At 45.7% G+C, this 72,089-nt stretch overlaps 2 long non-coding RNA genes across 2 annotated transcripts; both read left to right on the forward strand.

Moving 5' to 3' along the window:
• The first annotated feature begins 16,567 nt into the window (after positions 1 to 16,567).
• Positions 16,568 to 17,384, forward strand: LOC141164985 (uncharacterized). Its single transcript, XR_012251015.1, has 3 exons — positions 16,568 to 16,653; positions 16,942 to 17,022; positions 17,311 to 17,384. It is a non-coding gene; the product is annotated as an uncharacterized lncRNA (long non-coding RNA).
• A 4,933-nt stretch (positions 17,385 to 22,317) lies between these two features.
• LOC141164986 (uncharacterized) lies at positions 22,318 to 22,726 on the forward strand. Its single transcript, XR_012251016.1, has 2 exons — positions 22,318 to 22,476; positions 22,552 to 22,726. It is a non-coding gene; the product is annotated as an uncharacterized lncRNA (long non-coding RNA).
• The last annotated feature ends 49,363 nt before the right edge of the window (positions 22,727 to 72,089 follow it).

Consider the following 72,089-nt stretch of genomic DNA (forward strand, 5'->3'; position numbering starts at 1 on the left):
TTCCACGCTGCCCTGGTGCTGTGGCAGGGGGTAATAGCGGTGGGGTTCATGTTAGCACCAGCTGCCATGAAGCCCAGGTTAATAATGAGGGGCATCTATAAGACACCCCCATTACTAACCTACAAAGAGTTAAAAAAAAAAAATCACACACTACACCCAGAAAAAAATAATTTATTTTAAATAAACCATACAATTTTATTTAATTCTTAATTTACTAAAAAAAATAATTACCTGTCCACGTTCCTACGATGATCTCCCATGCACAGCTGTCACATCTGGAGATGTGACAGCTGTGCTTGGCTGCTGCATGCTCACACTGCCAGGAACACGTCTGCTGTCGGCAGCGTGAGCCACTGACTGAGGTCACCGGAGTGCATTCAGTCAGCGCAGCTTCGGTGACCTCCTTTACGGCCCTGCTGTACCGTGGGAATTTCTCACGGTCAGAGGGGCCGTAAAGGAGCTCACCGGAGTAGCGCTAGCTAAACTCCGGTGAACTCGCTTATACAATTTTAACAGCAGGATCAGGCTGATGGGAACTACTGCTCCCATCGAGCTGATCCTGCTGGCACTAGTGGACTGGGGACAGACATAGGCTGATGGGAGTAGTAGTGTCACATAGGCCTATGTCTGCCTGCATGCAGACCCCACGCAGACACTTATCATACTAATCATGACAAGGACATTCAGGTCCATCATCTTGTACCATCCCAGGTGCTCAGCCATGATCCAGGAAGACAGGAATAGTATGGGATTCTCGTCTTCATGAATTTATGGGATGGTCATGGGATGGCTGGAACGCACCCACATGAGGTCACTTCACATTTGCTGCGGTTTTGTGCTCCAAAATGGCAGCAAATGAGCTTCAAATCCGCAAGTAGTTTTACATATTTGCGGATTTGAAGCGGCTCAATGCAAGTCTATGGCGGCGAAATCGCTGCGATTCCGCAAAATAATTGGTAGTGCTGCGTATTTTTCTGCAATGATAATCCGCAGCGGAAATTTCCGCAGCATGTGCACAGCACATGCGGATTATCATTGGGGAACATTGCAGACCTTCTACCAAGCGATTTTTATGCGTCAATTCCGCTGCGAGAACGCTTAAAAAACGCATCGTGGGCACACAGCCATATAAGCTGTATCCCACCGTTGCAGATGAAAATCAATTTGAAAGACACGACCCCAGTAACCAGAAGTTACAAGTCTGTGCCGAAACCATTACACCGTGAAGTGAAAGAGTATTTACAAGACCAAATCAACAAAGTTTGAGTCCTATTGTTTGTGTTAGGAAGAAGGACGGTACGTTGAGACTCTGCTGTGATTACCGGGAACTAACCGAAAGTCATTACCTGATCGGTACCCAATACCAAAGATTCAAGATATGCTGGATAACCTATCAGGAAGCACATGGTTCTCTGTCCTCGATCATGGTAAGGCATACCACCAAGGGTTTGTTGAAGAGTCCAGTAGACCCTTGACAGCATTTTATCACACCATTCTATGAGTGGATCCGCATACCGTTTGGGCTCAGTTCAGCTCCAGCAGAATCCCAGAGGAGCATGGAGACATGTTTAGAAGGATTGAGGGACGATATCTGCCAGCCGTACTTGGATGACAATGTGGTACACAGCAAAACCTTCCGGGAGCATGTTGCACACGTAAGGACCGTATTACAACGGTATCAACAACATGGAGTTAAGTTGACCCCAAAGAAGTGTGAACTGTTCAAAAGGCAAGTCCGATTTCTAGGGAAAATTGTGCCCGGAGAAGGATATACCATGGACCCAGCAGAAATCGCTCTGGTACTGGCCTTAAAAGACAAGCGACCTTCTACCATCAGGGAGTTGAGACAGATATTAGGATTTCTCTCTTACTATTGTATTTACATTAGGAACTTCTCCAGGATTGCCACCCCATTATACCTTCTCTTGGGGGGGACGACAGAGACGACAACACCCACGGAGAAAAAGAAGCATGCGAGTAGGACCGGGCTTAAAAGAAACAATGCCGTTTCATCCCAACAGCCCATTCTCTGGACAGCAGACCACCAGGAGGTATTGAAAGAAGTAGTAGACTACCTGGTAAAATCGCCCATCTTGGGATATCCTGATTTCAATTTACCATTTGTTCTTCATTGTGACGCTTCTCAAGTTGGACTGGGAGCTGCCCTGTATCAGCATCAAGATGGAAAATTGAGAGTCATCGGTCACGGTTCTAGAACGTTGACAGATGCCGAGAATTATTACCATCTACATTCCGGAAAATTGGAGTTTCTGCCACTGAAATGGGCTATGTGGGAACGATTTAGAGATTATCTCTACTACAGCAAAGAGTTTGAGGTATACACTGACAACAACCCTTTGACCTATGTCCTTACTACAGCCAAACTGAATGCAATGGGTCAGAGACGGGTCGCTGAACTAGCTGTCTTCAATTTCAGCATCAAGTACAGGCCAGGAAAATGCAATGTGGATGCTGACGGATTGTCAAGAATGCCACTAGAGCCTGAGGAGTTCATGCAAGAATGCTCGGAGGAAGTCAGTCTGGAAGCAATTGAGAGCACTACCCAAGCAGTACAAGCGTATCAGGAGGATGTCGACTCGAGAAGTGAGAAGGCCCGTGATGCTGACGTATGAGACACTTGGTCAAGTGCCAAGGACTGTCGACTGGAAACAGGTATCTCTGCCTGCGGACCAGGTAAGCCCACTTGAGTGGTATTCACTACCGAGAGGCAGTATGGAAGATGTTGCCTACTGGAAAGACTTGTTTTCATGTTTGATTTTTCTTAAAAGACTTTGTAGAAACAAAGAACTGTTAAAGCATAGATAGCGAGAGCTGGTTGAAGACGTACGAAAAGCTCCAGCTGAAGAGATGCTGATTATTTTAATTGTGTTAATTGTTTATTTCTTACAGACATCCTACATGAAAAAGGTTGTAAGATTAGGTTGCTATCAATGTTTATGAATGTTATACCAATTTCACAATGCCAATTTGTATATAAAGCTATCCAGCTTTCACCACTGTCTCAGAATTGGTCAGATTGACCAATTAAGACGAATGTCGAGGACGACATTCAAAAAGGAGGGAAGAGTGTGACATGCAGATGTAGTGCTGTTGCAGAGTGTGACATGCAGAAGCAGTGCTGTTGCTTTAAAAGCATTCAGCAACTATTAGAAGTAACACAAGCACATGAGACAGGAACTGTTGTCCTCCAGAAGCATCCAGCAACTAGAGGGGTTAACACAGTCACAGGAGAAGGGGAGTGTTTTAGCAGAGCCCCAGGGGGATTGTGGGAAAGTTGTTTACTGTCTGTCTGGAGCCAAAGAGAAAAGTGGTATGTGTGTTCTGCATCTGACAGAAGTGCCCCTGCAAGTGAAAAGGATTCAAGTCAGGAATGAAGCACAGCACAGGTCAGGTAGAGTTCCTGAACTAGCAGTGCAGAGTATTGTCAAGCCGAAAGATAAGGACTGTAAGAAGTAGTGTCACAGGGATCATCTCCCTCAGCAAACCCTCCCCCCCTCCTCCGTCTCACTGTGCTGTAAAGAATGCTGTGTTCATTAATGTGCCTTTGCATTAGAACTGTGCTGTTCTGTACTACTGGGAAGTCTGTGAACTGCTGTGCTGCTAAGGAAACTGTACTGTTTTTAACTGGAGCCTGTTGCTCAAAAGACTTAACTTGCACTGGCTGTGCGGCTTCTTATTAAATGCTACTGTTCTACCGTTTATGAGGAATCTTGTCAAGTGTGTGTGGTCAGCAAGTGAAACAATCTGCGTGTCTGTGCCTGAGGGTCAATACCCCTGTGTGCCTGAGAGAAGTTGCAGCACATGGTCTATGGTCACCCTGCGTAACGGGTCCCCCAGGAATCCAAAGAATTCATGTAACCTGTCTCGCCCCTATCTGAACCTAGCGGCGTGCATGTAACAGTAATTTTCCTTCTATTGAAGCCCCTAGATTTCTCTTTCATTGCCCTCATGAAATATGATAGCACCAAAAGTGCCCCCCAAACACAGTATGATACCCACCACAGTGAATTCCTACACAGCACCCTCCAAATGCACAGTATGATGACCCTGCTGTCATGCCACCTGGCAAAGCATGGTGACCCCAACCCAGTAAGATGCCTTAACTGTGACTCCAACACAGCCCTCCATACAATATGATGACCCCACATAGTATGATGGACCCCACACAAACCTCCATATTATATAATGGGCTCCAATAACCATCGTAAACAGTATAACGGCCCGACAAAGCTCTCCAAACATTATAATGGCCCTCACATAGCCCTCCAAACAGTAAAATAGCCACCACATGGTTTAACGGCCCCATGTATCCCACCAAACAGTATAATGTCCCCAATATATCCCTCCAAACAGTATAATGGCCGCACATAGCCTTCCATATAATATAATGGAACCACATTGCCCTCCATATAATATAATGGGCCCACATTGCCCTCCATATAATATAATGGCCCCCACATAGACTTCCATAGAATATGGAATCAAGTTTGTGTTTTATTTCTCATTACAGCATTTACTGTTTTAGTTTATTAATTTTATATTTTTATCAGGATTTTTCCAGATGCAGCGATACCAAAAATGCTTTTTTTTTATTATTTCTGAATTATTATAGCAGGAAAAGTGGGGATTTAGAATTTTCATCTTTTATTTCTTTTTAAAAAACTACTGTTTGAAGAAAATGCGGCAGTTTGTGGTATTACAGTTTATACAGAATGCTTATTAATGCATTAGAATTGGATAATAGTACACTCAAAGATGCTGTAACTTGTAGTTCAACGGCTGGATAAATTTGGTTGGATATAGTATTCACTAAATGTGTTTCGGAGGATAATTTCACTCCTTACTAAAAGCCAAATAAGAAAAAAAATGCCACAAAAGAACATGGCAAAATAAGACTAAATTCTAGAAAAAATAATGCAATGTGATGATAAAAACATAAATAAAGTAAAATGGTCTGTCTCTTTAAGGCTAAAACCAGTTGTGTCCATAAGGGGTTAGAAGACCATTCATGTCCAGTGCATTGGTTGTAGGTGATTGTCGGTTATGAGGTCACGGAATGTTGTGACGCTGATATATAAGCAGCTGCCGGACGGAATCCTCTGAGGGTTTACAGTTAGTGGAGTGTAAGTCGCCTTATATTATCTGCTGATTTATCTCCTATCATATCCCTTGTGTCTTTCCCTCTCGCTCCTCATTTCCTTCATTCTGTAATAACTGTGTCATGTACCCACCCGGCCTTTTGTCTTTGTATCCACCATCCATACACGGGTGCAATACATCATTATGTATAGATGAAGTGTAATTAGGAATATAGAAATAACTGTCATAAATCTTTATCTATTACAGTTTAATCACAATTACATAATATTTAAATGGTTGAAGGGGTAAAGTGTCTCCTTGAAGAGAGTGTCAAGTTGGTGTAGGGAGACTTATAAGCCATAAAATGTTTCCCTAGGAATTTAAATATGCAAGTAGTTTGTTCAGAGGAATAGGACAGGAGTTCTAGTGCCACCTATAGGACATAACTTTGCACTGATGAGAAGCAAAAAGCCCCAAAACACTTGTCTGCAAATAACGTTTCAAAAAGCCCAAAAACACTTGTCTGCAAATAAAGTTTCTGTTTTAGTTTTCTATCCTAAGTCATTTAACGAGGCCCTTTAAAGGGTCGATCTTTACTTTTAGGAATTCTACCTCCAATGGGACTAGAGTTCCTCTATGAAGAAGCTATTTTCTTGATATTTCAATAATTACATTGATATCTCTTATACAAGGTTTTGGTATAAGGGAAGGAACCAACGGGACTTGTACAAGATTTGAAAAATTCAGTCTTGTTTCCTCCAAAAACACAAACTGTCAGTTGTGTCCGGTGTTACAGCTCAGCTCTATTCACTTCTATGGAGCTGAGTTACAATACCACAAACAACCTGTGGACAGGTGTGGCGCTGTTTTTGGAAGAAAGTGGTTATGTTTTTCTAATCCTCTCACAATCCCTTAAAGGACCATTTCATGTAAACTGGATTGGTTGCAGGTTTTTGCCACTTCAGACAGTTACTGTTGTTACTGGTGATTAGTGATCCATGGAATGGGATGATGACATCACACAGTGACATCATGATAACTGTCGAGGGGCCACTCACCAGAGGGGTGCAGATGGCAGTGAAGTGTAAGTAAACCTTATATTAGCCTCTTTTTATGTATTTTATTATGTTCTGTTACTTTCTCTTTATCTGTAGATATTAACCCTGTAATATCAGGATGTCTCTTCCCCCTTATAGATTTTTTTCCCCTTATTTAAAACTGAATCTTTATTTAGTTAATGAGCTGAGGTGTCAGTAACCGACCCTTCCCCCCTTCACAAATATCAAAACAGGAGTGAAATTTGATGTCTACTATAATTCTTTTTTTTTCTATTGTTTTAGGGTTTTATTATTTGTGAGCGAGAGAATTGTGATAAAAATAAGGTAAATGCTTAATTATCCTAAATCTACAATTTCTCTGATAGACTGGGGTCACTTGAAGGTGGAGAGTCACCGTCCATGTCACCCATAATCTCCTGCAAGTTCTCCTCCCATAGAGAAACATTGAAGCTCCATGTGAGTAAGGAGAATGGCAGGTGACTCCGCGTTACCATCGAGCATTAGCCCTAGGGAAGAGTCAAAGATCTCATCGCAATGCTCGGGCTGGCTGTCAGCTCTCCTGACCCGAGCGTGACAGCGGCATAGGAATACACATCGTAACTCTTGGGTGGTAAGGCCGTCAGCCAGTCCAAGCATTGCGATGCGATCCTCGTCCAAGTTATACAACCATCTGACTCTTCCCGAAGGCCAAGTTAAAGTATGGCAGATTTATAGAATCCAAAGGTTTGGAAGTTCATTCATAGGGGGAATTCATGGAACACTCTGCCACAAAAGTTGTACATTTTTATGTAACACGAGCTTCCAGATACAACTTAGCACATTTTAGTTTTTTTTACACCAGCCCTGACACTTTTCAGAAACGTGGGTATGGCCTAGTCGAAAGGCAGGGAAAGGCGAAGCCAAACAGAATAGTTATCATATGCAAAAGAAAGTGTAAAAAGGGCAAACTCCACCAAAAGTCCGGTGTTTGGGGTTATGTTTGGAGGGCTTGCCATGTTGGTTTGCGGAGACACTACTGGCCTAAGTGTCCCAGTTTTGGCTACTGTAATATTGATAATTATGTTATAAATTGGGGTCTCTATTCTATAACTACTGTCTATATCTGATTATACAAACCCTCTAGTGACCATTGATGATCTCCTGTTATCAGCTCTGGAGCAGATACCAACAATTCTCATTGTCTTCCTGAGGCTGTGTGCCCACGATGCAGATTTAATGCGTTTCCGCTGTGGCAATTCTGCTGTGGAAACGCATTAAAATCACTTGTTAAGATTTCTGCCATGTTTCCCAATGCTAATCTGCATGTGCTGTGCACATGCTGCGGAAATATCCGCTGCGGATTTTCATTGCGGAAAAATCCGTATCACAACCAATTTGGGCGCGATTTTCTGGCGAAACCGCGCCCATTGACTTGCATTGAACCGCATAACATCCGCATGTATTGGGAGAAGAGGAGACTCTCATCCGACCCGGGTACCATCGTACCTGCAAGTAAAAAAAGAATTATAAAGTAAAAAAATAAAAAAAAATATTCATACTCACCTCTCCGGCGGCCCTCGGTCTCCTTCGCCGGCGATCCTCTCTCCTCGGCGTCCCACGGTGTACTGGCAGGACCTGCGGTTTAGTCAGCTGACCGCTGACGTCAGTGGTCGCATGACCATCAGCTGACTAAATGATGTCACCGCAGGTCCTGCCAGTACACCGCGGGCCGCCGAGGAGAGAGGTTCGCCGGCAAAGGAAACCGAGGGCCGCCAGAGAGGTGAGTATAAGGTTTTTTTTTTCCAGTTGCATGGATTTATATTGTGTGACCAGCTTGTCAAGCCCTTTTAAAAGTGATGCTCAAAATCGCTTGGAAAACCGCTTGAAAAAAACACATGCATAAAAGCATGTAAAAAAGCTGGAAAAACGCATGTAAAATCTGCATGCATTTTTTCTGCCAAGGAGATGCAGAAATACTCAGGAAATTTCTGCTTCATATTCTCCCTGTAATAATACACTGGTTATATTAAGGCTTAATAGTGTCATTTATCTTCCTACCATTTTGGTAAATGTATGTGTGTAATATTATTCATTGTCTTTTTCGTGGCTTTTTCTATAACAGATTGATTGAGAAAATAGAGAACAACAAGAGAACATTCAGGTATTTATCTTCCTACCACATTCCTATAGGAGTAGTATGTGTCCCAATAAGGGGAGGACTCCATAGTAATGGTATCATGGCATTACCGCTCTCACTCATGGGCATTTACAATGTTTCCATATGAAGGATACAATTGCTTTCAATAATAAAGAATTTAGACCCCATTTAATTCTTCATACTGTTGCTCATCCCTTTCCCCTGTAGGATAACAATGAGGTCATGAACAAATTACAGTAACACCAAAAATTTACCCGGACTCCTGAGCGACCAAATATTGTCTTGGAGCCCTAGATTAAAGGATAATCATACTGTGCAGTACAACCTATGTGAACGTAGAGCTATATACAGTACAGACCAAAAGTTTGGACACACCTTCTCATTTAAAGATTTTTCTGTATTTTCATGACTATGAAAATTGTACATTCACACTGAAGGCATCAAAACTATGAATTAACACATGTGGAATTATATACTTAACAAAAAAGTGTGAAACAACTGAAAATATGTCTTATATTCTAGGTTCTTCAAAGTAGCCACCTTTTGCTTTGATTACGGCTTTGCACACTCTTGGCATTCTCTTGATGAGCTTCAAGAGGTAGTCACCGGAAATGGTTTTCACTTCACAGGTGTGCCCTGTCAGGTTTAATAAGTGGGATTTCTTGCCTTATAAATGGGGTTGGGACCATTAGTTGTGTTGTGCAGAAGTTTAGGGGATACACAGCTGATAGTCCTACTGAATAGACTGTTAGAATTTGTATTATGGCAAGAAAAAAGCAGCTAAGTAAAGAAAAACGAGTGGCCATCATTACTTTAAGAAATGAAGGTCAGTTAGTGCGAAAAATTGGGAAAACTTTGAAAGTGTCCCCAAGTGCAGTTACAAAAACCATCAAGCGCTACAAAGAAACTGGCTCACATTAGGACCGCCCCAGGAAAGGAAGACCAAGAGTAACCTCGGCTTCTGAGGATAAGTTTATCCGAGTCACCAGCCTCAGAAATTGCAGGTTAACAGCAGCTCAGATTAGAGACCAGGTCAATGCCACACAGAGTTCTAGCAGCAGACACATCTCTTCAACAACTGTTAAGAGGAGACTTTGTGCAGCAGGCCTTCATGGTAAAATAGCTGCTAGGAAACCACTGCTAAGGACAGGCAACAAGCAGAAGAGACTTGTTTGGGTTAAAGAACACAAGGAATGGACATTAGACCAGTGGAAATCTGTGCTTTGGTCCGATGAGTCCAAATTTGAGATCTTTGGTTCCAACCACCGTGTCTTTGTGCGACGCAGAAAAGGTGAACGGATGGACTCTACATGCCTGGTTCCCACCGTGAAGCATGGAGGAGGAGGTGTGATGGTGTGGGGGTGCTTTGCTGGTGACACTGTTGGGGATTTATTCAAAATTGAAGGCATACTGAACCAGCATGGCTACCACAGCATCTTGCAGCGGCATGCTATCCCATCCGGTTTGCGTTTATTTGGACCATCATTTATTTTTCAACAGGACAATGACCCCAAACACACCTCCAGGATGTGTAAGGACTATTTGACCAAGATGGGGTGCTACACCAGATGACCTGGCCTCCACAGACACAAGACCTGAACCCAATCGAGATGGTTTGGGGTGAGCTGGACCGCAGAGTGAAGGCAAAAGGGCCAACAAGTGCTAAGCATCTCTGGGAACTCCTTCAAGATTGTTGGAAGACCATTTCCGGTGACTACCTCTTGAAGCTCATCAAGAGATTGCCTAGAGTGTGTAAAGCAGTCATCAAAGCAAAAGGTGGCTACTTTGAAGAACCTAGAATATAAGACATATTTTCAGTTGTTTCACACTTTTTTGTTAAGTATATAATTCCACATGTGTTAATTCATAGTTTTGACGCCTTCAGTCTGAATGTACAATTTTGATAGTCATGAAAATACAGAAAAATCTTTAAATGAGAAGGTGTGTCCAAACTTTTGGTCTGTACTGTAGATTCTGGAGGTGATGTCCATTCTGTTATCTGAGAGGCAGGTTATATAGATATTTCTTTATTGTTTGTATTAGCCAAGGTGTTAAAGGGGTGGTCCGAAATACAAAGTGATTTTCATTCTAAATCCCTATCTATTTAATGCCATAATCTAAGCTATTTTCTAATATACTTTAATTAAAAATTCCCTATCCTTCCCTAACAACACTATTTAACTGCTTTTCTTTCTTTTTCCTACTTCCTTTTTTACGACGCTTCATTTGAAAATCCCAGTGCATGCTGGGATTCTCAAACAAAGCGTCATTAGGGGATAGAAGCTGCGGTCACTGCCTCTCTCCTCTCCCTGAAACAAAGCGACAGCATTGACCTTCATTTCAGGGGCTGGGCTAGTCCCTGCACGATGTGCACTGTGCATAAAGACAGTGTGCTTTACTGCTGGCTCAGATCAGCAGTAATGAGCCTGGAAACAGAGCAGAGCGACTGTCAGTTCACCTTGTAAGACCAATACCCGGCTTTCAGAGGCTCCCACTGGCTCCCACAAGTTACGTCAATTGCAGAGGCGACGCTGGTCTTTGCATGCTGGGAATTCATCTTACAATGCGCACTACTGACAGTGCGCTCTGCTTTGTTGCCGGAAAGAGAGTGCACTGCCTTATCATGGCAGATAACTTTATCCATAGGCTTCCTAAGCATCACTTCTTCTAACCAGAGCTGTACTTTTTTCATTTCAGGCACATGGAGTCCCATAGAAACATCGGAGGGCCTAATGAAGAGTCACTGCCGTAAGTAACTGGTGCACGACTTTCACTGTTTGTAGTCCTCAGCTTCTTTTCACTATGAGACGTAGATGCAATCGTAGATGTAACTTGAACTTCTTGGACCCCAATACAAAATATGTAACAGGGCCCCTCAACTACCATAAACCATTTGTAACAGTGATGAATATATATGTGGCAGATGAGGGGGTCACAATGTGACTGCTCGCTCTACACTCTATAGCTATATGTAAATGTTCATCTTAGATACCATAAAACTAGATTTTTTCCTAATACTCCATATAGTTTTACCCTGAATGCTATCATTTTTATAGATAAACTATATAGATGATATTTTCTGTAGGTTTCTTAAGTATCACTGTTTCTAACAAAAGCTACATTTTTATAGGCCAATTACACCAATAAAAGCCTGGGCGAGCGTGGAATCCATCAGGTAAGTTATCAGAACTTTTATTGCTGTCTCAGGTTTTCCCAAAATCACAGTTTTGCAATGATTTTGGGAAACCATTTAAAAAAATGCACCATGATTACAATGTGTGGACCCCCTTTGACCCTCACTTATAAAGAGTTATGTTATGTATTCAGTAGAGAGGAAGAGGAAGATAACATCATTAATAAAGTAGTAGAGATTAAAGCGGAGAACAGCAGAGAGTATAACATCGGAATGTAAGTAGAGAGATAGTGAGATATATAGATATTATTGGCTGGATATGATTGTAGATGATTAATAGTAACTGATGAATGACTTGTTATGGGTACAGAAGGTTCAGGCTGGGCTTTGTAGGCAGAAGTGGAGACCTCCAGTAGACCCCCTAGCTGCAGTGTCAACCAATCGGCACCCTACAATCGACTGCGTGGGGAGCTGAGCGGCATATAAAGTGACAGCCGACAAGTTAAATCCCCTTTCCAATACTGCTGTCATACTTCACAGCAGCATTTAAAGGGTTAAACTAATGCGATCACGGCTAGCTCCAATTGCATCAGTTACTGTTGGGTGCCAGCTATGTAACAGAGCCATCAACGGCGCTGCAGGGAACAGACTCAACTCTTGAGCCCGCGCCATACAGAGACTGTGCGCCCCCAAAAAGTGGTTAACCGGGACTCTTCATTCAGGATATACTACCCCAGTCTTCATATAACTCAGTCTTATCTGGATGTCAATGTAGATTATATATGATTTATATGACTTATTTTATATGTCCAATAGTGAGGAAGATGAGAGTGAGGAAGAACAGGAGGAACCAACTTGGGAGAGTGAAAATTGGACTATGAGTAGGTAAGTGGAGGGTCTGAGACTAAATATATAATGGGTGATAAATACATACAACATAGAACATTATACACTTATAGTTATGGCATTTTCAGCCACATGGTATAAAACATCAAATTCTGAATTCATGAGCATTTCCAAACCGTCTATAAAGTTATTGTCCGTTTCTGTACCTCCATTCTATAAAATTCCTTGCAGGCATGTGAGATTTTTTTTTTTTTTACTTCCTTTTTGATGACGCTTCATTTGCAAATCCCAGTGCATGCTGGGACACTCAAACAAAACACCATCGGGGGCAGAAGCTGAGGTCACTTCCTCTGCCCTCTCCCTGAAATGAAGCATCAACAGTGACCTTCATTTCAGGGGCTAGACTAGCCCCTGCACGATGTGCACTGTGCACAAAGACAGTGCACTTTCACGCCAGCTCAGATCAGTAGTAATGAGCCGGCAACAAAGCAGAGCGCACTGTCAGTTCACCTTGTAAGATAAATACCCAGCTTGCAGAAACAAGCACCGGCCCCCACAAGTTACGTTAATTACAGAGGCGGTGCTGGTCTCTGCAAGCTGGGAATTCGTCTTCCAATGTGCACTGACAGTGCGCTCTGTTTTACTGCCGGTGAGAGAGTGCACAGCCTTTGTGCACATCACTGCAGATAACTTTATCCATGGGCTTCCTAAGCATCAATTCTTCTAGCCAGAGATGATTTTTTTTCATTTCAGGCACGTTGAGTCCAATAGAAACATCGGAGGGCCTAATGAAGAGTCATTGCCGTAAGTAACTGGTGCAATCATGGTCCACGACTTTCATTGTTTGTAGTCCTCAGTTTCTTTAAACTATGAGACATAGATGCAATCGGAGATGTAACTTCAACCTCTTGGGCCCCAATACAAACTATGTAACAGGGCCCCTCAACTACCATAAACCATATGTAACAGTGATGAATATATATGTGGCAGATGAGGGGGTCCCAATGCGACTGCTCGCTCTACACTCCCTAGAGCTACTGTATATGTAAATATTCATCTCGGATGCCATAAAACAATTTTTTTCCTAATTACTCCATATAGTTATGGCCCTGAATGCTATCATTTGTTATGGCATTATAGATACACTATATAGGTGTTATTTTCTGTAGGTTTCTTAAGTACACACTGTTTCTAACAAAAGCTACATTTTTATAGGCCAAAAAAAATAAAAACAGCCTGGGCGAGCACGGAATCCATCAAGTAAGTTATTAGAACTTTCATTGCTGCATTTGCATTAATTGAACCCATAGACCAGGACTGGGGAAATCCTGGAAAAAAATAGTATACATTTTTAGATCTGTGTGAGAAGCTACTTTAAAAGAATTTCTAACACTTTTTCTGTTCAGAACAGAGGCAGAGAATTATCATGTTTTAAGGGTTAATCCATTGTTCATTTAATCCCTATAACACATTGGTTCCCATTACACAATTACTGCCCCACGCCCTGCACTTGTCTGTCTAAAGGGGTAAATATATGTCAGAAAGTAGATCACGAAGATAATGGCATAAAAGGGACAAGAAATGAAAAATGGCCATTGAATTCAATGTCTCCTAAGTGCCCGTTTGCCCCTTTAGTATCATTCTGTTCAGTGTCTACTGGATGCCCATTTCCAATTTATAGCTCCTATAGCACCCAAATGGCACAGAAGAGCGCTAAGAAATGAACAAGTGACAAGTGGACACTAAGGAGGCCATTTATTTCTATTCTCTGCCCAGGTGCAGCCATTGAATCACCTAAGGCTCGCAATGACTGACTTAGTGTCATACTGTCACGGTTCAGTATATTTTGGACTCAGTGATTGACAGCTCAGTCGTCCCATCTGGTGCAGTGGCGTGCTGAGTTGTCTGTGTTTTTGTTGACAGCTCGGCCATCGAATCTGAGTCTGGGTGGTGCTGAGCTCCCTCCAGGTGTTCCCTGTTCCAGTGATTACTTAGCTACTTAACTGAGCTGTTGGCCCAGATATCTGCCAGTCGTAGCTTCCAGCTCTGTGAGACTTGTTCCTCTGTGCTTTGTTCTTAGCATTCTGACTTTCTGATACTTTGTTGACGGACCCTGGACCTATTGACTACCTATTTGTATTACCCCTTTTGCTTTGATCCGCTATCTTCCTGGTATTCTGACCTCGGACGATCACCTGACTATGCCTTCATCTCTTCCCTCTGTTTATGACGTACCCTCCTGACATTGGACCCCTTGGCTACCCAGACTCCCGGCTTGTCAGTAAGAAGTGACTCAGCATCAGACTTAGGTTTTGTATTCGTGCAGCCCCTTTGCCCCACTGCCATAGAAGGAGAAGGCTGCTGTAGTTTTCCATTTTACATCCTAACTCCTGACTGTGGATACTGACCAGGGTGATGTCATATTTGCGCTGATCTGTACTACTATTTACTGTACAATCTGCAGTGCTCTTAGGCTTAGTAGCGCCACCTACTGGGGCTGTGCAGAACTCTCTCCTGTAAAATTCTAAATTCAACAGTAAAATCTCCCCTATTCATGAATGATGTAGTTATCTTCACTTCGATGTGTTAATTGCTTCGATCACAGTATATTTCTTACCAGGTTTTTCCAAAATCACAGTAAAAACATTGCAGTTTTGCAATGATTTTGGGAAATCATTGCAAAAAATGCACCATGATTGTAATGCGTGGACCCTCATTAACCCTCATTGATAAAGGGTTATGTTATGTGTTCAGTAGAGAGGAAGGGGAAAGAAAAGATAACATCATTAATAAAGTGGTAGAGATAGCAGCGGAGAACAGCAGAGAGGATAACATTGGAATATAAGTAGAGAGATAGTGAGATATATAGATATTATTGGCTGGATATGATTGTAGATGATTAATAGTAACTGATGAATGACTTGTTATGGGTACAGAAGATTCAGGCTGGGCGTTGTAGGAGATAACATATGGCAGAAGGAGGCCTCCAGTAGACCCCTAGCTGCAATGGCAGCCAATAGGCACCCTACAATCGCCTTGCGTGGGGAGCTGACCGGCATACAAAGTGACAACATTTAAAGGGTTCAACTAATCTAATCTTGACTAGCTCCTATTGCATCAGTTACTGTTGGGTGCCAGCTATGTAACAGTCACCACCAGTGATGCAGGGAGCAGACTCAACTCTTGAGCCCGCGTCATACAGAGATAGTGCGACCTCAATAAGGGGTTAACTATACTACCCCAGTCTTCATATAACCCTCTGTCCTCTGGATGTCAAAGTAGATTATATATTATTTATATGACTTATTTTATGTGTCTGATAGTGAGGAAGATGACAGCGAGGAAGAAGAGGAAACAACTGGGAAGAGTGAGAATAGTAGTGTGATTAGGTAAGTGGAGCGTGTGAGACTAAATATATAATAAGTGATATATACATACAATATAGGACGTTGTATACTTATAGTTATGGCACTTTCAGTCACTTAGTATAAAACATGACTGCATATACATAATAATAACTGATGGAGGAGCCAAAAACAAAAGACCATTGAGATCCTTTATTCATGAGCATTTCCCTACCGTCTATAAAGTTGTTCTCCATTTCTATTCCTCCATTCTATAAAATTCCTTGCAGTAAGTGACATCAGGGAGGGGCCTAGAGCTAATTAGGACCTTTCCAGGTAACCTCCAGCCTCCTCTCCTGCACCGATCATTGTCAGGCAGGAGAGGGAGACTTGTGCAGCTCTCTTCCTGCACTTGTCTCTCTCTCCCGGCTCCACCCCTCTGTCCAACTTGCTTTCTTTATTGCAGTCCCTATGGCTGATACGGCTGTAGTTCTGTAAAAAGGATAATTAATGTCAATTGGTGAGAATGGGGATAATGAACGGAAGGTCACAGGAGCAATAAACTATTTACTATACAAGATGCAGTTTTCTGGGGATGGGACGTCTACTATAAATGTGCAGAACTCTGCATGCTGCTTTTTTTACTTTGTTTTATGAATTCAATTATAAAAATACTGCAAGTAACAAAACCTCCTGCATTTGTTCTATATTATGTGTCCAATAGTGAGATAGAGGAGGGAGAAGAGATTATAGAGCGTGTAACATCAGAGAGAGGAGAGGAAAATGGCGGAAAAGAGAACATCGGACTGTAAGTAGAGAGACAGTGACATATACTGATATTATAGATTGTAGATATGTAATAGTAAATTAGGAATGACTTGTTATAACGATTACAACAGTGGTCATTTATGAGAGCGTTACTACATATAGTCTTTGTTATGTGTCCAGTAGTGAGGAAGAGGAAGGAAAAATATACATGGCTCACATAATAACAGTGATAAGAGAGGAGGATGGAAGCGGAGATAGCTTCGGACTGTAAGTAGAGAGATAGTGACATATACAGATATTATGGGATGTATACGATCGTAGATGCTTATTAGTAACTGATGAATGACTGATTATATCGGGGTAGAGATGGAGGAACATATAAAACATGGCAGCCCATACACTCGTCTGTAGTTCTACCTCTGTAAAGGGATCAATGATTGTTATTTGGGGAGAAATAGGGGCATGAACCCACTACAACACTCCCCATAAAAGAGCGATTACAACAGTGGTCATTTATGAGAGCGTTACTACATATAGTCTATGTTATGTGTCCAGCAGTGAGGAAGAGGAGGAAGACGAGTACATAATGTTTAAGATAAGAGAAGTAGAAGACCACAGCGCAGAGACCACCACACTGTAAGTAGAGAGATAGTGACATATACAGATATTATGGGATGTATACGATCATAGATGCTTATTAGTAACTGATGAATGACTGATTATATCTGGGTAGAGATGGTGGAACATATAAAACATGGCTGCTCATATAATCGTCTGTAGTTCTACCTCTGTAAAGGGCTCAATGAATGTTATTTGGGGAGAAATAGGGGCATGAACCCACTCCAACCCTCCCCATAAAAGAGCGATTACAACAGTGGTCATTTATGAGAGCGTTACTACATATAGTCTATGTTATGTGTCCAGTAGTGAGGAAGAGGAGGGAGAGGAAGAAATGGATGGAATAGAGTTGGAGAGTAGAGAAGAAGACCACAGCGCAGAGACTATCAGCCTGTAAGTAGACAGTGACATATATGGATATTATAGGCTGCATATGGTTTAGTAGCTGATGAATGACTTGTTATCACTTAGACTGAGGAGGATATAAAACATGTTTGTACATATTGGGGGGTTATTGACTTGGGGGTCCCCTAGACCAGGGTTATAGTAAGAACAATTTTCTGAGCTCCTGGTCTTGTCTGATTAGCGATGCCGCTTCAATGTGGCCATCATCTCCTCTACCTTCAACCTTGGTAGTCACAGTGGCCATCAGCAAAACCATTTCCAGTGCCCCATGACCACTTTGGAAAGGCAAGAAAACGTGGATTTCTTTGGAATAAGACATCGGATCGCAGATATAAAGGTGTCATTTTATTCAACTTCCAGTGACCTACATGCCCATACAGACAGCTTAGGAGGGACGATCCTACTGACAGATTCTCTTTTAGTCATTGGATTTACAGTATTTAGGACACAAACTAGATTGTTGTGCACACGCCCGGGCTGACTGGCGTGTGCGTGATTTAGTGATTCCACTGTGCCAAGAACCGGAGAGTGCCTGGAGGGGCGTAACTAAGTATCAACCCGATCCGACCAAGGTCGCACGACAGCTAACGACGCCGTGCACCAGGGAGGAACCGAGCAGAGGGACCAGGTGCTACTCCAGGCCAGACCCCGGACACGGCTGTTGACCCACACCGGGAAATACAGGAACAGGCAGGTTAGGCTGGTACACAGACAGGTGGGTATTGGCAGGCACGGCTGGCATGCAGACAGGTGGGCACTGGCAGGCACGGCTGGAGGGCAGACAGGAGGATACTGGCAGGCACGGCTGGAGGGCAGACAGGAGGGTACTGACAAGTACGGCTGGCGTGCAAACGAAGAGGTACTAGCAGGTTGGAGCACAGGCTGTATAGGGTCCAGTACAGACTGGGATTCAGGAACAGAACCGCAGATGCGGTAGACAAGCAGAGCAGAAAGGAACCGCCGGAGCAGTGGGCAAGGCGGAGCAGAGAGGAACTGCCGGAGCGGTGAGCAAGACAGAGCAGGCAGGAACCGCCGGAGCGGTGAGCAAGGCAGAGCAGGCAAGAACCACCGGAGCGGTGAGCAAGGCAGAGCAGGCAGAAACCGCCGGAGCGGTGAGCAAGGCAGAGCGGCAGAAACCGCCGGAGCGGTGAGCAAGGCAGAGCGGGCAAAAACCGCCGGAGCGGTGAGCAAGGCAGAGCGGGCAGAAACCGCCGGAGCGGTGAGCAAGGCAGAGCAGGCAAGAACCGCCGGAGCGGTGAGCAAGGCAGAGCAGGCAAGAACCGCCGGAGCGGTGAGCAAGGCAGAGCAGGCAAGAACCGCCAGAGCGGTGAGCAAGGCAGAGCAGGCAGGAACCGCCGGAACGGTGAGCAAGGCAGAGCAGGCAGGAACCGCTGGAGCGGTGAGCAAGGCAGAGCAGAGAGAAACCGCCGGAGCGGTGAGCAAGGCAGAGCAGAGGGGACAGGGCTCTGTTCACACAGAACAGACTGGAAGGGAAAGGCAGAACCAGATACATACAAGATACTTGCAATGAAGTAGCGAGTGGACTCTAAACTCACAAACGGAAGTACAGCAACAACGAGTAGGAGTTAGGTGCAGGTTCAGACTCTGCAGAAAAAGAGAAGGTACGGACATAGAGAAAAACAGGTAACAGACTAGGAGAGTGTTCAGACAGGAACTGAGTGTTCAGACAGGAACTGACACTGCAGCGAGATACAGGAGCGAGTCTGGGTATGCGGCCCCCAGAAGGCGGGACGAACAGGCTAGGAGTTCAGACTGGCCTGGAAATACAGCCTCCAGGAAGGTGGACAGACAACAGGCTAGGAGATAGTTCAGACAGGCCTGGGAATACAGCCCCCAGGTTGGCAGACAGGCAAGAACAGAACAGAACCTGGCACATTCAGAGTTAAGGAGCACACTGAATGTTAGAGTTGCTCAGGCATCAGCTTCCAGGTGGAGCAGGTTTAAATATCCAGTGACAGACGGCAATAGGCTGAGGATGCATAGGGGTGTGCCCACAGCAGCTACATAAAACAGGAAGTAACCGGGCCGCTGCCCTAAGCAGTCAGAACAGAGACAAACAGACAGCATGAATAGAAGTCAGGCTAGAAGACTGGACTGAAGATCAAGTTTGCGATCTTGCATAGTGAGAGATGGTGCACCATGCAAGCCCGCCATCAGGTATGTTACATAGATGATATTTTCTAAGTGTCTCTGTTTCTAATAAAAACTTCATTTTTGTTACAGGCTAAAAGTAAAGACAGCGTGGGCCGACACAGAGCCAATGCCGTAAGTAATAAGAGCAATCATGGCGGTATTTACTCCAATGAGACCTTGGACTTTTGAACGATGACGTCATATTGTGACATAAGCACCGCACATTACACTGGACAATATCACTGTATATATCCTCATAGACTGATCAGGATGATAATGTGAACTGTTTGTATCTCAATTTGTTTGTTGGGATTTTTTTAAGATGCAAACGTAAATGGTGGATACCAAAATGCTTCAAAAGATCAAGCAGGAGCCATGTCAAATACATGTAGGTACTTTACCCTCTTCCCACAAATGGACGCCCCCTTATATTCTAATTGCTGTTTTCTAGATGCAAAAGTATTCAATGATTCATCCTGGCAGAAGATCAGTCACCATGAATGTGAAAGTGATATTTATAATAGGAGCTAATAATTCGTAATGATGACATCTATCCACATATCTACATCATGTAGAAATGTATAGGAGAGACTTTATGTTTATTGTCTGTGTCCTATTGGGACTAGGATTTGTTCCCGATAATTATTTTACAAGGTATTTATTTGTGATCATTTCTTCTATTTCTTCAGCAGCAGAAGAGATAATAATGAAAATGTGCAACGTCCACCAAAGTAAGTAAAAGCTTCCCCCATTATAATATGTGAAGTGTTGTTACACTGAGGCTCATAATATTGTGTCTTCCCTTTATATCTTTATACTATATTGTATATTTTAATGGAAGAAACCAATATTTAAATGTCTATCTATATATGTCCAGGCTTGGACTGGCCCACAGGAGAACAGGAGAATCCTCCGGTAGGCCGCCCCTGTGAAGAAGTGCTAATGAGTAGTGCAGAAAAAAGTATCATCTTATCATTCATTGAACAAGCGACCAAATTAATATTACATAGAAGCAAAAGTAAATTTGTTTACTAGGCTCAGGTTATTTTTGCCTGTAGCTGAATAGTGGGCCTAAAGAATAACAGTTACTGGTGGGCCGTTGCCCATAGTGGGAGAAAAGCATTTCCCTATTCAGTTCCCGACTTCTAAACTCACCGACCCTCCCGTCCTTTCTTCTCCATTCTAAACACCATTGAACAATTTTTTGGCTTCCTCTTAGGCTCCTCAGAGCTTTCTTATGCTGCTTCAGCAGTATAGCGGCAGAGTAGAAAAAAAAAAGGTAAGTTTATTTTTAAATAATTTTTTATTGAATGATTTTAAGATTTACAAAAAATCTATTCAGTATGATCTTAAGTTTTCAATAATTATTATATAAACAGTCGGGTGGTAACAAATGAGTTTTTTTCTTATGAAAAAACGCGCAATCATACACTGATGAAGGCGGGTAGGTTGGAGTATAAGAGGGGAGGTAGGAGGATGATGTCACAGTCAAGTTGTGATATTCAGTATGTGGTATGACCAGACTTCATTGCTATCAGTCCTGCCAGCTGCTGTAAGTTTAACTTTCTGGCCGATACACTGGCACACTACCGGTGGTGCACATGTGTGGGGCAGGAGGACAGGCTGCATCCCCGGCTGTATCTAGAGCAGCGGCTGTTGTGGTTGTGTGATCAGACTCCCTTCCGCGTATCACTTCACGTGGATTGAGACTCCGGTCGCATGTTCTGACGTTACACGGTTCATGACTTATTCAGAGAGTTGCGCCTGATCCCAAACTCTAATCATAGCATGCGCCAATCAAGTCTGCTCTATTAGCCAGTTTGTGCCAAAACAAGCACCAGGTTTGGCGTCACGTCAGGGGTAGGATAGTCCATGAGTATATACATATACTGTATATTTAGAGGTGTCCAACTACCTATTTCTCCATGGTATTTCTATCATACTCTATGTCCAGTTTCTTGTCTATACTTTAACAAAGAGCAGTGGCGCTGGTAGGTGGTCAGTTGGGCTTGCAGCAAATTTGGAACATGTCTTCCCAAACAGACAGAGGCTACACATGGAGGTAAGCCAGCCATCTCCGCTACACAGACCAACGGACTTCAGAACGGAGGTAAGCTGTAAACCTCCGCACGAGCAAACAGTAGCAGCAACTATAGAACAGCTCTCATAGCTCCACGAGCCATCAGGCTACGCTGCACAGAGCTGCACAGACCGACCATCTGGACAGCGCCCACTATCATTTAACCCCTCCGTTCCTGTCTCCCTCCTGCAGGTCCATGGTCTAGAATTACATTCATCTGACCAGTCTACCATAACTGACACCTACAAGTACAAAGAAGATACCTGCCATTTCTTGGCATACTGTCATACTACAACTTAGGCTCCCCAACCTATAGGTGCTACTTCTGAACCCAGGTATTTTCTCCTCATTATGACCCACCCTGACAATTTACACCACCATTAACCCTCTCCATTATTTACCTAGGTCTCTAAAAACAGTATTCACAGCAACACCAGCTGGCCTGTTTCCATCTAGTCCCCTAGACTAACCACATCAGGTCTACCCCCTTGAAATCTTCTACAGGTATACCATTTTTATATGCCAATCCATCACAATAGGCGACTGTACAATTAACCCACTCTATCTGACTTCCATCAGTTTTATACTGCCACCCATGGGATGAACCCGTCACCTATGAGCCCACATTGGACCACCTAAAACCAGGTAATTATTATCAAATCAAGGCCCCAACTACCACCTCCAATACCATCACAATTTAACCCTTCTTCTATTTTTATCAAAAGAACTACTAATCTGCGATCTTCTAAAAAACCATCTCACAAATGGATCCCACTGTCATAATAGGGACGTATCCGCCATCTGTGAACCCACACCAAGAATTTCACCACCAGGTAATTATCATTAGCCCTAGGTTCTAACACCAGCACTCACCACAGCCATTAATATACTTTCCTCTCTATCCACAGAGGAACTTCCATCCGGTGCACCTTCTGAAAATCCATACCGCAGATCCCATCAGGATTCTATTTTACCCCAGTCTTTTAATTGTCTTTTTAGACTTGTTCCAAATACTACATCTAGATTTAACTATTCCACCCTTTCTTCTTTTCAATTATACTAAATAAACTAATTTTATTGTTACTTTGAATCTCTCCACTCATTTACTCTGGGGACTTCATGTCAATCCATTGACAGTTACATCACTATCGTATAATTTTATACTTTTATATATTTTGATCTATTTATACTCACATACTAATTTTAAAACTGAGCTAGTACACCAACTAGCCACACTCTTGGTCTAAAGGGAAGCGCGAATTTACTCATTTGAAACCATCTGGTCTATACTTGTCTATAGACTCAGCTCTTTTGATATGCACTTGGAACATGTTGTTACCTTAATATTCTGGACCCCTATACCACCATTATGTAATGCGTTGTCTCCTGCTGTGTTTCGTCATCCATTTCATGACTCACGTTTTAATTTATGATCTACTAAATTATTTTTTTTTTACACCAAGTGCCACCACTCAAGAACGGCAAGTGACCCCCTTATGTACATCCCGACCACCAGACGGCCGCCTTTGTTCAGGAGAAGTGGAGTCACAGGGACGGAGCATTTTTGATCCACATTAAGAATGTGTCATAGATGGGCTGGGACTGCCAGCTGCTTCCTCCAATACTTGTCCCTGCAGGGGAGTCTGGCGCACCATTGACTGCACCAACCCATGGAACCTCTGCAGAAGAAGCAGACAGGTTGTTGAGGCCATGACAGCAATTCTTCAGAAGTTTGGCTGATTCTCAGGTTGAAAACCACTTCTGAAGGAAGAAAGGCAGAAAAGGTGGCACAGACAAGGAGGAACAGGGATCAAACCAATGAAGAAGTTGCCCAGGTACAGACACCCCTTTCAACCCTGGCTAGCTTTTTATCTCCTTAACAGATGGCCAGATGAAAAACCTACTGCCTAATGATCCCATGATCATTGGGCAGAAGATTAATATGCCCCCCCAGCAATATCTTTGACATAGGTCATGACTTTGATGCAATCAAAGCCTGTTGCTACGCATTATTGCCGATATTTACAGAAAATCTACGGCTACCAATTCACTGCTCCATGCGGAATCCTCCCATTTGTCTTCCACTATAAGGGGGATTCCCATCGGCCAGTTCCTTAAGGCTAAGAGGATCTGCACAGAGGAACACGATTTTGAAAATCAGGCCACTAATCTAGTACAACGTTTCCTTGATAGGGGCCATAGTCGGAGACAAATTAGACGAGGAAATATGAAAGCCAAGGGGACACCAAGAGAACAATTAGTCTATAATATGCCAAAAAAAGATTCCTGCAAAGAATGATAATGCAGTACGCTTCATATCCACACCCCGCAACCAATGGGATGAACTTACATCAATTATGAAAAAGCATTGGAAGGTTTTATTTACAGATCCCATATTGTCTAAAACTCTCCCGATAGCCCCATCAATGGTGGCAAAGAGATGTAGGAACCTTAGGGACATATTTGTCCACAGTTTTCACGATCCAGCTCGTAATAACAAAAAACCTTCCAGTAATACCATCCTTAATGGTTTCTTCCCTTGTGGCCTCTGTAAGGCCTGTTGGAATCTAATTAAGGCCAAAGATTTACAGAACTTCAATGGTACAAAAACCTTTGCGATACGTAAACATCTAAACGGCAGCTCTAAAGGAGTTATTTACTACGCCGAATGTCCTTGGCAGAAGCTCTACTTTGGCCTTACCACCAGAGAACTGAAGATACAGGTAAGGGAGCATGTGCGGGACATCAAAAAAGCAAGTAGTATTGATGACCCCACTGTACTTAAGACTATTCCGCATCATTTTAAGTTATACCATAATTGTAGCAATAAGGGTCTTAAAGTTAGAGCTATCGACCAGATTGATTTGGGTCAAAGGGGAGGGGATTTTGGAAAAGTATTAGCCCAGTTCGAAAGCCGATGGATCTTTCGACTGCACTTTAAGCCCATAGGGCCTTATCGAGACCCCCAGCTTTGGATCAATCTTGTAATGTTTATTTAATGCTAGTTAGGTTTCATGTGTTCTTAGGTGACTATTTTTATTGGTGTTTGCTTTTATCTCCTGGCGATTAATGCCATATTTTAACCTTCCCACTAGTGATGAGCGAGTATGTTCTGTTAACCCTTTCGGCGCACTTGCTCAGGCGAACGATGAGTATCTTCAGCGTTCTCAGGTGTTATGCTTCAGTCTCTCTGAAACAGCTTTAATACATGTGAGGAATGTCTGTTTCTTAAGCATTCCTCACATGTATTAAATCTGTCAAACAGTCGCAAATCATGGACAGAGAGAATGAAACATAACACCCAAGCACGCTGAAGATGCTCGGTGTTCGTCTGAGCAAGTGCGCTGAAAGGGTTAACAGAGCATACTCGCTCATCACTACTTCCCACATCTTTTTAATTTAGTTTTCTGTTTTTTGGCACCAAGTAATCCTAGTACTTGTATTTTCATTAATATCATTGTATCTTTTGACTTCAGAGCGGAGCACCTTTATACTCAACTCTGCCATTTACTTACCCTTATTTTGGGTTCCCATGGGAGAGTTCGCAGTAACATGGATGGCAATATTGGCTGAAAACAAGAAAAAATGAAGACTGCATTTTCAGAATTACTTGAGGTTTAGCTCCTGCGAGAGTATTTGTAGGACATCGTTGGCAACACTGTTTGCAAAAAGGAAAAGAAGAAGATGAGATTCCTGAAACCACTTGAAATGGACTATTTTCACCCCACATCCGGTCCTCCACTTACCTGTATCCTGGGTTCCCCTCTGGACAGGTTGTTAAGGCATGAATAGCAATTTCTCCTGCAAATAAGATAAAAGAAAAATACTCTTTTCTAAGATATGTGAAGATTTTGGGTGACCTCCAATAATAGACAGGATTGTGATGAGACTTGGCGGTAACCTGTTTAAGATCTATATATTGGTTTTCGTTATATCTTATAGATGTCTCCCCCTTTTTTGCAATGTGTAGTAAAGGCTTGGGACAATTATAGGGTTGCAGCCGATAGGCACCCATTTATTAGGATTTGGATTGTTGTTGCTGGCTATACTATAGAGGTGTTTCTCTCCCAATGGTTTGGGGGCTTGCAGCATTGTAACTGACAGGCACTTATTTAGTAATCTCTGTGTTGCACACTATTCACTGCCAAAAATAGCACCAACACCGGTGGACCCTACAGAGTCGGTGAACGTCTGCAATTCAGAGTTGGAGACTTCGACTGACTGACAGCAAGTGCGACCATTAAAATTGAGGAGAAAGTGTTTCCAAACATTCAAATCCTTTTTCATTGAACTGGTAACCATAATACGGTGCTCGGGCATGGATATTCCCCTGGTAGCCAAAGACAGCCACCGGGAAAATACTCTACTCATGGGCATTACTCGGCACTTATGGGGACTGAACATGCACGCGATGCCCCGCTACAGTCAATCCCGCAGCTGTTCGAAATTTGCCCTGGTACAATATCACGTCAGTTCATTTGAATGCTGACCGCCCCTTCTAGGATTGCGCCTATCCTTGGCACTGTTCCTTTCTGCTCCTATGCATTAAGCAACCGGATTGGATAGATCACACTATATATACACTGGCCCCTTAGAGTACTGACACCCCCCGGAAGAAGCGTGATGCGAAACGGCGTATAGGGTTCTGAGAGGTGAAGCTATACACTTGCGTCTTGTCCCTGACATTCCACACAACTACAATTAATTTACTACTACACCTAAGTGATCCCTTGTTTGTATGTTATTGTGATGGAAGTATATGTAAGCTGAGCGGTACTCATTTAGGTACTCTGTTAGGATGTATTGGTAGATAGGAGCTTAATGACCACCAAAGTATACAGGCACTTTACTTTATATTATCTTTATCTTTGGCTGGTAGTAATTAGCATTTGGATATTTATCATTCTGGTAATACGTTCCCCACCATGCACTGTTGGCAGTTTATGGATATTCCCATCTATATACTACCAATTTTTTGAATTGTACATTGTTCGGCTCTGTTCATACCTGTTAGGATCTTTATTTATGTAGTAATTTTATATTGATGAAATGCAGCTTTACATTGCACCTCTCAACATTGGAGGTTTCTTGTCCCCACTCTGTTCTTTCTTTACCGTTTTTTTTAAATTTGCATTTATCAAATAAAATTGATTTTACTGATCTAGAGTCTCTGTCATCCAGTAGTATAGATCATGCTGCATAGGATTAAGTGGATACCATGATCTATTAAATAGGCATAATTAGAGCCAGAAATACTAGTCAATATGAACTAGTACACTCCGCCAAGAAGTGACCAGTAGAGTCAAAGGTAAGATTTACGACTCAGTACCATTCGCATTGGAGCTTGATGAAAAATTGTATTAAGAATATTTTGGCCAATTGTCCTCCAGATTCTTTTCTACAGAAGTTTTTATCTTCTTAACCGACTTTCATAGCATGATGAACATGGAATTTAAGAGATCTATTTGTTAGAAGTCATTATAAGACAAAAAACAACCCCCTGGTCCTCAATAGGTCTGCATTCCCTGTGGAAGAGTTGTGGCCTGCTTGAATATCGAGGAAGCCACTGATTTGGCTGATTCCACTGGCAATAAAAGCTATCATGTTACTCAGACTATTACCTGCACACCACCCAAGCAGTGATTTACTGTTCTACCTACACATGCCCCAAAATATTTGTGGGACTCACTACCCAGGAAATAAAAGTGAGAGTGAGGGAACACGTCAGGGATATCCTAGCAGCAAAGTTTGAAAAGGATCTGGATCATTTATGAATAAGGATAAGCCGACTAGTTGAAGTTCTGATTCTGGTACCCAACCAAACTTTAGTCCAAAGTTTGATTCGAGTACCAGAACTTTATCCAAACTAGAACCTCATTGAAATCAATGTGGACTTGAACTTTGTAGCTGGAAAATTCTCTCTCATGGACAAGACCGTGTTCATAGTTTAGCGCCGGACACTAAGTGTCTGGTACGAAACCTGAACTTTCCAGTTTCTGTTCTCTATTTATGAACCATTCTCAGACATGTTAACCCCTTTACCCCCGAGGGTGGTTTGCACGTTAATGACCGGGCCAATTTTTACAATTCTGACCAGTGTCACTTTATGAGGTAATACCTCTGGAACGCTTCAATGGATTCCACTGATTCTGAGATTTGTTTTTTCATGACATATTGTACTTCATGATAGTGGTAAAATTTCTTCAATATGACTTGCGTTTATTTGTGAAAAAAAATGAAAATTTTGAATATTTTGCAATTTTCAAAATTTTAATTTTTATGCCCTTAAATCAGAGAGATATGTCATACAAAAGAGTTAATAAATAACATTTCTCACATGTCTACTTTACATCAGCACAGTTTTGGAACCAATTTTTTTTGTAAGGAATTTATAAGGGTTAAAAGTTGAGCAACGTTTTCTCATTTTTCCAACAAAAAATCGCTTGAACTACAGGTCAGTCTAATAGATCTGACAACCTCTACCTGCCCCAGAAGGATCGCCTTCAGTAGCACTGTACCTTCAAGGACTCCTATATCCATTATATATACGGTACTATTTACTATATATCTCCTGCATTTTATTGCACCTAAAGATACCCCCAGCAAGCTCTGGCAGATTCTCACACCCACTGTGTCATTTTTTCCGCGTCCCTTACACTTCTTTCCCCTAGCCACCCACTGGGCCAATCTTCAAAAAAAGTCCCAGACCAATACACCAGGAGTGAATACATCCACCTGGCAGTCCACCTGATACTCCAGGTAATGGCTGCTTGTACCAGGCAACTACCCCTCCTATACCATACCTTTATACCGGATGTCATCGGTTACACCCCCCATAAACCAAGTATACCTTAAATCGTTCTAGGATAATGCTATTGTGCCAACGAACTAACTTCCAGAGACTCCAAGCAAGTCCCCAACCAGGATCCACACAAACCCCACCTAGGGTTAATAGAAGATAAACAATACCGGCACCCTTCCACAGGTACGTCCCTGTCCTTCTAACTTCTTTTAAACTTACCCTAGCATGTAATTCATATTAACTTCATTCTTCCTCTCTTCTCTTAATAGGATCCACCTTAATCTACATCCAGGTCTGAACAATACCCCAGGACCCTTTGTGCCTTATTTTTAGCATTTTAAACAACCAATATTTACTATACGCATGTAGATATTTTTAATTGTATCTTTTATCTAAAAATAAAACTTTATTATTTTACTCCTCCACTGCCTATGCTCTTCAATGACATCAGCGCTAATTTTATTATTATTTTTTATTGTATTTTCTAATACCATATATATATATATATATATATATATATATATATATATATATATATATATATATATATATATATGTATATATAATATTTTTTTATTTTTTTTTTTCAATTAGATCACCTTGAATTTATTATCTTCTAATTAAAATTTAGGGACCACATCACATTTGAAGTGACTTTGAGGGGCCTTTATAACAGAAAATACCCAAAAGTGACACCATTCTAAAAACTGCACCCATCAAGGTGCTCAAAACCACATTCAAAAAGTTTATTAACCCTTCAGGTGCTTCACAGGAATTTTTGGAATGTGGAAGAAAAAAATGAACATGTAACTTTTTTCACAAAAATGTTACTTTAGACCCCAATTTTTTTTATTTTTGCCAGGGTATCAGGAAAAAATGGACCACAAAATTTGTTGTGCAATTCCTCCTGAACACGCTGATACTCCATAAGTGGGGGAAAACAACTGTTTGGGCGCACGGCAGGGCTCGGAAGAGAAGGAGCGCCATTTGACTTTTTGAATGTAAAATTTGCTTGAATAATTAGGGGACACCATGTTGCGTTTGGGGAGCCCCTGATGTGCCTAAACAGTGGAAACCCCACACAAGTGACACCATTTTGGAAACTAGACCCAGCTGGGAACTTATCTAGGTGTGTGGTGAGCACTTTGAACCCCCAGGTGCTTCACAAACGTTTAGAACATTGAGCCGTAAAAATAAAATTTTCACATTTTTCCAACAAAAATGTTTTTCAGCCTTCAATTTAGCATTTTCATAAGGGTAACAGGGGAAATTGCCCCACGTAATTTGTTGTACAATTTCTTCTGAGCACGCTGATACCCCATATGTGGGGGAAAACCACTGTTTGGGTGCACGGCAGGGTTCGGAAGAGAAGGAGCGCCATTTGACTTTTTGAATGTAAAATTTGCTTGAATAATTAGCGGATGCCATGTTGCTTTTGGAGAGCCCCTGATGTGTCTAAACAGTGGAAATCCCCCACAAGTGACACCATTTTGGAAACTAGACCCCTCAAGGATTTTATCAAGGGGTATAGTGAACATTTTGAACCCAGAGGTACGACACAGAGTTTGATATCATTAGGTCATCATATTGAATAAGTTGTCATTAGTCTTGAGCGCAAGTGCTCGCTACTTGAGTTTGCATCGGGTACTCCGGTATGCACCATGTATCACGGGTGCTCGATTGACATGCTCGAGTCCCCGCCCGGCATGTTTCATGGTTATTAGACACCCAAAAAAAACATGTGGGAATCGCTCATGCATGGCAGGCAATCCCCGCAAGTTCTTTTTGGCTGTATAACAGCTGCAAAACATATGGGGTGGAGACTCGAGCATGTCACTCGAGCACCCACGATACTTGGTGCATACCCGATGCAAACTCAAGTAGTGAGCACTTGCGCTCAACACTAGTCTCCATATCGTTGTCATTTTTTTTCTTTACTTTTGAAAAAATCCCAACCCCAATGCAACCCCAACCTTAATACAACTCCAATCCTAACCCTAGCACAAACCCAACTCTAACCTTAGCCCAACCCTAACCCTAGCCCAACCCTAACCCAACCATAACCCAACCCTAACCCTAACCTTAGCCCAACCCTAACCCTACCCTAACCCAACCCTAGCCCAACACTAACCCTAACCCAACCCTAGCCCAACCCTAACCCTAGCCCAACCCTAACCATAGCCCATCCCTAACCCTAGCCCAACCCTAACCCTAGCCCAACCCTAACCCTAGCCCATCCCTAACCCTAGCCCAACCTTAACCCTAACCCTAGCCCAACCCTAACCCTAGCACAAACCTAGAGTTTATTTTTTACGCCGTTCCTCGTGCAGTATAATTGATTAGACGACTTTATTCTTTGGGTCGGTGTGATTACAGCGATACCAGATTCATATCGGTTTTTTATGATTGACAGCTGTCACACACGAAAAGACGCTTTTTTTTTGGTAAAGACTAGTTTTTGCATTGCCATATTTTGAGAGCTATAATTTTTCCATATTGTGGCCGACAGAGTCATGTAATGGCTTGTTTTTTGCGGGACAAGTTGACGTTTCTATTGGTACCATTTTTAGGCATGTGACATTTTTTGATCGCTTTCTATTCCGATTTTTGGGTGGCAGAATAAAAAAAAAAAAAAAACAATTCTGGAATTTTTTATTTTAATGCTGTTCTGCGTGTGGTAAAATTGATAAGGCAATGTTATTCTTTGGGTCAGTACGTTTACAGCGGTACCCCATTTATATCCTTTTTTTATCGCTTTATTCTGAGAGCTATAACTTTTTGATTTTTCGGCTGATGGAGCTGTATGGCGGCTTGTTTTTTTTATTTGCATTCGTCTTTTTAATCGCGTTTTATTGCATTTTTTGTTTGGCGGTATGATGATAAAGCATAGTTTTTTGCTTCGTTTTTTTTTTTTTTACCGTGTTTTTTAAAGGGGTTAACCAGTGGGATATTTTTATAGGTTAGGTTGTTCCGGATGCAGCGATACCACATATGTGTACTTTTATTGTTTTGTTTTTTTTTCACAATAATATTTATTTTTGGGTACAGTATATTTTTATCTTTTTGGATTATTTTTCTCATTTTTTTTATTTATTTTTATTTTTTTCACTTTCTCACACTTTTCTAACTTTTACACATTCTCCCACTATGGGACTTTTATTTTTTACATTCTGATCGCCTGTATAGCACAGGAACGCAGGAGCATCTCTGTGCTATACAGGCTGTCACTGCTGCAGAGGGACCGCTCCCTGCACATGGTACCGGGTGTCAGCTGTGACAATCAGCTGACACCCTGCGGCGATCGCGCAGCACCGCTTATGTGCGGGCGCGATCACCATTTGAAGTAATAGTATGTCATCGGCCCAATAGGCCCAGGGCACCATGACGAGTATTACCACAAATGTCAGAAAGGGGTTAAACAGTACCATCAGTGTAATCCATTTATTCTACATGTGAGAGACATTCACTAGATTCGTCCAGGTATTAGAGGGGGCAACATTAATAGCCTCCGCACATAGTGAGCGAGCAAATGGTTCTGGCTCCCAAACTAGGCAACCTCATCGTCTCAATGAGACCCTTAGTTTTGCTCCTTTCCTCTGATTATTCGTTCTCAATAGGTCACACCTATGTTCCTTTACTTTCTGCTAATTTATTGTAGAATTTTTGTTTTGTCTACAGTTTTTATGCTTCAGCAAAGAGATGGTTGTCCTGACCTGAGAATCCCCTCCAAGTTGATGGCTGATACAAAGCAACCTCTTATACAGCGATGGATGCGGGGTAGGGAAGTGTATAGGAAGGGAGATCGAGGGATTACATCACAGTCAAGGTGCAATATTCAATACCAGCTTTATTACCTAGGTACTTCAAACTCAGGTTTAAGTCACATGTGATAGTTGGTATAATCTAGCTTCAATGCTTGAGCTCCACATCTAGGACTTCAGCCAGGGTTGCCAAAAACTGAAAAACGTATTGTGGTGTCTGTTTGACCAACAATATAATTCTTTAAGACTACAAATGGGAATGAGAATGAGACTAAAGACAATTTCCAGAAATTTCAAAGGAAAGTTGAATTTAAAGAGAACCTTTCAACAAATTTTTCATGTTAAGCTGGACACGGAATAATAAATTTTTTTTTGTTTTTTTTCAATATCTCATCATCGTCGCAGAAATTTACCAATCAATTATTTGGCACCTAATGAGTTCACTTTAGTTAAGTCCAAGTGGGTGTTATTAGATAGTCTTCACTGGGGCGTGTACTTCTGCCTTCTTTATGATACTGACCAATCATAAGAAGGCAGCAACATAGAAATGCACAAGAACCTGTGATGATATCATCAGATTCACATGACCTTTGTCCACATGCAGGGCCGGCTCCAGGTTTTTGTGGGCCCGGGTGAAAGAGTCTCTGTGGGCCCCTTTAACACATACCACGCTTCATGATGCACAGATACAGTAGAGAAATATATATATATTGTACAAGGCCAAAGATTTCACTTCTTACATTACATGACCGATATCTATTGTAAATTCCACAACAGCTCAGAAACCAGTGAATCGCTCCTTACAGAATAATAGCCCCCATAAAATGCTCCATACAGGATACTGCCCCCCATATTACGCTCTGTACAGGATACTGGCCTCCTTATAATGCTCCATACAGAATACTGGCCCCCAAATAATGCTCCATGCAGGATACTGACCTCCATATTACGCTCTGTACAGAACACTGGCCCCCTTATAATGCTCCATACAGATTACTGACCCCCAAATAATTCTCCATGCAGAATACTGGCCCCCATGTTATGCTCTGTACAGGATACTGGCTCCCTTATAATACTCCATACAGAATACTGGCCCAAAAATAATGCCCCATGTAGGATACTGGCCCCCATATTACGCTCTGTACAGGATACTGGCCCCCTTATAATTCTCCATACAGAATACTGGCCCCAAAATAATGCTCCATGCAGAATACTGGCCCCCATATTATGCTCTGTACAGGATACTGGCCCCCTTTTAATGCTCCATACAGAATACTGGCCCCCAAATAATGCTCCATGAAGGATACTGACCCCCATATTGCGCTATGTACAATATACTGGCCCCCTTATAATGCTCCATACAGAATACTGGCCCCAAAATAATGCCCCATGCAGGCTGTTCCCCCCACATAATGCCCCATGCAGGCTGTTCCCCCCACATAATGCCCCATGCAGGCTGTTCCCCCCACATAATGCCCCATGCAGGATGTCACCCCCTTATAATGCCCCATGCAGGATGTCACCCCCCTTATAATGCCCCATGCAGGATGTCACCCCCCTTATAATGCCCCATGCAGGATGTCACCCCCACATAATGCCCCATGCAGGATGTCACCCCCTTATAATGCCCCATGCAGGATGTCACCCCCTTATAATGCCCCAAGCAGGATGTCACCCCCCTTATAATGCACCATGCAGGATGTCACCCCCACATAATGCCCCATGCAGGATGTCACCCCCCTTATAATGCCCCATGCAGGATGTCACCCCCACATAATGCCCCATGCAGGATGTCACCCCCCTTATAATGCCCCATGCAGGATGTCACCCCCCCCTTATAATGCCCCATGCAGGCTGTTTCCCCCACATAATGCCCCAGCAGGATGTCACCCCCCTTATAATTCCCCATGCAGGATGTCACCCCCCTTATAATGCCCCATGCAGGATGTTGCCCCTCATATAATGCCCCATGCTGGATGTCACCCCTCATATAATGCCCCATGCAGGATGTCACCCCCTCTTTTAATGCCCCATGCAGGATGTCATCCCCCCCATATAATGCCCCATGCAGGATGCCACCTCTCTCCCCCCATATAATGCCCCATGCAGGATGTCACCTCTCCCCCCCCTTATAATGCCCCATGCAGGATGTCACCCCCCTTATAATGCCCCATGCAGGCTGTTTCCCCCACATAATGCCCCAGCAGGATATCACCCCCCTTATAATTCCCTATGCAGGATGTCACCCCCCTTATAATGCCCCATGCAGGATGTTGCCCCTCATATAATGCCCCATGCAGGATGTTGCCCCTCATATAATGCCCCATGCTGGATGTCACCCCTCATAATGCCCCATGCAGGATGTCACCCCCTCTTTTAATGCCCCATGCAGGATGTCATCCCCCCCATATAAAGCCCCATGCAGGATGCCACCTCTCTCCCCCCATATAATGCCCCATGCAGGATGTCACCTCTCCCCCCCTTATAATGCCCCATCCAGGATGTCACCCCCCCTTATGATGCCCCATGCAGGCTGTTTCCCCCACATAATGCCCCCAGCAGGATGTCACCCCCCTTATAATTCCCCATGCAGGATGTCACCCCCCTTATAATGCCCCATGCAGGATGTTGCCCCTCAAATAATGCCCCATGTAGGATGTCACCCCCCCCCATATAATGCCCCATGCAGGATGCCACCTCTCCCCCCCATATAATGCCCCATTCAGGATGTCACCTCTCCCCCCCATATAATGCCCCATGCAGGATGTCACCCCCTCTTATAATGCCCCATGCAGGATGTCACCCCCCCCTTATAATGCCCCATGCAGGATGTCATCTCTCCCCCCCTTATAATGCCCCACGCCTCCATATATTAAAAAGCAAATAATCAAATACCTCACTTCTCACTTGCTGCCGCTGCTCCGGACTCCTCAGCGTCGCCGTCGTCTTCCCGCTCTGCGCTGTGACGGCCCAGGAGAGGGCGCGGTGTAAAGATGTCACCGCACCCTCAGACCTGAGACGTCACAGTGCAGCAGCCGCAGAAGAGACCGGAGCTGCTGCGGAGGCACGAGGAGAGGTAAGTATTGTGCCGGCTGCTGGGGCCCTGAGCAAGCGGGGGGAGCGGGCGCTGGCACAGCACCGCTCACGGGTCCCATAGCGCGCAGGGGTTCCCGACAGTGAGTGGGCCTCTCCTCCTGCTCAGGACCCCGGCACTTGCCCGGGTGCGCAGGGTGCTGACGCCGGCCCTGTCCACATGCCCGGCCAATCAGATTGTGCAGCTTAAATAATCATTAACTCCAGTTAATATTTCCAGGACGTTAATGCTGTGTAATATATCTTTAGTGCTTATTTAGGCTGCACACTCTGGCTGGCAGGGCATGTGCACAAAGGTCATGTGGCCCTGATGTCATCATACTTCTGAATCTCCATGCTGGTGTGGCGCCCCTGCGGGTTCAGTCGCCACAGAGGTACTGCATCTCACCCAGAGGTGTGGTACCCCACTCTCAGGTAAGGATAGACTACTGCACGGGACCCACCCACCTGCATCCAACACTGCACCATTCCAGACCAGCAGGCAGGGCAAGATGCACGTGCACAGTGCTGAGCCCTGTCCCTGGTTGGGGGGAACCTAGAGAGGGGGAACCATGTAGTGGGTGTGGGTGGAGGAAGCAGTTAAGGGGAGCACCGTCGGTAGAGGTATAAGAGGGGAACCATCTTGTAGGAGACAGTTCAGTCTGAGGAGAGAGGCAGAAGAGAAAGAGAGTGTTGGGAGCACGTCTGCTCAGGAGGAGAGGAGGAAGGAGCGGGCCTAGACTGAGAGGTGAGGACGGGAGCAGAGGGAAGGCTCCAGAGAAAGAGAGGGGATCCCAGGGGCACGGGAAGTGCAGTAAGCCACCCGTGCGCCCGAATCTACACGGACGTGGAGGGATCAGGCCGCAGAGGGGACCAGCCCCTAACTAGTGGAGAACAACCAGGCTCAGCTAGAAACCGGAGGCTACTGTACTTTCAGGCTGCAGCTGCTCACTACTGCAATTATATCGCCGAAAAGGTGACCGCATAGGGTACAGAGGATTACACGTTGCCCTCCAAGATCCAAGGTTACCGGCTTGGGACACTGATTGTGAGGCGCAGGGCAGGTGGGTGAGAGCCAGCGCAGGAAGACGACAGAGGAAGGCATAAAGAACGGGGTCCCATTAAGTGCTCCTGAAATACCTGAGAGATTGCTGAACCCCTTCCTTGGTAAACACAGGACGGCGTGGGAGTTTACACTGGAAATGGCAACCTGGAGTCTGAACAACTGTGAGTAAACCTTGAAGACAGCACCCCACTGGGTCCTAGAATTATTGCTGCGCCATCACCAGCCCTGCACTACACCGCACCAACAACATCCACCTCATAACATCACCATATCCTGCCCTGGAGCTAAACTCTGCCTGTGGAGAGCTGAACCAACTCTGCTGCGTCACCATCAGCTCCAGAGGATCTACACTGCAGCGGCGGCCCCCATATAGCCGCATACCAGAGGTGGCGTCACGAACATTATCTATAAAAACTGTAATCCCCTTTTACTTTTCCCCTTTTATTGACTGCCCTGGATCACGGACCGGGTCACTGCCACGGTGACATCCCCCAGCATCGACCGGCCCGGCTACCGAGTACCCCACGGCCCAGGGGGCGCGTCATAAACACAGCATGGACAGAAGGTGGAGCACACGAAACGTATAGGTCTAGAGAATCCCAAGACACAGGTGTCTCTCAATCAGCCTTAAATAGGTTTAAGGAGATGTTGTCATTGATCCACACCAAGCAACCTGCAAACTTCGACGTGGCGCACAACAGAGGGCAGAAGAAGGGAGTGAAGCCCAGGATACCCGGGACAGGAGTGTAACACGCAGGTGCAAACGTTGCAAACGGCAGCCGATGCACTGAATGGTGGTGTGATTCTCTTCCAAAGATGGACACTATCTTGGTATTCAGGGCTAGACACCCCCATTCCTTTACTCCATAGGGTTTTCACTCCCTGGTGAGTTGTATAATCCAGCATTATACAAGGTCCTCATCCATTTAACATAGGAGTAGCATCACAGAGATCTGCATCTCTGTTTCATCCACTAGCATAATGGCAACCAATACTGCACCTCCTTCCTTGGATATGTGCTGGAAATTAGGTCCCATGGATTCAGGCTTCTTGTAACAGCATCTACATCTAATGACTGAACTTCTCTGCAGCATTCCTGAACTGTAGTCTATTTATTAACTAAACTATACCCACTTACTAGAACTTTTTGGTAAGGATGTGCATTTCCTCATGGAGAAGGCATTTCCAGCCAAGGTAAATAATAAATACAATATTTAGAATAGCTTGGATTAACCATTTAGGGCAAATAAGGACTCATTTAGGGACTGATTAATACCTATTTTAAAGTTAATCCTATATTATGGTAATTCTGGTGCCATTGGTGAGGCAAATCCTGGACTGACGTCAGTTTGTGGTTCAGATTCGTCATAGGAACAGCCAAAATGAAAGCAGTGTTTGCTCAGAAATGAAGGACACAGGTGTGTAATGCTTTCTCTACTATGAAACTACAGAAAAAAAAAGCTAATATTCATTATTGTTTCTTCTATAAAGTAGAAGGATTTACAATATTGTTATCCCAGAGATCAATTCATGAACTGTCCATGAAAAGAAAGGTTGTACGTAAAGGCTGTAAGATAAATAAAGGGTATTACACTCTGCAATGTGAAAATGCTGCTTTCAATGGGCCGCTAACTTTTCCAAGCCAGATCCATTACAAGATACAGGTTTATTCGTAACTGAGGAAATCTGAAGGCATTTGCCATCTTCTGTTGTCGTGAATTTCATTCTGCCTATTGTATATCTGAAAAGCTGTGTGGCTACAGATGTCACCACCATTACGGTCCTTGCACAATTTGACCCATTCTTTTCCCAGGCTACTGTACTCCTTATGTCATTTAGGACCTAAGAAGAAATGAAGTGATTACCGCAGTGAGATGTGTCTGCGGTCATAATAAATGAAGAAGAAAATGAAGCACTTTAAAGGTGGCCGCTAAACAATGTACGAAGCTGTGGTTATCTGCCCGCCCCTGCTGATTTTAGATTGATAACCTCTCCTATGGATAGGTCATCATCATCAACAGGGGTGGATTAAGAGTAGCAAGGGCCCTGGGCAGTTTAGACGGCATGCCCCCCCCCACACACACACACACACACACACACCTGATGTATCACATGACTTGTCACATGATCCCCCTTTGACAGATCATGTGATAGTTCATGTGAAATTAATTCTGCACAATATTAATATATTAATTATAATTATTTTTTATATTAATTGTATGACTTAATATTGAGCACAATTAAGTATGCTGACATCCCCCTATGTATGTAGGGTCTCATACTGTATAATATGAGCTTTCACATAATCCTGCTATACACAGCAGGAGGCCGCACGGCGCCCCCCCCAGATACAGCTGGAGGCCACACGGCGCCCCCCCAGATACAGCAGGAGGCCGCACGGCGCCCCCCCAGATACAGCAGGAGGCCACACGGCGCCCCCCCCACATACAGCCGGAGGCCGCACGGGGCCCCCCCTCCCCAGATACAGCCGGAGGCCGCACGGCACCCTCCCCCCCAGATACAGCCGGGGGCCGCACGGCGCCCCCCAGATACAGCTGGGGGCCGCATGGTGCCCCCCCCAGATACAGCCGAGGGCCGCACGGCGCCCCCCCCCAGATACAGCCAGAGGCCGCACGGCGACCCCCTCCAGATACAGCCAGAGGACGCACGGTGCCCCCCCAGATACAGCCGGAGGACGCACGGCGCCCCCCCCAGATACAGCAGGAGGCCGCACGGCGCCCCCCCCAGATACAGCCGGGGGCCGCACGGCGCCCCCCAGATACAGCTGGGGGCCGCATGGTGCCCCCCCCAGATACAGCCGGGGGCCGCACGGCGTCCCCCCAGATACAGCCGAGGGCCGCATGGTGCCCCCCCCAGATACAGCCGGGGGCCGCACGGCGTCCCCCCAGATACAGCCGAGGGCCGCACGGCGCCCCCCCCCAGATACAGCCAGAGGCCGCACGGCGCCCCCCTCCAGATACAGCCAGAGGACGCACGGCGACCCCCTCCAGATACAGCCGGAGGACGCACGGTGCCCCCCCAGATACAGCCGGAGGACGCACGGCGCCCCCCCCAGATACAGACAGAGGCCGCACGGCACCCCCCCCAGATACAGACAGAGGCCGCACGGCGTCCCCACAGATACAGCCGGAGGACGTCCAGTGCCCCCCCAGATACAGCCGGAGGACGCACGGTGCCCCCCCCCCCAGATACAGCCGGAGGACGCACAGTGCCCCCCCCAGATACAGCCGGAGGACGCACGGTGCCCCCCCCCCCCAGATACAGCCGGAGGACGCACGGCGCCCCCCCCCCCAGATACAGCAGGAGGCCGCACACACACAAACAAACATATACAGACATATACAAAGACAAATACATACATGCATAGGCTGTGTGCCCACTGTGCGTTTTTCAAGCGTTTTTGCCACGGAATTTCCGCAGCGAAAACGCTGAAAAAACGCTTGGTAAAACGTGCCCCATGGTCTCCAATGATAATCCGCATGTGCTGTGCACATGCTGATGAAATTTCCAATGCGGATTATCATTGCGGAAAAAAACGCAGCATGTCCATTAATTTTGCGGACACGCAGCGTAATTGCCGCCATTGACTTCCATTGAATCGCTTAATATCCGCATGACTACATGTGCACATGCGGATATTAAGCGATTCAATTTGCGGATGGTACCCAGGTTTTGAGAAGAGGAGGCTCTCATCCAGACCCGGGTACCATAGTAACTGTAAAAAAAAGAATTTAAAATAAAAAAAATAAAGATTATACTCACCTTCCGATGGCCCCCGGTCTGCTCAGCGATACGTCCGGTCTGTTGTATGCATCGCGGTGGTGTGAAAGGACCTGCCATGACGTCATTTAGTCATGTGACAGGTCACACGACAGCTGACATCGGCTGTCGCGTGACCTGTCACATGACTAAATGACGTCATGAAAGGTCCTTTCACACCACCGTGAGCCGCCCAACACACCGGACGCATCGCTGAGGAGACCGGGGGCCATCGGAAGGTAAGTTTAATCTTTATTTTTTTACCATTCTTTTTCTTTTTTTTAACTATTACTTGGTCACACTATATATGCCGGTTGCATGGATTTATATAGTGTGACCAAGTTGTCAAGCACTTTTCCAACTGATGCTAAAATCGCTTGGGAAAGCGCTTGATAACCCGCATGCAAAAACGCTTGACAAACGCTTCTACCTGGCGGGAAAAACGCATGTAAAATCCGCATATGTTTTTCCTGCCAGGGAGAAGCGGAAAAAATATGCAGCATTTCTGCATCGTGGGCACTTAGCCATAAACACATTTGAAACACATTTGAAACACAAAAATACATATAAACAGACATATCACACAATGATATCTGCACACATTGACACATCACTTACCGTCCCCCTGCTCGGCTCCAGTCGTCCAGCTCCTCTCTGGTGGTAAGTAGGAGTGCAGAGCACACTGCATGACGTCACACTAGCAGACACTGCCGCGCACAGGGCCATGTCTTCTAGCTGTGATGCGGCCGGGCCAGCACACGTGCACACGCACGATATGCAGATATGCGCACACATGCACACGGTACGCAGATATGCGTACAGACACATGCATACGTACATATCTTATAAACACAAAACTGTCCTGTCCAGCAGCTCCTCATGCATGTCTCAGTGCAGGGCCGCCGGCATGTCACAGACATGGCCCTGGACCATCAGAGGGGCCCACTCTCCGTTGGGGCCTGGGCTGCTTCTACAGCATCTGTGTAGGACCTCTGGCGCTGCTTGATTATCGGCACTTCACCTGACATGGCCGTGCGCTGTGCGGTTGTGTCTGGTAGTAATGGCGCGGCAGGGGCAATACACAAGCACAATTATAGGCGCAGTGTCGCCCCTGCCGTGTCATTAATACCAGACACAGCCGCACAGCTCACGGCCATGTCAGGTGAAGTGCCAGCGGTCCTGCACAGGGGAAGCAGCCCGGGCCACGACAGCGAGTGAGCCCCTCTGATGGTCCACAAATACATAGATATAGATACATACACACACACATATACATACATACACACACACATATATATATATATATATATATAAAAAACACACACACACTGCACATGGACTTACCCTTTCTGTACATGATGCAGGTTCTTCCATCTTCTCTGTGGGGCAGCCTCCCCTCCTCTTGAGGCCCGACTGCAGAGCTCTGGTGTAATTGCAGGGCAGGAGGGGGAGAGCGGAGGGGTAACATTCAGAGCAGGGGAGGGGGCAGGGAGAGCAGTGGCCATGCTGTAAGCTGGCTCTGTGCTCTGCTGGAGGCCGGAGCAGGTGGGCGGAGCCTCCTCTCCTGCACTTACACAGTCAGCAGCTGGTGAGTCATCCTCGCAGCGCCACGGGACACAGCAGAGCAGATTCCATCTTCCGACTCCCGGGCCCTCCTGTCACACATTATAATGAGGTCAATCCGGCCACAGGCCCCTGGGAGCCCTGGGCCCCATGGCAGCCCTGGGCAGTAGCCCGGATTGACCTCATTATAATCCGCCTATGGCTGTTTGCATTACCCCCATCTAAATGAATAGTGGTTATGGAAACAGTGTTGCAAAGTGAATTAAGCTATTGTGCCGCCCTATTTCTATAACTTCCATTCATATCTGTGGGAATTAGCCTATGTGCCCATGATGCAGAAATGAAGCAGAAAATTTCTGCAGCATTTCTGCATCTCCTTGGCAGAAAAAACCCATGCAGATTGTACATGCAGATTGTGCATGCGTTTTTCCTGCAGAATACATGCGGATCCACATGCGTTTCCGCATGCAGATTGACAAGCGCTTTCCAGGCGATAGCATCACTTGGAAAGTGCTTGACAACAGCATGGATTTATACAGTGTGACCGTAAAAATAAAGCTATACTTACCCCCGTTCCTCCGCCGCGTGTGCTGCAGCACTCGTCCTGGCTTCTTCCGGGTTGCCGACACATCGCGAGACAGCCTGCGGTCACATGACCGCGACGTCATCTCAGGTCCTGGAAGGAGAAGCGCTGCAGGGGCCGCCGGACAGGTGAATATAAACTTTATTTATTATTTTATTCTTTTTTTACAGGTACAATGGTACCCAGGTCTGGATGAGAGTCTTCTCTCCTCCAGACCCGGGTACCATCCGCACATTGAGACGCATGATATCTGCTTGTACAAATGTACAGACACGGATTCTATGCGTCTCAATGCAAGTCAATGGCTGCGCTTCCGCAAAATTAATGAACATGCTGTGGATTTATGAACGCTGCAGAAACGCTGCGGAAAAATCCGCAGCATGTGCATTGACATTGCGGAATGCCATTGGAGACCATGGGGTGCGGATTACCATGCGTTTTTGATGCGTTTCCGCTGCGGAAATCCCGCAGCGGAAACGCATGAAAAACGCATCGTGTGCACGCAGCCTTACTCTGTTTCTTGTATCGCAGCTGTGCTCAGATGTTTTCTTAAAGAGGTATTCCCATCTCCAAGATCCTATCCCCATATGTAGTAGGTGTAATTATAATAATATTGGCAAATACTGTACCTCCAATTAGAAATGTAATATAGTTTTTTCGATTTGCTATGTCTCTTTCCTCATGTGCAGCGCATTACAGGACCTTAGGTAACCATGGTTACGACCACTAGCAATTATCTGTCACTATATCAGTGGTCGTAATCATGGATATCTAAGGTCCTGCAATGCCTGCACATGAGGAAAGAGACATAGCAAACCAGAAAAACTATACTACATTTCTAATTAAAGGTATTTTCTAATATTATTATTATTACACCGACTACATATTGGGATAGGATCTCAGAGATGGGAATACCCCTTTAACCCCGGCTGTGGTGGGTGGGACCTAGTTGTTATTCCCATCTTGGCCATAAAGTGGCCCAATCTGGCCACCCACCTGCTCTCACCCACCTTGCAAAATAAGCCTGTTGCTAAAAAAGTATAATTGGGGCCAGTGTAGTCACCCACACACCTGGGGCCCTTGTTCTTCCAGCATACCCCAGCTGTTCCCCTGCATGTGGCACTTTCACTGTACTTCAGACCCAATAACTGGTGTTAGTGTTGATGTCCATCACTGTGAAATGAGCGGGGATGGAGGATGATACAGGCAAGTTGCGACTACTTCCCTACATTATAGAAAGCAAAATCAGCTTTTTTGTTCATTGCAAAAAGTTCTTCATCCATATACTTCTACGGGTAAAATAAACTGCTTGAAAACTACAATAAATTATAATGCAGTTTTCATATGATAATTATGCATCTATGGAAAATAGTACAGAAAGTAAATCTGAAGCATTGAGGATACAAAGAACGCATAGAATAATGTAACTAGTACTTTTTCCGAAAATTGTATGAAAACAGCATGAAAAACATATTGCATTTTTAACATATTGTTTTATTTGTTATTCACACATGTTTGATCTGCATTGTCCTGCAGCACAAAACTCCCTATCACATCAGACCCTTCATGGGGCAAGCATGAAATCATATGTACGGCACATACACGAGATGGTTATGGAACGGAAATGCAAAAATAGGCCCAGTTCACACTTTGGGCAAAGTCACACATATAAACTTTACTGTTATATAAACCGTGAAAACTGCCCCAAAAATCCATAAATAAAAAAACAGCGCTGCACTATGAGCTGGGCCTTACATGTGTGACACCCCAGGGGTCTGGTTGCCACAGTGATAGAGATATTATGTCTGAGAGCAGGTGGGAGGTCCTTTGGTCAGGGATCCTGTGCATGCCACACCTCCTGCCCAGTCTTGGGAGGGGAAGAACTTCCCCTGTATAAACCCGGGGCTGAGGCAGGGTGAGTCAGACAAGGAGAGTGGAGAAGAGAAGCAGCATAGGAAACAGCAGAGTTACAAGGAGTCAGGGGCTGGCAGCTACAGAGCTCGCCCTGACTAAGAAGATTCTTTACCGGACCCGGAGTCCGAGGCTGTGGGGACTAACTCCTACCCAGCAGCAGAATCCGTCGGGCAGGGGATTTCAGGTCCTCTGGCCCAGAAGCCCGAAGGCACGGTCACACGCGTGGGACCAGCACCGCCATCGTGGAGCGGAAGCCATTAGAAGGCCCCGAGTCACCGGCCATACGGGTGAGCACCACACGGTACACTCAGGGACGTGGGCTACTTACATCAGCTTCTAGCAAGGTAGCCAGAAGAGTACAGTCAGTTTGGGAGGCCTACAACTACGCCTGGCCAGGGGAGATCCCATCTGCTCAAAGACTGACCAGGCCCCGTTTGCTAGCAAGTACTCCGGGAGGGTCTGTCGTTGTTACCAGTAAAGACCCTGAACTACACCGTACCGTCTCTGAGTGGTTCCTGCTACCCCCATCATCCACGTCGGCTGCCCTGAGGCCATACCCCTCCCGTTGGGGGTTATACTATCACGCTGCACAATCCTACCACCGGCCTCAGCGGTCTGCCCTGCAGAAGCAGCTTCCTGGCTGCACTCAACGGGTGGCGTAGTCATCAACTATTTACTACTAATAGACTGCCGTCTAGTTTGACTCCCTGGGCACGGACCGGGTCACCGCCACGAGATTACAACCCTCCACGGATCCGGCTCCGGGTAAGCTCCCGCGTGCGCACCGCAGCGCGACACAGGCCCAGGGGCGCGTCAACTTTGGCGTAGTCGGCAGGATTTCGTGCCCGCAACCACCGGGTACTGCGTGCCTGAAAAGCAAAGACTGTTCAAACTTACCAGTGGTGAAGGTTTCCCGCCATCCGGCGCCATCTTCTACCTTCTTCCCGCCATCCGCGAAGTTTTCCCGCCATCCGGCGCCATCTTCGACCTTCTTCCCGCCATCCGTGGAGTTTTCCCGCCATTGGATGCCATCTTGAGGACGCCGCGCGGGAAGAAGAGGGGCGTGGACTCCGAAAGCGCGCGAGAACTGAAGCCCCGCCTCACGTCCGGACGTTGCGTAAGGTCCTGGAAGGAGCCCAGCAGACGCCGATGTCACAGGAGCGCGACGGAAGGTCCTCAACCCTGACGATCCACTGCGGAGCCGCGGCCTATGGAAGAGGATCATCGCAAGGTAGGCCACGGTCCACTAGGGGGGAGGAAGATGTCGGATACGGAGGAGAGCTTCACTGCCTCAACCCCCGCCAGCGCTACCGCTGCTGCAGTTATGCCCTTCACCATGCCCTATATCCCGGGAGCAGCTTGGCTACCCCAGTACTCAGGGGAGTCACATACCCTGCATGACTTTAGAGAAAAGCTGGATAGTGGTGTACCCCCTCACAGAAGAGCAAAAAGTGAGCATCCTGGTGGCCCAACTAACCGGGGCAGCCAAAAGGGAAGTAAAATCCTGGCCACCTGGGAGGAAGACTGTCGCAGGGATATTAACCCGGCTGAAGGACACCTTTGATACCCGCACCTCAGCCGAGATTAAGCTTAGATTCTACGGGTGCAAGCAGCGAGCGCATGAGAGTATAAGGGACTATGCACTAAACCTACAAGAGGCCCTGAGGGCCATAAAGCAGACCGACCCTGATGGGGTGGGAAACGAGGACAGGCTGTTGACTGAACAATTTATAGAGGGTTTATATTGCAATGCCCACCGAACCCAGTTGCGGGCAATGGCCTTACAGGATCCCCATCTGGACTTTGCACAGTTCAAGGACAGAGCCATCCGGGTGCTCCGAGAACCGGCACCAGGTGGCGTTGTGACCCACAGACGCCCCACTACCACTTACTACCAGGAGGCGGCGCCCTTGTCAGCAGGGCCTGTGGGAGCTGATGCGCAGGCTTTGGACAATGACCCGGCTCCAGACCTACACCATCAGGTCCAAGAGCTAGCTAAGAGCGTTGCTGCGCTAACCCGAACTGTGCAGTCTTTACAGGTTTCCACCCCAGGGAAGATCCAGCTGGCATCCGGACCGGAGGACATCCCGTGGCGTCGACCAAGGAGGACCCCACCGGCCAGAGGAAGACCCAGTGACCGATACAGTGAGGACGGACGACCCATCTGCCGCCGCTGCAATCAACCCGGACATATGGCAAGGTACTGTTCTTTAAACGGGCACAACCTGGGGTAGAGGGCCAACCCCCAGGAAAAAGATCACCAGGCCCATCGAACTGGCGCGACAGATATGTGGGAGGACGTCCAGTCTTGCCTGTGGTACTGGATGGCATTCCCATGAGTGCCCTACTGGACACCGGGTCACAGGTCACCACCATCCCGTACGTGCTCTTCAAGCAGTACTGGAATGACTCGGATATTACCCGCTACCCCGACGACGACTTGAGTATCATCGCCAGCAATGGTCAGCCCGTGCCACAGATCGGATTTAAAGAGGTGACCATCAAAATTGGTAGAGTCGAACTGGCCGCACAGGGACTGATCATTGTAGATATCGATAAACATGAGAGTCACCCAAAAATAACTCTAGGAACTAATGTAATTGAAAATTGTCTTGCAGAGGTGATTTTCCTTTTACAGCAGGTTGCCAAGAATGCCAGCTCCGGCGAGCAGCGGGTGCTCCAGAAAGAGATCCGGGCACTGATGCAACGGCAACAAGTGGAACTCTCCGGCGGTGAGATTGGTAGCGTAAGAATGTGTGACCCTTTTCCTATTGCCATGCCCCCAAAAAGTGAAATGATGATTTGGTGCCGGGCAGCTATTGGTCTGAGAGGTAGAGATTACCAGGCAATGGTAGAACCAGTTTACTCAGACAGTAGGCCCACCATTTTGACAGCACGGGGGGTGGTCAATGTACGCCATGGGAGGGTGCCCATTCGCATAATAAATATCGGGGAGAGGGAAGTGTACCTGCCCCGGTATGCCACGCTAGCCAAATTATATACCACTAATCAAAGTTCTATACAATCTGTGGAACCCTTGCCTCCATCTCACCCGGAGGAAGGTAACGGCTCTAAGAAAGACATGGAGGACTGGTGTCAGCAACTACATTTGGGTACTGACTCCACTCCCTCACATCAGAAACAAGGAGTCTATCGGGTGGTTCAAGAGTATGAGAGAGTGTTTAGTAAACACCCGTTAGACTTCGGGCGAGTCAAGGGGGTAGAACATCGCATCCCCACGGGAGATCATCCTCCCATAAAAGAGAGGTATCGACCCGTACCCCCTGCACATTACCAACACGCCAAGGGGATGCTTAGAGATATGAAGGAGGCTGGGGTAATCCGGGATAGTTGTAGCCCCTGGGCAGCCCCATTAGTTTTAGTCAAAAAGAAAGACAACACCATGAGGATGTGTGTAGATTACCGGAAAATCAACCGTATCACACACAAGGATGCGTACCCCTTACCAAGGATAGAGGAGTCATTGGCTGCTTTAAGATCTGCTAACTTCTTCTCTACCTTGGATCTCACTAGCGGGTACTGGCAGGTTCCTGTAGCAGAGGCGGACCGGGAGAAGACCGCATTCACCACCCCGATGGGACTTAGCGAGTTCACCTGCATGCCGTTCGGACTCTGCAACGCACCAGGAACCTTCCAACGCCTAATGGAGTGTTGTCTGGGCCACAGAAACTTCGAGACGGTCCTGTTGTACCTGGACGATGTCATCGTATATTCCAAGACGTATGAGGACCACCTGAAACACCTGGCGGAAGTGTTCGAGGCTCTGGCGAGTTACGGCCTAAAGGTGAAACCCTCCAAGTGTCACCTCCTGAAACCAAAGGTGCAGTACCTGGGACACGTGGTGAGCGCTGACGGAGTGGCTCCCGACCCCGATAAGATCACCGCAATTAAGGGATGGCCAAGCCCCTCCAGCGTAAAAGAAGTGCGGCAGTTCCTCGGGTTGGTAGGCTACTACCGAAGGTTTATTCCCGGTTTCACCAAAAAGGCAGCACCTATGCAGGACCTCCTGATAGGCCAGTCCCGGAAGGCCAAGAACCAGAAGCCGCCCTTCAAATGGGAAGAGCTGGAAGAAGAGTCCTTCCGCCAGCTGAAGATGGCCCTCACGGGGGACGAAATCCTGACGTACCCGGATTATAGCCAGCCCTTTATCCTCTACACCGACGCCAGTAACATCGGGCTAGGAGCCGTACTGTCCCAGATCCAGCAGGGGAAGGAACGAGTAATCGCCTACGCCAGCCGAAAACTGCGACCCACCGAAAGGAACCCCGAGAATTACAGCTCATTTAAGTTAGAGTTCCTGGCCGTAGTATGGGCAATCACTGAGCGCTTTAAGCATTACCTCGCTTCTTCCCGGTTCACCGTGTACACGGATAACAACCCGCTGACACACCTGGACACGGCAAGACTCGGTGCCCTGGAGCAGAGGTGGATGGCCCGTCTGTCCAACTACGAGTTCACAATTAAATACCGGGCAGGACGCTCCAATACCAACGCGGACGCCCTGTCCAGGATGCCCAACCTGCCGGACGGAGGAGAAGATCCGGAGGGACTGGAAGAAGTTGAACTCCCTGCGTTCCACCGTCATGGGACTATTCAGTATTCCCACCGGGTAAGGAGTAAGCAGGCTGCTACGTTGAACCCCTTACCCCACTACAACTGGGCGGAAACGCAAGACAGCGACCCTGCCGTCCGACTGGTGAAGGAGATGCTGACTCGGCCGGAGGCTCGCCTTGAACCAGACGCTCCGGAGGAAGCCAAACAACTATGGGCAGAGAAGAGTCGACTGTTCCTTTACAAAGGGAAGTTGTGCCGCAGAATGGTTAACTCCCGGACGCATGAATTACTCTGGCAAGTAGTGGTGCCACGAAGAGACGCAGCCATGGTGATGGAGGCATACCACGACGGAGCTGGACACTTTGGGTGGAAAAAGCTGGAGTTCCTGCTGCGCGAGCGGTTCCACTGGGTAGGCATGAGGGGAACCATCGAGAAGTGGTGCAGAGATTGTGGCCCGTGCAACCTGAGAAGGAAGGACCGAGCCAGCCAGAAGACTCCCCTGCAGTCCATCGTCACCCGGCAACCGTTGGAACTGGTAGCCTTGGATCATGTAAAACTGACCCCAAGCAGAAGTGGCTACGTCTACGCGTTAACCATCGTGGATCATTACTCCCGGTTCTTGGTTGTCGTCCCCGTCAAGGACTTAACGGCTCAAACAGCAGCTAGAGCCTTCCAGCAGCACTTCTGCCGTCCACACGGGTACCCGGACCAAGTGCTGACGGACCAGGGACCTGCCTTTGAAGCGGAGGTCTTTCAGGAATTCTGCAATCTGTATGGCTGCCGGAAGATAAGGACGACACCCTACCATCCGCAGACTAATGGACTTTGTGAAAAAATGAACCAGGTGGTAATGGATCTTCTAAAAACGTTGCCCCTGGAAGAACGCAGTCTGTGGCCTGAAAAGTTGCCCGATCTGGTGGACCTATACAACCACATCCCGGTAGGTTCCACCAACTGTACCCCGGCTTACCTAATGAGGGCAAGACCTGGTAAGTTACCTGTTGACCTGGAAATGGGAGTCCTGACCCCCGAGGACACTTCACCAGAAACAGACTGGGACACAGAGAGGCAGCAGCAGTACCGGAGAGTACAGGAGAGCGTGGAGCGAAGTCTCTGTCAGGCTAGGGAAAGACAAGAGAAAACTTACAACCAGTATGCTCCCGCTGTTCCCCTGGTACCCGGAGAGCAGGTTTTGAAGAGGAAGAGACGGCTCCACAAGTTGGACGACCAGTGGGAGAAGGACCCGTACACCGTACTGCCCTCAAGCCACGAGAACCCGAAGGTCTGTACCATCAGTAAAGACGGAGGGGAAACCACAGCCATTGTATCCCGGGACCACCTGAAGAAGTGTCCCGAACAACTGAGGAACCCTGAAGAGGAACAAGAAGACCATCGACCCGTGGAAGAAAGGGAAGATATGGTTAGTACCGTGCTCGGGGACTTTCCTCAGTCTTGGACTCAAGTCAATGGTGCAGTTGTGGTACCCGTACTCACCTTCCTCCAACCATCATCCCAAGAACCTACGGAGCAACGGGTAGAGCTGGAAGAACAGCCGGTCCAGGAGGCAGAAGACTCCACACAAGCAGAACAGGAGAATCAACCCTCTGCTTATAGTGAGCCTGCCGTACCCCTAGTGAGACAAAGAGCCGGTAGACAGCTGCCCAGTTTACCCTTGACAGGTCCTACACCCTGTAGTTCAGGGCCAGACAGTCAGCTCCGTAGGTCCACTCGGGCCACTAGAGGCCAGTTACCCGCACGCTGGAGAATTTAAAGTGTATAAATTGTTTTATTTATGTTTTTCTGTGTCTTGTTGCTTGTGTATAATTTTGTGTTTCTAGTTATTTTTAGGAAACCTTGGTGGATTTACCGGGAATCCTTGTATATAGTTGGAGCGTAACCCAGGATGGACTAGAGACTGTTAAGGACTCGGGGTAGGACAGACCCCTACCTGGTTACGTCTCCCTGTGTTGGTGAAATGGACACCTTTGCTTTTCTTCAAAGACTGCATCCGGTTGCGGACACGCCGTAACCATCTTATGTGTTTTTCTTATAGTATTGTTATTGTTATACTTTGTTATGTTTTTCTAAATGTGTTTAGTCCCGGAGTACTAAATTTCACTAGGGGGGAATGTGACACCCCAGGGGTCTGGTTGCCACAGTGATAGAGATATTATGTCTGAGAGCAGGTGGGAGGTCCTTTGGTCAGGGATCCTGTGCATGCCACACCTCCTGCCCAGTCTTGGGAGGGGAAGAACTTCCCCTGTATAAACCCGGGGCTGAGGCAGGGTGAGTCAGACAAGGAGAGTGGAGAAGAGAAGCAGCATAGGAAACAGCAGAGTTACAAGGAGTCAGGGGCTGGCAGCTACAGAGCTCGCCCTGACTAAGAAGATTCTTTACCGGACCCGGAGTCCGAGGCTGTGGGGACTAACTCCTACCCAGCAGCAGAATCCGTCGGGCAGGGGATTTCAGGTCCTCTGGCCCAGAAGCCCGAAGGCACGGTCACACGCGTGGGACCAGCACCGCCATCGTGGAGCGGAAGCCATTAGAAGGCCCCGAGTCACCGGCCATACGGGTGAGCACCACACGGTACACTCAGGGACGTGGGCTACTTACATCAGCTTCTAGCAAGGTAGCCAGAAGAGTACAGTCAGTTTGGGAGGCCTACAACTACGCCTGGCCAGGGGAGATCCCATCTGCTCAAAGACTGACCAGGCCCCGTTTGCTAGCAAGTACTCCGGGAGGGTCTGTCGTTGTTACCAGTAAAGACCCTGAACTACACCGTACCGTCTCTGAGTGGTTCCTGCTACCCCCATCATCCACGTCGGCTGCCCTGAGGCCATACCCCTCCCGTTGGGGGTTATACTATCACGCTGCACAATCCTACCACCGGCCTCAGCGGTCTGCCCTGCAGAAGCAGCTTCCTGGCTGCACTCAACGGGTGGCGTAGTCATCAACTATTTACTACTAATAGACTGCCGTCTAGTTTGACTCCCTGGGCACGGACCGGGTCACCGCCACGAGATTACAACCCTCCACGGATCCGGCTCCGGGTAAGCTCCCGCGTGCGCACCGCAGCGCGACACAGGCCCAGGGGCGCGTCACATGTGTTGGTATCCAGAGGATAGGATAACCTTGAGCGTTCTCTAGCATGGCATTTTGCCACCATAGTTATACCGTTCTGCTCGGGGACATTTACTTGCTTTTGTCAACAGACAGATAATATTCCCTGCCAGCAGAAGATCATATTAATGTAGGCCATAGAGTGAATTGTGCGACAGTATGAAGGTAGCCATTCACATGCAGACACCTTCGCCAGTCGTAACGATAAAGAACATTTAAATTAGTGCAACTTTAGTGGCAAATCAATCCTGATCAACAGAAATGTCTACAATTACTACTTATGTATAGAACTTGAATAGATATTTTTCTTAATGGGGTGTTCCCTCTGTACTAGGTGATGGCATATAGCTAGAATATGCCATAGATTACTGATTGTCGTTGCTTCGACTCCTGGCGATATTCACTACTCCTTGTGAAGGCTTTAGCAAGAGCAGTACTCCTTCCTCTCTGAAGCTTGAGTGTGTGCATTTGTCTAGAGTCATCTAAAGCTAAGCAATTTCCCCCTGTTTGTCCTCCCTTGTTGTCTTTAGTGTTCAGTGGGGATCGACTAATGCTCATCTCCTCCCTTCCCTAGCCTTAGCCATACACCAGGGAAAGACAGGGTGGGGCACGCATGCGCCGATTGGTGAAGAGCCAATGTAGGGTCGTTAGGGGAGACAGGGTGACATTACACCAGCCTAGGAGGTCTCTACTCCCCCCTTTCCCTAGAGTATGGGCTGCCTTTCCCTCTTCCCTTTGTTTTGCGCTAAGTCTTTCCCACACCTTTCCATCAGGGAATGAAAGGTATCTCCCATCCAACTGAACACCCAGTACCCCCACACTCACTGTCTTCTGGACCTCTATTCAAATACCAATTTTTTGGATTCCCCTACAGAAGCCTCCTGTCCACCTCTGCACCTCTACAGATCATAATTCGCGAAGAGTGAACAGGAAGTGTCTTACATTATTTTGTTTTTATGGCTTAATATTTTATCCTTCATCTAAATAAACTATTTGTAATATTCAAACGTCTTCAACATTCCTTTCATTTATTAGTTTTCAACTCACTCAGTCCAGGGCAGATATATTTGTTATCTTTTACTAAAATACAATAATAATGGTCCACACAGTCTACAGTTATGTATGGGGACTTAGCCACCATACAAACTCACCTGAGGTATAGCTTTTAGTGGTTTAGTTGGCATAAAAAAAGGATTTCTAATGCATGCAAATGAGGGGCTTTGGTGCACCCTTGGCGTGGCCAAAGGGCTCAGTGTACCGTTATGCAGTCTCAATTTGCATACTGAGCACTGTCATATCTTAATTGACAGTGCACTCTGCATCCATGCTCTCATTGCTGGCTCCAGTCTGCTGTACTGTACTAAGCTTATATGAGCTAACAATGAGAGTGACACTATGTGAATGCTACTGAAGATGACACACTTATTAACTCCCTCATTAGATTAGTGTGTATTTTGCTTATGTGGCGCCCCTGCGGGTTCAGTCACCACACAGGTACTGCATCTCACCCAGAGGTGTGGTATCCCACTCTCAGGTAAGGAGGGAGTACTGCCTGGGACCCACCCACCTGCATCCAACACCACACCATTCCAGACCAGCAGGCGGGACAAGATGCACTGGCTTATGCTGAGACCTGTCTCTGGTTGGAAGTGGGGGGAACCGAGAGAGAGGGAACCATGTAGTGGGTGTGGGTGGAGGAAGTAGTTCAGGGGAGTACTTGAGAAGGAGTATAAAAAGGGGAACAATCTTGTAGGAAATCAGACAGTCTGAGGAGAAGTAGTGGGAGCAGGAGCTCTGTAGAAGCTCTGCTCAGAGGAGAGGAGCGGGCCTAGATTGAGAGGCCCAGGAGAACAGGCTGGAAGAGGACGGGAGCAGAGGGAAGGCTCCAGGAGTGAGGGGATCCCAGGGGCACGGGAAGTGCGGAAGCCACTTGTGTGCCCGAATCTACAGGACGTGAAGGGATCAGGCCGCAGAGGGGACCGCCCCCTAACTAGTGGAGAACTACAAGGCTCAGCTAGAAACCGGATGCTTCTGGACTTTCAGGGGGCAGTTGTTCACAACCGCAACTAAATCGCTAAAAAGGTAGCCACATAGGATTCAGGGGACTGCAGGTTGCCCGCCAAAATCCGAGGCTAACGGCTTGGGACACTGGTTGCGAGGCGCAGGGCAAGAGGGTCAGAGCCAGCGCAGGAAGACCACCGAGGAAGGCACATAGAACAGGGTCCCGTTAAGTACTCCTGAAATACCTGAGGGATTGCTGAACCCCTTCCTTGGTGAACGCAGGACGACGTGGGAGGTTACCCTGGTACTGGGAACCTGGAGTCTGACAACTGTGAGTAAATCTGAAGACTGCACCACACTGTGTTCTAGAATTATTATCTGCTCCATCACACTGCCCTGGAGGTAAGCTCTGCCTGTGGAGAGCTGAACCAACTCTGCTGCGTCACCATCAGCTCCAGAGGATCTGCACCGCAGCAGCAGCTCCATATAGCCGCATACCACAGGTGGCGTCACGAACATTAACTATAAAAACTTTATTCCTTTTATTTTATTCCCCTTTCATTGACTGCCATGGGTCACGGACCGGGTCACTGCCACCGTGACATTCCCCAGCATCGACCGGCCCGGCTACTAAGTACCCCACGGCCCAGGGGGCGCGTCACTTACCTTCAGAGCCAATATGCAAAAGAAAGGCTGGCTATCCCTAAAGTGCTGTTTTGCACTAGAAAATTGATTACTAGATTTTGTTTATCACAGAGTTCCCTCTAAATGGCAATGTAGGCATCAATCTGCAAAGAATACATTTCAGTATAAACTTTAAGTATTTGTACAGTGGTGGAAAAAATTGTGGACATATAATGAAATGACATCCCACCAGGCAAAACTATAAAGGCTACAGTCAATCATCGCCTGCAGTCATCATGTGACACTGTCTATGTCATTTGTCCTGTGGGGAGGACTACACTGTTATTGGAGGAACAGTGCTGGTCTGTGAGGGAAGTATAGAGCTTTTTTTTTATTTTAAGCTCCACCCTAGGAATGAGTTTTCCAAAAATGGACAACCCCTTTAAAATGTACTATATTGTTTACAATGTTTATTTTTTTTTTTCTTAGAAGGAGGGAGGGTGTGGGGGCAGTTCAGAGTGGGCATGGGTTATTGATATTGGATTTCGTGTTATTTTATATTTTTATACAATTATATTTATGTACATATTTTGGAGGGTTTTAAAACGGAAGATGTGTGACTTAAGATGGTATCATGGAGGCAGACATTTTTAAACTGCCTATCAATCATGCTTTTTTAGGTTTAATGTTACACGCACGCCGCTAGGTTCAGATAGGGGTTAGACAGGTTACATGAATTCTTTGGAATCCTGGGGGAACCGTTACTCAGGGCGACCATAGACCATGTGCTGCAGCTTTTCTCAGGCACACCAGGGGTATTGACCCTCAGGCACAGACAGGTAGATTGTTTCATTTGCTGACCAGACACGCTTGACAAGAGTGCTCATAAATGGTAGAACAGTAGCATTTAATAAGAAGTCGCACAGCCAGTGCAAGTTAAGTCCTATGAGCAACAGGCTCCAGTGATAAACAGTACAGTTTCCTTAGCTGCACAGAAGTTCACAGTCTTCCCAGTAGTACAGGACAGCACAGTTCTAATGCAAAGGCCATTAATGAACACAGCATTCTTTACAGCACAGTGAGATGGAGGAGGGGGGAGAGTTTGCTGAGGGAGATGATCCCCGTGACACCATTTATTCCAGTCCTTATACAGTATTTCTGTTTGACAATACTCTGCACTGCTAGTTCAGGAACTCTACCTGACCTGTGCTTTGCTTCACTCCTGACTTGAATCCTTTTCACTTGCAGGGGCACTTTTGTGAGATACAGAACACACACACCACCTTTCTCTTCAGCTCCAGCCAGACATTAAATAACTTCCCCACAATCCCCCTGGGGCTCTGCTAAAACACTCCCCTTCTCCTGTGACTGTGTTAAGCCTTCTAGTTGCTGGATGCTTCTGGAGCACAACACTTCCTGTCTCATGTGTTTGTGTTACTTCTAAGGCTGAGTGCCCACTATGGGTTTTTCAAGCGTTTTTGCCACGGAATTTCTGCAGCGAAAATGCTTAAAAAACGCTTGGTAATACGTGCCCCATGGTCCCCAATGATAATCCGCATGTGCTGTGCACATGCTGCGGAAATTTCTGCTGCGGATTATCATTGCGGAAAAATACGCTGCATGTCCATTCATTTTGCGGACACACAGCGTAATTGCCGCCATTGTCTTGCATTGAAACGCATAATATCCGTGTCAGCACATTTCCACACACGGATATTATGCGTTTCTATGTGCGGATGGTACCCGGGTTTGGAGAAGAGGAGACTCTCATCCAGACTCGGGTACCATAGAACCTGTTAAAAAAAGAATTTAAAATAAAAAATAAAGATTATACTTACCTTCTGATGGCCCCCGGTCTCCTCAGCGATGCGTCCGGTCTGTTGTATGGGTTGCGGTGGTGTGAGGACCTACGATGACGTCATTTAGTCATGTGACAGGTCACGCAACCGCTGACGTCGGCGGTCGCGTGACCTGTCACATGACTCAATAACGTCATCGCAGGTCCTTTCACACCACCGCGACTCATACAACAGACCAGACGGAGTGGAGAAAATACCGGGGGCCATTGGAAGGTAAGTATAATCTTTATTTTTTATTTTTTACCATTTTTATTCTTTTTTTTTTTAACTATTACTTGGTCACACTATATAAATCCATGCCAGTTGCATGGATTTATATAGTGTGACCAAGTTGTCAAGCACTTTTCCAAGTGATGCTAAAATCGCTTGGAGAAGCGCTTGATAACCCGCATGCAGAAATGCATGCAAGAACGCCTGACAAACTCTTCTACCTGGGAGGAAAAACGCATGTAAGGCTAACGTGCCCACGATGCAGAAATGAAGCCGAAAATTTTCGCTTAATTTCTGCATGTCCTTGCCAGTAAAAATGCGTGCGAATTTTAACACGCGTTTTTGACATGCGGATTTGCCATGCGTTTTTCTAATGCATTGAGTAGGCAATTCCGCCTGCATTTTCCTGCCAAGGAGAAGCGGAAAAAATATGCAGCATTTCTATATCGTGGGTACTTAGCCTAATAGTTGCTGAATGCTTTTAAAGCAACAGCACTACTTCTGCATGTCACACTCTGCAACAGCACTACTTCTGCATGTCACACTCTGCAACAACACTACTTCTGCATGTCACACTCTGCAACAGTACTACTTCTGCATGTCACACTCTGCAACAGCACTACTTCTGCATGTCACACTCTGCAACAGCACTACTTCTGCATGTCACACTGTGCAACAGCACTACTTCTGCATGTCACATTATTCCCTCACCAACCTTCAAAAAGATGGAAATAGACTTTAGCTTTTTTTTCTCGCATCATTATTAATAAATATAAACACCTTCAAATATGTTATTATTTTAAGACTTGTTAATAAACTATGTAACATGAGCTGGTAATTAGTAAACTATTATAACAAAATTGCACCTTTCATAAGAACAGGCTGGGAGGTAAAAGGGTGGATCACACTATTAAAGTGGTAATCAGTACGTGCCAATGGCATACTCCCTTTAACACTATGATAATAATAGAATATTTCATTCTTTGTTTTACATATGCACTATAATAATATGTCATGTTCGGTCCACATTTCAAGTGGGTGAATAGCTTACGCATCAGAAATAATGAGTTCCTTAGATATTTCATTATGGGTGGTGGCTTTTGCCTAAATACTTTGTTACTGTCTTTCTGTTCTAACAGTCATAAATGTCATAAAAAAGTTGTATGGTTTAGACAGCTCTTTTCCAAATCCTCTTTTATGTCTCATTCAGACGTCCGTTTTTCACTCGTGTTCTAGCCATAATTTTTATTGTGCTGTTCTTATATCTGTTTTTTGCAGGCCTCTATTCTATTGGTATCATGGATGAAAATCACCCATACAAGTTTGAGTCTTTGGAAATCATGAACAGCAAATAGATGGCATCAGTGGGCTATCCATGTTCTATCATGATTACCATTGCAATGTACAGTAGAAGCTTTTATTCTTTTATTTTTCCATCCGTGAAAATCACTGAAGAAACACTGATGTTAAAAAGTGACACAATGACCAAGCACTGATGAAACTCGGATCTAAAACACTTAAGACACTTGGACTTTTTTTTAACACCTTTTCATTTTTTTTTACAAAAATACATGCATATTGGACAAAAAAAAATCATCTTTACAATAGAGTTTCATTAGAAATGTTGGACTGTTTGACTTTTACACACTTTAGGATCAGAAATCTGGCGTACAACTTTAAAATGTAGCAACATTTTTGAACATTTTGTGGCGTAAATTCATCATAAATAATTTGACACAAAAATGGCTTAAATTACGACAGAACTGTACTCCTGTCTCTGACTGGTGTACATTTCTTGCAGTGACATACAGTAGATGAAAGCTGTACCAAAAATGATTACTGTGCACCCCTCTTAAAATAGCTGTCCCACAAATTTTTATCCTGTTAATATATTGCAATCATCATATTATAAAGCATTATGTACATACAATTGCTCATTTTGCCTTTCTACCTGTCACGGGTGTGTCAGAGGTGACAGACAGTCATCCTGCAGTGGTTTGCAGGAGATCTCCACGTTTGGCAATGCACATAGCTGCCTAGATAGGAGGCTGTCTTTAGGACCCAGCGACTACCTCCCTCTGGCCTGGGTGTATATATACTTGGTCTCTTCAGGTAGGCGTCGCCGGTTATACTCATTCCTTCCTGGATCTTGGCTGTAGCAGCACCTCGTCCTCTCTGGGGTCTTGAGGCCTTGTGCACTGTTGGAGTTCATTTAAAGCTAAGATGTTATTCCCTTGTTTTGTCTTTCCCTATTGCCTTTAGTTCCTAGTGGAGATTAACTAGTGCTCATCTCCTTCCACCCCTAGTTGTAGCCTTACGCCAGGGACAGCAGGGTGTGGCACGTGATCGGCGACAGCTGCGGAGGCTGTATAGGGACATTTAGGGGAGACAGGGTGACACTAGTCCAGGTAAGGAGGTCACCACTCTCCCCCTTTCCCTAGTGTCTGGGCTTCCTTCCCCTTTCCCCTCTGTGTTGTACTCACACCTGGCGTTACTCTGTGTTGCACTCTCACCTGGCGTGACACAAGTTAATTATTCTCTTTCCTCTGCTCTGTGTCGAAACAGGAAGTCTCTTTTTACCTGTGTAGCACGGACTCGGCTGCTACAGGGGTATTGCACCTCGAACCAGAGGTGTGGTATTCCACTCCCGGGTAAGGATGGAGTGTGGGACTGAGCTCAGATTGCTGCATGCACTACACTCATCCCATTTCCGGGGGACAGAACTACGGTACTCCCACCAGTTAGATGTGCAGGTACGACAGCGTCTGTCCCTGGCTGGAGTGGGAGGGGGGGAGGAACATCCCAGTAGTGTAGGGGCAGTTAGGGGAGGGACTCTGGGCATAGAGGTAGGAGCCCATTGGGTGCTAGTCACCTGGGCTCACACATAGAGGGAGTATATAAGGTGGGCACCATCTTAGGACAAGGGGGAGTCCAGGTCTGTTCAGAGAGGAGCTCAGCCAGAGAGGGCTGACAGGGAGCTGTGGCTCCGGCTGGGCCCAGCTCCAGGGCCAGGCCTGTAGTGGAGAGGAGGAGGAAGAAAGGCCCAGAGACGCAGGACAAGAGGGAACCCTGAGAACCCACAAGTTAACGGGTGAAGGGTTGGCAGAAAAGGGTACCGGATCCCAAACTGGCAGAGGCAAGATATCCTTAACCAGGAACCGGAGGTCATGGTCAAGCTTTGGCACGACCCTCACCACACCCACCAGGAAGGCACACCACGAATAGGGTCAGGAAAGCCAGAGAAGGTTTTACCACCAAGAGGCCCGAGGGAGCCGGACAAAGGTGGGTCCCTGGTGGGAACGGCCAGTAGGAAGGAAGAGAGGGGAGCTCAGGACCACGCTCTGGAGCTGCCTGGGAGTTGGCCGAGTCCCACACCTGGTGGACGCAGCACGACTCGGGTGGTCACTCAAGGCCGGAGTGACCGGGGCAACACCTGTGAGTAAAAACCCTGAATCTGCATCACATGTCTCTGAACTTTCTTGCTGCACCATCGCTACCACCATCATCTACACTTGCTGCCCTGAGGCCGTACCCCTCCCGTTGGGGGTTATACCATCTACGCTGCACAACCAAATCACCGGCCTCAGCGGACTGTCCTGCAGCAGCAGCCCTAAAGCTGCATTCAACGGGTGGCGTAGTCGTACAACACCCTACTATTCAAGACACTGCCGCTCAGCTTGACTCCCTGGGCACGGACCGGGTCACCGCCACGAGACTACTACCCCCATCTGATCCGGATCCGGGTAAGCTCCCCCGTGCGCGCGATGCCGCGCGACACAGCAGGCCCAGGGGCGCGTCACCTGCATAAATCATTCTCCACTTCAACTCCTGACCTGACCCATCTGAGACCTCCAGGTACTTTTGCAGAGGCTCATGGCTCATACAGGGAAAAGTGACCTCCTGTTCTTACATAGAGCTTAGAAGGATTAAGCTAGTCTGTTTTTAATTACGGGATACCATAGACCTAATGGAAAAAGAGAATAATTAACTTAGAAGGGCAAAATAAGCAATTGTACGTATACAGTGCTATATAATATGATGATTGCAATATATTAAGAGGATAACATTTTTGATGCTTCTGTGGCGCCCCTGCAGGTTCAGTCGCCACAGAGATACTGCATCTCACCCAGAGGTCTGGTGCCCCACTCTCGGGTAAGGAGGGAGTACTGCCCGGGACCCACCCACCTGCATCCAACACTACACCATCCCAGACCAGTAGGCGGGGCAAGATGCACTAGCTTATGCTGAGCCCTGTCCCTGGTTGGAAATGGGGGAACCTAGAGAGGGGGAACCATGTAGTGGGTGTGGGTGGAGGAAGTAGTTCAGGGGAGCACCTTCAGTGGGAGTATAAGAAAGCAGGGAACCATCTAGAAGCGGGCAGAGAGAACCAGTCAGACAGAGGAGAAGGAGTAGGAGCAGGAGCTCTGGAGGAGCTCTGCTCAGAGAGAAGAGGGCCTAGATTGAGAGGCCCAGGAGGACAGGCTGGAAGAGGATGGGAGCAGAGGGAAGGCTCCAAGAAGAACAGAGGGGATCCCAGGGTCACGGGAAGTGCGGATGCCACCCATGCACCTGAATCTACCAGGACGTGGAGGGATCAGGCCGCAGAGGGGACCGGCCCCTAACTAGTGGAGAACTACAAGGCTCAGCTAGAAACCGGAGGCTACTGCACTTTCAGGGTGCAGCTGCTCACAACCGCAACTAAATCGCTAAAAAGGTAGCCACATAGGATTCAGGGGACTGCAGGTTGCCCGCCAAGATCTGAGGTTACCGGCTTGGGACACTGGTTGCGAGGCGTAGGGCAGGAGGGTGAGAGCCAGCGCAGGAAGACGACCGAGGAAGGCACACAGAATGGGGTCCCGTTAAGTGCTCTTGAATTACCTGAGGGATTACTGAACCCCTCCCTGAGTGAACACAGGACGGCGCGGGAGGTTACCCTGGCGCTGGGAACCTGGAGTCTGACAACTGTGAGTAAATCTTGAAGACTGCACCCCCACTTTGTCCTAAAATTATTATCTGCACCATCACCTGCACTGTACTGCACAGCAACATCTATAACATCACCATTTCCTGCCCTGGAGCTAAGCTCTGCCTGTGGAGAGCCGTCCCAACTCTGCTGCGTCACCATCAGCTCCCGAGGATCTGTACCGCCACGGCGGCTCCATATAGCCGCATACCACAGGTGGCGTCACGAACAATATATATAAAAACTTTATTCCCCTTTTACTACAAATTCCCCTTTTATTGACTGCCCTGGGTCACGGACCGGGTCACTGCCACTGTGACATCCTCCAGCATCGACCGGCCCGGCTACCGAGTACCCCACAGCCCAGGGGGCGCGTCACTTCTTTAATGAATGTGATTGATTTTACATCAGTGTTCCCTTGATCAAGACTGGTGTACAAAATGGCAGTCTTGATGAATCTGGGCCTACAATATGTATAATTTTACACAGCAGATTGCACATTGAGTGCACTTGTTTTGACTGCAAAGTCTGTGACCCTTATCTCTGTTATCCTGAACTCTTCTAAGCTGATTTATGACTGAATGAAAGATAAAATTTCAACTGAAGACAAATCAACTTTGAAGAATTCAGATGAGAGATAAGGTTTAAAGTCCCTTGCATCAGAGTTCACTGATGGATTTTAATAAAACCTGATTGTAAAAACTGTTTTTAAGTTAAAAATACATGTACATATAAAAAAATGCCCCTAAAAGTGTCCGAATCCTTGTAAGTGAATCTCTACCTTTTAGCATAATGCAATTAAATTTGGTCATTTTTCTGATATATGGCTACAAATCCAATGAATAAACAGAACCGAACTAAAACCAAAGTGCACTGGTAGTAAGATGAGACAAATTTATTAAAAAGCATATAACTTAAAGGAAACCTGGCAGCTGATACATGCTGCCCATGGTTCCAGCACTATGTATCAGACACTGGCCATATGAACTCAAGCAGGTATGTTTGACTCTGAAATTCTGCCAGAGAAAAAACAATTTTAAGGCTTTGTGCCCACGATGCATTTTTTAAGCGTTTCCGCAGCGGCTTAAAAAACACATGGTAGAAGGCCTGCCATGTTCCCCAATGATAATCCGCATGTGCTGTGCACATGCTGCGGAAATTTCCGCTGCGGATTATCATTGCGGAAAAAAACGCAGCACTACCAATTATTTTGCGGAAGTGCTGCGTTTTCACCGCCATTGACATGCATTAGAACGCATGGATTCTGCATCACTGGATATGTAGATGCGCAATCCACGCGTTCCAATGTGCGGATGGTACCCAGGTCTAGAGAAGAGGAGACTCTCCTCCGGACCCGGGTACCATAGAAACTGTGAAAAAAAGAATAAAATAAAAAATAAATATATACTTACCTTCTGACGGCCCCCGGTGCGCTCCTCCTCTCATGCCGGCAAATCGCGATGAACTGAAGGACCTGCGATGACGTCATAGTCATGTGACGGGTCACGCGACTCTGACGTCGGCAGGTCCTTCAGTGTCGGCAGTCAGCACCAAGTGAAGCAAGACTGCGGGGGCCATCGGAAGGTAAGTATAGATTTATTTTTTACCATTCTTTCAGTCACACTGTATAAATCCATGCCGGTTGCAAGCACTTTCCAAGTGATGCTAAAATCGCTTGGAAAGCGCTTGTCAACCCACATGCGGAAATGCATGTGAAGAACACTTCACTTTCGCATGTTCCTGGCAGGAAAAACGCATGTACAATCCCCATGCGTTTTTTCTGCCAGGAAGATGCAGAAACGCTCAGGAAAAATCCGGAGCATTTCTGCATCGTGGGCACATAGCCTAAAAGCTACTGGGGTCCAAGTGCCACTTTTAGACTAGTTAGACAGACGGGTTCTTGGTGGCTTCTCTCTGCCCGCTCCCCTTAAGTGACAGGTCTCTCCTTGCGTGCATGCATAGGGATCAGGCAGCATGTATCAGCTGTCAGGTTCCCTTTAATAAATTTGACTCATCTTTGGCTGTCTTTGCATCATAACATAAAATGCATATTAGCAATCAGCAGGCATAAATTTGCATTATAATTTATGACAATTTCTATCATAATTTATAGTGACTCTATCAGTCTGAGATTGAACAAGCTCTCTTCCACTAAGCCATGTTGCCCATTTTTGTGCAAAACATTGTGCCATAAAAAGGTCATTAATCCCTTTCCGACCTTGTCAGTAATAGTACGTAGCTGCGTCCTGGGCCTTATGGACCAGCTACCAAAGTCACGGTGGTCGCATTAAATTTACGGCGCCATCTTACCTCAGGGTAGATGGCGCCATCATCCCGGGGGGTGTCCCCGACCCCCCGCTACCACGATCGCTGTGATTGGATGTTCAATTCTGAACAGCCAATCACAGCATTTCTCACTGTTTCCAGCAATCAGATTGCCAGAAACAGTGATGTGCAGCCTAGGATCGGTGCTCCTAAGAGCACCGATCCTAGGCTGTTGCTAGGAGACCCCAGCCCTGGCCCCAAACTGCTATGATCAGTGCGATCGCCGATCACATCGATTGAACCGATCATAGCGGGACCGCGCGGTAACAGGATGGAGTATTGCCCGGGACCCACACACTTGCATCCAACACTACACGATTCCAGACCAGCAGGCAGGGCAAGATGCACTGGCTTATGCTGAGTCCTGTCCCTGGTTGGAAGTGGGGGGAACCGAGTGAGGGGGAACCAAGTAGTGGGTGTGGGTGGAGGAAGAAGATCATGGAAACACTTCAGTAGGAGTACAAAAAGGGAACTATCTTGAGACAGTCAGTTCAGTCAGAGGAGAGAGAGTTGGGAGCATGAGCTCTGTTGGAGCTCTGCTCAGAGGAGAGGGCCTAGATTGAGAGGCCCAGGAGGACTGGCTGGATGAGGATGGGAGCAGAGGGAAAGGTTCCAGAAGCGAGTGGATCCCAGGGGCACGGCGAGTGCGGAAGCCACCTGTGCGCCCGAATCTACCAATTGTGGTCCAATTTCTCCTGGTACCCTCGTTAAAATAAAAAATTTGGGGTCTAAAGTAAAATTTTAGTGAAAAAAAGTTAAATGTTCATTTTTCCTTTCACGTTGAATTAATTGAAGCTGTGAAGCACTTGAAGGGTTAATAAAGTTCTTGAATGTGGTTTTGAGCACCTTGAGGGGTGCATTTTTTAGAATGGTGTCACTTTTGGGGATTTTCTGTCATAAAGACCCCTCAAAGTGACTTCAAATGTGATGTGGACCCTAAAAAAAAGGTTTTGGAAATTTTGTTGTAAAAATGAAATCGCTGGTCAACTTTTAACCCTTATTGCGCCCTAACAAAAAAAAAATTTTGTTTCCAAAATTGTGCTGATGTACAGTAGACATGTGGGAAATGTTATTTGCTAACTATTTTGTGTGACATATCTCTCTGATTTAAGGGCATGAAAATTCAAAGTTTGGAAATTGTGAAATTTTCTAAATTTTCTCCAAATTTCCGTTTTTTTGACAAATAAACGCAAGTGATATCGAAAAATGTTTACTACTATCATGAAGTACAATATGTCACGAAAAAACAGTCTCAGAATCAGGGGGATCCATTGAAGCGTTCCAGAGTAATTACCTCATAAAGTGACAGTGGTCAGAATTGTAAAAATTGGCCTGGTCATTAACGTGCAAACCACCCTGTGGGGGGTAAAGGGGTTAAGGGGCTTATTCATTAAGACTGGCATTGCCCATACCAGTGTTAATGATGGGGCTCTCTGGAGTTTATTATAAAGACACAGAATGCGGATGTTGCACAACAATAAGAAAAGCCTTCACAAATCAAGGAGTTTTGGAGACCACTTTAATAGTATTTTTGGATAAGGACAATAGTAGGTAGTAGGCTACTCTTCTCTCTCTAGGTTTATAATTGAACTTCATTACACTGACCACTACAAATAAATTGACACCACTGCATGCAGCATGTTTTTTTGGCCTGCAGGATGCCCAAACACATTAGGCTAATGTTGGCTGAACCCACCGATATTGATGGGTTTAGCCAACACTCTAATTTGCATGGGGCTCGGCCGACTTATGATTGAGAGAGATGCCAATCATGCATGTACAATTTTGGACTGCCCATTTCACTGTTCTCCAAGATAAGCTGATGGCTGATGTGTCAGTCCGCGGCTTTCTCATAGAGAACACAGGAGTGCTCAGCTAAGCGAGCATTCTTGTGTAGGGGAGTGTTTGCTGAGATGGCTGTCAGATAAGCAATCGGCCGAACATCGGCCATCAGCCATCTAATGTATACGTCCAGCTTTAAGGTGCACCCAGAAATCTGTGGTGGTGGTGAAGTAGCAGCACATCCAAAGCTCCGACCACCTCAACCGTGAAACAAAATTGTGCCACTGTTGTAGGTGGAGATTCAGCTGCGTGTGGTGGGCCCCACCATGTGGACATAGTCAAAGAAGACTTCAGTTGTCTTATGGACCTGTTGTATGGAAATTGGGTTGTTAAAAATAAAATGTGAAATATGGAAACAGAAGGGTGAACCATTATAGTCTTTATTGGATTTGATTAAAAAAATTAACCTTTTAAAGGGGTTTTCAAGGATTTTTTCCCCTTTGTATACAACAATAAAATGAGCACTACCTCTTCGATGCTGCACTTGGTCTCTTTTACAACGGCCAATCAGTGCACTTTTGTGGACTACAGGTGCATCTCACTAAATTAGAATATCATCAAAAAGTTAATTTATTTCAGTTCTTTAATACAATTGGCTGTAAGCCATAATCATCAACATTAACAGAAATTAGCACTTGATATACAGTGGTGGCCAAAAGTATTGGCACCCCTGCAATTCTGTCAGATAATACTCAGTTTCTTCCTGAAAATGATTGCAATCACAAATTCTTTGGTATTATTATCTTCATTTAATTTGCTTGCAAGGAAAAAACACAAAAGAGAATGAAGAAAAAATCAAATCATTGATCATTTCACACAAAACTCCAAAAATGGGCCAGACAAAGCTATTGGCACCCTCAGCCTAATACTTGGTTGCACAACCTTTAGCCAAAATAACTGGGAACAACTGCTTCTGGTAACCATCAATTAGTTTCTTACAATGCTCTGCTGGAATTGTAGACCCTTCTTTGGCAAACTGCTCCAGGTCCCTGATATTTGAAGGGTGCCTTCTCCAAACTGCCATTTTGAGATCTCTCCACAGGTGTTCTATGGGATTCAGGTCTGGACTCATTGCTGGCCACCTTAGAAGTCTCCAGTGCTTTCTCTCAAACCATTTTATAGTGCTTTTGGAAGTGTGTTTTGGGTCATTGTCCTGCTGGAAGACCCATGACCTCTGAGGGAGACCCAGCTTTCTCACACTGGGCCCTACATTATGCTGCAAAATTTGTTGGTAGTCTTCAGACTTCATAATGCCATGCACACGGTCAAGCAGTCCAGTGCCAGAGGCAGCAAAGCAACCCCAAAACATCAGGGAACCTCTGCCATGTTTGACTGTAGGGACCGTGTTCTTTTCTTTGAATGCCTCTTTTTTTTCCCTGTACACTCTATGTTGATGCTTTTTCCCAAAAAGCTCTACTTTTGTCTCATATGACCAGAGAACATTCTTCCAAAACGTTTTAGGCTTTCTCAGGTAAGTTTTGGCAAACTCCAGCCTGGCTTTTTTATGTCTCGGGGTAAGAAGTGGGGTCTTCCTGGGTATCCTACCATACAGTCCCTTTTCATTCAGACGCCGACGGATAGTACGGGTTGACACTGTTGTACCCTCGGACTGCAGGGCAGCTTGAACTTGTTTGGATGTTAGTCGAGGTTCTTTATCCACCATCCGCACAATCTTGCGTTGAAATCTCTCGTCAATTTTTCTTTTCCGTCCACATCTAGGGAGGTTAGCCACAGTGCCATGGGCTTTACACTTCTTGATGACACTGCGCACGGAAGACACAGGAACATTCAGGTCTTTGGAGATGGACTTGTAGCCTTGAGATTGCTCATGCTTCCTCACAATTTGGTTTCTCAAGTCCTCAGACAGTTCTTTGGTCTTCTTTCTTTTCTCCATGCTCAATGTGGTACACACAAGGACACAGGACAGAGGTTGAGTCAACTTTAATCCATGTTAACTGGCTGCAAGTGTGATTTAGTTATTGCCAACACCTGTTAGGTGCCACAGGTAAGTTACAGGTGCTGTTAATTACACGAATTAGAGAAGCATCACATGTTTTTTCAAACAGTACCAATACTTCTGTCCACCCCCTTATTTAGGTTTGGTGTGGAATTATATCCAATTTGGCTTTAGGACAATTCTTTTTGTGTTTTATCATTGAAGACAAATTAAATGAAGATAATAGCAAAGAATTTGTGATTGCAATCATTTTCAGGAAGAAACTGAGTATTATCTGACAGAATTGCAGGGGTGCCAATACTTTTGGCCACCACTGTAGATCACTCAGCTTGTAATGACCCTATATAATATGAGTTTCACTTTTTGGATTGAATAACTGAAATAAATTAACTGCTGCTGCAGCCTGCAAGCAAAGACCAAATGCAGCAGTGCAGAGACAGCGCTGGACCTGTAGTGGGTAAGTAAAGCTCATTTTATTATGATTACAGTGAGCCAGACTATAGCATTAAAATAGTTGAAAACCCCTTTAACTGCTTGGTACAGCGATATGTATGAATTATTTTTAGAGATGAGTGAATCCATTCAATGTGAATCGAATTCATGTTGAATGGTAGAAAATGCTCAGGTCCTGGTGAATTCAACAAATTAGTGACCTGATTTGCGCAAATATCTGCTGCAGTTTTTCACATTGCAAAAAATTGCATCGGCCACAGAAAGCTTATAGGACCTCAGGCACAGCCAAACAAGCTTCCCCATAATTCCTTACAGCTATTGCATCACATGGTATAGTGCAGCAGTCAATTAGGACATACTATTAGACTCTATATAAAAGCTGAGGGAAGGAATACAGCAACCTTAGAGTATTTTAACCGATTGACAGCTCAGCAATGGATATAAAGATAGAAAGCCCTAAAACATTGGATAAATACCCCAGACATTTTGTGTTCTACAATTGCAGCACTGAATAGGATAAGTGTAGTAGTTTGTAAGTAATACAGAGACTCAATTGATTGGAGAGAGCGAAATAGGAAAAATGCCAGCAGCAGTGCCAGTGATTGATCAGTGTGTATATTTAGTCTAGCTGGCTGGCAGCTTACCCAGCTGCATTTGAATTACATATTTCTTTCTTAATTCTTCGTGCGCAAGAAAGCAGCAAAACAACACAATTATTTTTAAAAATCTAAACTCAGTGTCAAGTCAAAAAAATGTGGTTGTCACAAACTAACAACTATTTTTTTTCATTTCTTGTGCAGCAGTACTACCAAATGCAGATCCCAATTGGCTTTGTTTTCCTCATGTAAAGAGGTACGCGGATGCAACAGTGCAGACAATGAGGAGACAGTGGTACTTAAACCAACAACTATTTATTTGATTAACACAATAAAAGGGGTGCCTTAGGCACAATATCAGGGGATAACGCAAATAGTGAAAATGAAGCAAATTGTGTTATAAGAAAAATACAGTAATTCAGATGAACAGGATATTGACACAATGCTGTTTACACACTATCACTCTATTATTACCATTAAATAAATGTTATGGTCAGTAATGTCTTAGTCCTTATACCCCATCCCAAAGGGCATCATTATCACTACTGGGCCCGTCACTGTCGCCACTCACACAAAACCTCATACAGGCCCTAACTGGGGTCGACGATACTACCCGCTAGGCAACAAGTCCCAGGTTGATGAGTTACTTGGTACACTCATCACACCAGCCACCTTCATTCCCTGAAGCTTGGTCTCGGTCCCCACTTTATACCGCACATCTACACTGGAAGCGACGGCTCACACGATCGTCCCTTCGCTGCAGCCTAGTTGTCTCTATCTGCCCTGGTTCTTTAATTGGATCTGGTCTCTCAGAATGGCGGCTATAAGCCAGCTCGCTGTAAAGCCCATCTATCCTGCTACAGGCTTGGGAGCCAACTCCTCCCCATCAGTACCCTCCAGGGCCTTTTTATAATTACTAACTGCGCCACAGCTATCACCTGACCTGGTGGCTCCTCCAATCTCTTCCCCGAGGGAACATGCACTTCACTTTTGAGTTCCTGCTAATACAATTCTTTCTGCTTTCACTTTCCCTATAATCTTTGATGAGTAAATGGCTGTGTTCTCTTGCAGACACTCTGTTAGGCATTAACGGCGCGCATCTTCTCACTTGTCTATTGCCTTATACTCTGGTAAGTGTATTAGTGATGAAGAAGTGGAAGGCATTATGGAATATATGGCTCATCACTCATCTCAATCACAGCAGAATGATGTTGCCTCTAACAGTGACACAGTTTGAGTCAGTGTTCTGCACAATCATCTGCCGCCACCGTAATAGTTTTTTACATTCCAGACTTTTAATTGCATCAGTGACACCTGCCATGCCCAAGGATTCGATCCCTTGAATTTATGTTATGTGGTTGGCTTCGCTTTCTGCCGAGCCACAGGAGACACACCTTTTCTCTGGGTGTTTGGGTTCTGCTTTTCTGGCTGCAGTCTGCTTAGTTTAACACAGGTGTTTTAACTTCTCATCATCTTTTGGGTGCAGCTTTAATCTCTGTTCCCCTGGTGGTGTTTCCTGCTGGTGATAGATTCATTTGAATGTTCTGATATTCTGTTGATATTTGGAGCCAGTCTGTGAGATTTCAGCTAAGGATTTTTGCTTTATTGTTTCTTTGCTATACTTTGCACCTATCTTCTGTTTATTATTAGGAAGCAGGCAGTATATTTGTTAACAGTACTTGCTTTATTCTTTGTTTGTTATTTTGTTATTTACTTTACTCATTCTGGAATCTTTCCTTTGTTCAGCACACTTCTCTTCTTGTAGGTAATTCACACTTTGCTTTGCCCAACGGTTCTCTAGAAGGAATGTGAAGCAACTCATGGGCATTTTAGGCAGTTTAGGCCAGAATTGCCATCTCCTAGTCTGTGGCTAGGTTTATCTCTGTACCCACAGGCTCCACTAGGGACTGCGGAGTCAGGATATCTAGTCTGTACAGGACCGGGCAGGGTCAGTTGCAGTTTTTAGTGAATAACTTATTTTCCCAAGTGAGTTCCTACACAGGCATAGCTATAGTAGATGCTATTAGGAGCATTAAAGGTGAGCCGCTGTAAAGAGGGGGCGCCATTGCGTTATTTTAGGGTGCCAGCCTCCACAGTCAGGTAGCGACAGATCAGGGACAGAGTAGGGCTTTTATCAGTCTGAACAGGGATCTATCAGGTTCAGAATTTTGTTTCCGTTTGTTCACTACTTCATGATAGTTGTAAAATTTGTTCGATATAACTTGGGTTTATTTGTGAAAATAACACAATTTTGGTAAAAATTTTGCCGAAAAAAAATTTCAATTTTCAAACTTTCAATCTTTATATCCTTAAACCAGTAAACCAGTTAGTCATACTGTACAAAAGAATTAATAAATAACATTTCCCATATGCCTACTTTACATCTGCATGATTTTTCAATCGTCATTTTATTTTGTTAGAATGTTAGAGGGGTTAACGTTTAGCAGCAATTTCTAATTTTTTCAACAAATTTACAAAACCTGTTACTTTAGGGACGTATTCAGATTTCAGGTGCCTATATATTGGAAACTCCCCAAAGGTGATACCATTTTGAAAAGCGCACCCCTCAAATACTTCAAAACTGTTGTAAGGACATTTTTTAACCCTTCACATGCTACTCTTGTGTATTAATGCAAAGTTGAATGAAAAAAAATGTTTAATTTTACCTCTAAAATGTTGCTTTAGCCCCAAATTTTTCACTTTTACAAGAGGTAATACCAAAAAGTGGACCCCACAGTTTGTTACCCACTTTCTTTCGAGCACAGCGATACCCCACATTTAATCAAAAAATTCTGTTTGAACAAAAGACAGGGCTCGGAATGGAAGGAGCACAATTTGAATTTTGGAACACAAATTGGCTGAAATAGATTACAGGCGACATGTCGCATTTGCGGGGCCTGTAACGTGACTAAACAGCAGAAACCCCCCATAAGTGACCCCATTTTGGAAACTACACCCCTCAAGAATTTTATCCAGGGGTATAGTGAGGATTTTGAACCCAAAGGTACTACACAGAGTTTGATAACATTAGGTCATCATATTGAATATGTCGTCATTAGTGTAGAGCTCAAGTGCTCGCTACTCGAGTTTGCATCAGGGTGCTGGGATATGCACTGAGTTTCGCGGCTGCTCGAGTGACATGCTGGAGTCCCCGGCCCGTATGTTTTGTGGCTGTTAGAAAGCTAGAAAACATGTGGGGATTGCCCATATATGGCAGGCAATCGCCGCATGTTTTTTTATGGATGTCTAATAGCCGCAAAACATAAGGTGCGGGGACTCGAGCACCCGACTCAAACTTGAGTATTGAGCACGTGCACTCAACACTAGTCGTTATATCACCATGATTTTTTTTTTAAAAAAAGCTAACCTTGGCCATATAT

The sequence above is a fragment of the Phyllobates terribilis genome, unplaced genomic scaffold, assembly GCF_046119375.1.
Source record: "Phyllobates terribilis strain yellow unplaced genomic scaffold, ASM4611937v1 Scaffold_11__3_contigs__length_659146591, whole genome shotgun sequence".
In the NCBI taxonomy this organism is placed as follows: Eukaryota; Metazoa; Chordata; class Amphibia; order Anura; family Dendrobatidae; genus Phyllobates; species Phyllobates terribilis.